The 72,089-nt window shown below is 33.7% G+C and overlaps 2 protein-coding genes across 3 annotated transcripts; both read left to right on the top strand.

Moving 5' to 3' along the window:
- Nucleotides 1–17,704: 17,704 nt before the first annotated feature.
- On the top strand, nt 17,705–23,961 carry LOC127085455 (plant intracellular Ras-group-related LRR protein 7). Of its 2 annotated transcripts, XM_051025969.1 has the most exons (9): nt 17,705–17,942; nt 19,035–19,104; nt 19,255–19,301; nt 20,307–20,415; nt 20,511–20,596; nt 21,312–21,402; nt 21,992–22,077; nt 23,366–23,452; nt 23,534–23,961. In XM_051025969.1, exons 1-9 carry the CDS (start codon nt 17,844–17,846, stop codon nt 23,642–23,644), a joined length of 786 nt encoding a protein of 261 aa, XP_050881926.1. In that variant the 5' UTR covers nt 17,705–17,843; the 3' UTR covers nt 23,645–23,961. The 2 variants fall into 2 exon arrangements, with proteins under 2 accessions (XP_050881926.1, XP_050881925.1); XM_051025968.1 differs by having other exon boundaries at nt 23,366–23,961.
- Nucleotides 23,962–34,839: 10,878 nt separating this feature from the next.
- Nucleotides 34,840–38,120, top strand: LOC127085454 (uncharacterized). The gene is made up of 3 exons (XM_051025967.1): nt 34,840–35,556; nt 36,119–36,272; nt 36,395–38,120. The coding sequence occupies exons 2-3, from the start codon at nt 36,125–36,127 to the stop codon at nt 37,792–37,794; spliced, it is 1,548 nt and encodes a 515-aa protein (XP_050881924.1). The 5' UTR covers nt 34,840–35,556; nt 36,119–36,124; the 3' UTR covers nt 37,795–38,120.
- Nucleotides 38,121–72,089: the final 33,969 nt, after the last annotated feature.

Here is a 72,089-nt window from a genome sequence, read left to right as displayed (position 1 = left end):
CCTTAACCGATTCCGTATGAATCCGACAAGGTTGTTCCCTGTAGGTATAATACAACTGTTTTGGAAGATGGTAAGGAGGTAATGGTTAAAGCAGCCCAATCTTTTGAGAATATAGCAGATGTCATAGGTATGACTAGAAGTGGATGTATGTTTACTCCAACATCTCCCCGGAAGGTTGATTCTATGTCAACAAGTAAGAAAGTGCATGGTAAAGATCCTGTTATGGTTAATCAAGAACCTGTAGTCGTTGGCCCGTCTAATGAACCTAAGAAGAATGATGATGCCGAATAATTGCTAAGGTTAATCAGAAGAAGTGATTACAAGGTAGTAGATTAACTCCTTCAGACTCCGTCAAAAATATCGATGTTGTCTTTATTGTTGAACTCTGAGGCTCATCGGAAATCTCTGATGAAGGTGTTAGAGCAAGTGTATGTGGATCATGATGTGACAGTGGATCAATTTGATGGTGTAGTGGGAAATATCATGTCCTGTAATTCTTACATCTTCAACTTCAATTTAATTCAGATCTTGATTGTAAGGGCAAATTGTCATATAACATACAATCATAGGTTTCGATGATGACAAATGACCATCATGGATGAATCGGCATTATCGATTTCACTTCTACAAAACAAATGCAACATATCCTTTTCTATGCTCATCTAAAACTGCTATATTTCATACAACATATGTGGATAAAATGTGTTCATGACAAAATGCATGAAAATCACAAAAATATGAATTTTTGCAAATTTGCAGGGTTTGAGTCGACCACAAGGGTCAGCGCATGAACCACGGGTCAGCGCATAACATAGACCAGTTGGTGACTGGTCGGTGCATGGTGCCTTGAGTCTATCACAGGGTCGGTGCATGAGTTAGTGCAGTTGGTCACGGGTCGGCGCATGGAAGACTTGAGTCGACCACAGGGTCGGCGCATGGAACTTTCATTTTCCCACGGGTCAGCGCACGCCGACCTATGGTCGACGCATACTGAAGCATTCTTTAGTCTGTCCAAAATTGCAGGCCATGCATCGACGCATAGACCTGCTATGGTCGATCGCTCGTGCGCAAATTTCGTTTTTGAAGACTTTCCACTCTGTTTAAAAAGCTGTTATTTTTGGTTGGTAAGTTGGTTACTATATATAGTAGTTAGTTACTTGTATCAACTAACATTTGTGAAATCGATTTCAAGTGTTCAAGGAAACAAGAAAAAGTGAAATAGGTGTCCAAGATTCATCATCTTCATCTTCAACATCTCACAACACATCAACTACACACAACCATTTTTGAAGTGCTTTGTGATTGGTTAAAGGTGATAAGGTTCGAAGCCGAGATTGGGGAATCCGGTTCGGGTTGAAGCTTGTGACAAGTTTTTTCTTGAATAAAACCATTGGGGTTTTATCCTCCAAGACTGGTTTGTGTTTGGGGGTTTTTGGACGAATTTCTTCATCAATTTTCAGCTGAGCGAAGGTGATTGAGAAGAGGAAGTCTTCATCAGTCTAGTAGCGGATTCAGTGATAGTGAAGGGAAGAATTCGGGTTCGATTTGTTGTGGTTGAGATCAGTCGGGCCGAGGGTTTGAAGAACTGAGGGTTATTCAACAAAGGGGATGGAATCGGAGGTCTATCAACAACAATCGAAGGGCTTGATTCATCTTGAATCAAGAAACAAGGAGTGGAAGCAACATTCAACATCTTGAGAGTTCTGTTGTATATTTGCTTTGCAATCCTTGTATAAACGGTTAAATTCAACAGGTGATATCTATTAAATCATCTCAATTCTAGTTTTAGAATTGAGGGCAGACGTACCTCGAAGCGAGGACGGCGGGAGAACTACCTCATCAAATCTTTGTCTTCTCTAATTTTCTGCATAATTGTTTTAGCTTAAAAATTAAGTGATTCTGGTATAAGCACTTTTGTCAAACCTTGGTATTAGTTGAGTAAGAGGTTAAAACTCTGTTTTTGAATCCAAAGTACAATAGAATATTGTACTAGATTAATTGAAAGCACTTACTCAACATAAATATCACTTGGAGTGTTTTTGCACACCAAGTGTTTGATAACTTGCCTAAACCAAAATTATCTTAGTTGTGTATATAGTTTGATTTACTCTTTGAATCATTGGAACTAGGAATCCTAGCTAGTGAAACAAATCCTTGATAGTGTAACTAGTGGAGTGATTCGTATTCTACATTATCACTAATCCATAGGCTTGACGCATATCCGATTTTCCAATAACAGTTCGTTTTAGACTATATTTTCCTCGGCCGCTTCCGCACTTAAAACAATTTTTCAAAACCAATTTTTAATTGGTAGCGCCGACTTAGTTTTTTAATTGGGATATATTCAACCCCCCCCCCCCTCCCCCCCTTCTAGATCCGTGCCATAGTCTAACAAGTGGTATCAGGAGCTTCGGTTTACTCCATGCTTCAAAATATAACTTTGATAGAAAATGGCTAACGAACCTAAAGGGGCTTATAATAGAGCTCCCGTTTTCAATGGTGAAAATTATAGTTATTGGAAAGACTGTATGCGGGTGCACATAAATTCCATAGATAGAAAAATATGGAACGTTATTCTCAATGGTCCAATTGAAATAACCATGACCAATGAGAACAATGAATTGGTGCCTAGGCCCGAAGCACAATGGACCGATGATGATGAAAAGAATTACAATTATGATTGGAAAGCCAAAAATATCCTAATCTCCTCATTGGGTGTAGATGAATACTATCGTGTATCCCATTGTCCTACTGCTAAGGCCATGTGGGATTCACTACAAATTGCCCATGAGGGGACGAACGATGTTAAGTTGGCAAGAATCAACACACTAACACAAGAGTTTGATCTCTTTTTCATGGAGCAAGGGGAAACCATTGCTGACATGCAAAAGAGATTTACTCATCTTATCAATCGATTACATTCACTAGGTAGGCCTATTTCCAATGATGTTGCTACTAACAAGATCTTGAGGTGTCTTAACAAGGAATGGCAGCCTAAAGTGACCGCCATCAAAGAAGCAAATGATCTTACTATATTAGACTTGACAACATTATTTGGCAAACTACAAGAGCACGAACAAGTACTCTTGAGCCTAGAACAACACGAAAAGAAAGAAAAGAAGGACAAAGCTAAGGTGAGTGAAAAGAAATCAATGGCTCTAAAGACTTCCTCCTCAAAGTCTCAAGCAAAAGAGCAAAGTGATTATTCCTCGAGCGACGAAGAAGAAGAGGACAAGAGCGAAGATATGGGGTTGTTCGTTAAACGTTACAATCGTTACGTGAGAAAGAACGGTATCTAACATTCCGAGAAGAACTTGGTAAACTTCCGGAAACAATCTAGGTACTCTAAAAATGATGACTCAAAAGGCAAAATGACTAGAGGGTCGTGCTATACTTGTGGAAAGCCCGGTCATTACAAACCGGACTGTCCGATGAACAAAAAGACAAAGGAAAAGGAATCATACAAATCACACAAGAAATCATCAAAGCCAAGGAGAGCATACATAGCTTGGGAAAGCGATAGCGACTCCTCCGATGATGAAAGTTCTAGTGATGAAGATGAAAATGCAAACTTATGTCTCTCTGCTCATCAAAAGAACAAAAAGAAACAGGTACGACATGCTAAATATGAAAAATCCTCTAGTATGTCTCATTATGAATTACAAGCCGCATTTGATACTTTACACTGTGAAGCTAAAGAGGCCTTTAAAAGGCTTGCCTCAAATAACAAAAATTCTACTCATTTGGAACAAAAAATTCAAGAATTCGAAAGGAAACTTGAGGCACTTAAAGCTTTTATAGTATAAAGCACAAAAGCAGGTTATGAGGATCTTAGAAGTAGGATGATCAACTTTGGGTGTGATACTTGTTATATTTGGCAAGGTGAAGTAAGAAACCTAAAGGCCAAACTTAACAAGGCTCTTGAGCCCAAGATTACCTTTGATATCGATAAATCAAACTTTCGAAAAAGTATGGTTAATCCATATCAAAAATATAAATATGTTATAAAAGATGAAGATAGCAAAGGCAATCAAAATGTTAATTTCTCTTGTCTTTATTGTTGCAAGAAAGGCCACTCCATTGCTAAATGCAAGTTTAGGAGATTCTTAGTTCCTAAAGGCATTTATCAATGGCTGCCCAAATGCAACCATTCCGTTACTCACCATTCAGGACCCAATAAGTCATTGGGTACCTTCTCATGTTAATTGCTTTTCCATAGGTACAATGCCTCGAGACTACCGAGAGAAGATGGGTTCTCGACAGTGGATGCTCAAGGCACATGTCAAGAGACATATCACTCTTCATTGACTTCGTAGCTAAGAAGAAAGGATATGTAACCTATGGTGACAACAACCGTGGAGCAATACTTGGTAAAGGTAGTGTAGGTAATCCTTCTTCCACTACTATTTCTGATGTATTGCTTGTCGAAGGTCTTAAACACAATCTACTTAGCATCAGTCAATTATGTGACAAAGGATACAATGTATCGTTTTCAAAAGATTGTTGCAAAATTGTACATAATGATGATAAGAAGAGTATGTTTAATGGCCTGCGTGTGAATAATGTCTATATGTTAGACTTGAATGAAGTATCGTTAACAAGTGACAAATGCCTTGTAACAATGAGTGAAGATTCATGGTTATGGCATAGGCGTTTAGCACATGTTAACTTTGACTTACTAAATAAAGTAGTCTCAAAAGATCTAGTCCTAGGTCTCCCCAAAATCAAGTTCACCAAGGATCACCTTTGTGATGCTTTTCAAAAAGGGAAGCAAACGAGGATCTCATTTAAATCCAAAAATATCGTTTCAACAACGAGACCTCTCGAACTTCTTCATATGGACTTATTTGGGCCGTTAGGATTAAAAGCCTAGGAGGAAATTATTACGGTTTCGTAATAGTGGATGAATTTTCTAGATTTTGTTTGACTATCCTTTTAGTAAGCAAGAGCGATACGTTCGCCGCCTTTGAAAGATTTGCTAAGCTTTCCCAAAATAAATTAAATACAAACATTGTTGCAATTAGAAGCGACCATGGAGGTGAGTTCGAAAACCATTTATTTGAAGAATATTGCGGTAACCATGGTATCGATCATAACTTCTCCGCTCCATGTACTCCTCAACAAAATGGAGTTGTGGAGCGTAAAAATCGAATTTTGGAAGAATTGGGAAGAACAATGATTAACGAAAGTGGTTTACCGAAATATTTTTGGGCAGACGCCATTAGTACGGTGTGTTATGTTTAGAATAGGGTGCTCATTCGCCCCATTCTAAACAAAACACCTTATGAGCTTTTAAAAGGGCGAAAGCCAAATATTTCTCACTTACATGTTTTTGGTTGCAAATGTTTTGTATTAAATAATGGAAAGGAAAACTTGGGCAAATTCGATTCCAAGGCCGACGAAGGTATCTTCCTCGGATACTCTCAATCGAGTAAAGCATATAGAATATATAATAAACGATTACTTGCTGTGGAAGAGTCTGTACATGTCACTTTTGATGAATCCTATCCGAGAAACGTCGGAAAGGGTAGTGTTGTTCATGATGCAGGTACATCTACAGAAGACATACTCAAAGGTGGCGAGCCGGGGATTGATCAACCCGACAAAGTCAAAGTTGAGGAGGATAAAGATGTACACCATGAGGAAACCGAGGTAGCTCATCCGCCTTTAAACGATGATCTCCCTCAAGCTTGGAAGTCTCCCAAAGACCATCCAATCGACAACATTCTCGGAGATATCTCAAAGGGTGTTACAACTCGATCGAAGCTAAGTAATTTTTGTTATCACTTCGCTTTCGTTTCGCAAATGGAACCTAAAAATCCTAAAGAAGCCCTACTCGATGAACACTGGTTTTTGTCAATGCAGGAGGAACTAAATCAGTTCACTAGAAATGAGGTTTGGGACCTTGTCCCTCCTCCGCAAGATCATCGAGTAATCGGCACCCGATGGGTGTTTAGGAACAAGCTGGACGAAAACGGGGTAATAACCCATAACAAGGCGCGTTTAGTCGTGCAAGGGTATAACCAAGAGGAAGGCACCGACTATGAGGAAACTCATGCGCCGGTTGCCCGACTCGAGGCTATACGCCTTCTCCTTGCCTTCGCTTGTGCGAAAGACTTTAAACTATTCCAAATGGATGTTAAGAGTGCGTTCCTTAACAGTCACATAAATGAAGAGGTCTACGTCGCACAACCTCCGGGTTTTGAATCTCATGAGTATCCTGATCACGTTTATAAACTAAAAAGGGCTTTATATGGTCTCAAACAAGCTCCTAGAGCTTGGTATGAGCGACTAAGTAAATTCTTACTCGATCAAGGTTACTCAAGAGGAAAGGTTGACACAACTCTCTTCATTAAACGTCAAGGAAAACACTTGATATTAGTACAAATTTATGTAGACGATATTATATTTGGGTCGACTAACATGAATCTCGTGAGAGAGTTTTCTGATCTTATGCAGGGTGAATTCGAGATGAGTATGATGGGGGAGCTCACATACTTTCTCGGTTTGCAAATTAAACAACTCAATGAAGGAACATTCGTGAGTCAAACAAAGTATTATTTGGACCTTATCAAGAGATTTGACATGGCAAAAGCTAAGGCCATTGACACCCCCATGCCAACATGTACAAACTTGGATAAAGATGAAAACGGTAAGGACGTAGAGGTAAAACGGTATAGAGGTATGATTGGATCACTTCTCTATCTCACTGCTTCTCGTCCCGACATTATGTTTAGCGTGTGCATGTGTGCAAGATATCAATCATGTCCCAAGGAATCCCATCTAAAAGTTGTCAAACGAATACTTCGATACCTATCCGGTACTCCGAAGTATGGGCTATGGTATTCCAAAGGTAATGATTGCTCATTGGTAGGTTTCTCTGATTCCGATTTTACCGGCTGCAAATCGGATAGGAAAAGCACCAGTGGCACTTGTCACCTATTTTCAAATTCTTTGGTCAGTTGGCATAGCAAGAAACAAGTTTCAGTTGCTTTGTCAACCGCCAAAGCGGAATACGTTGCCGCCGGTAGTTGTTGTGCACAAATCCTATGGGTTAAGCAACAACTATTGGATTTTAATCTCAAACTCGAACGTATTCCCATTTTCTGTGACAATACAAGTGCCATTAATCTTACCAAAAATCCTGTGCGGCACTCTCGCACCAAACATATCGAAATTCGACACCATTTTCTTCGGGACCATGTAGAGAAAGGCGATGTTGTATTCCAACATGTTGACACTAAAAACCAACTAGCGGACATTTTCACAAAGCCGCTAGCGACTGAGTCTTTCTTTCATATTCGCCGAGAACTTGGTATTCTCGATATTTCGGAACGGGCATTATAAATTTCTGGTTTTATCTTATTTCATCTAAGACTATAATCTTGTACTTCTAACAAGTTGATGTTGTTGCAAGCACAAGTTTATTGTTCATCAAGTTACTCCGGCATCGAGGTGATATTGTTCCTCTCTCTCTCTCTCTCTCTCTCTCTCTAAATTTTCATGGTTAAATAGTTGTACTACATGATAATATATATATATATATATATATATATATATATATATATATATATATGACGTATCTCTTTGGATGTTTATTGTTGTGTGGCATTGTAATTATGCATCAAACATGTGAGCGTATGTGCAGAAAAGTAAAAAATGGAAATTTTGCCTGTATGAGTCGACCGTAACAGGACACTGGTCGACGCACACTTAAAAATCTTTCTGTTTTTCAAAATCCAAACAGTATGCGTCGACGCATGCAGAGGTATGGTCGATGCATCGCTCAAAAATTCAGTTTTTTCTCTGCAGAAAACCTTCAAACTTCTCATGCATCTACATTCAAAACTCCCATTAAGTGTGGATTTACATTTCAAACTTCCCACTACATTGTAAGTTGCATCTACCTAGTATCTATTGTTTCCTAGTCTTTCCTCTTCCCAAAACCCTAAATCCTCATCTACAAAAAGGGGAAACCTCTTTCTTGCAAAATCATTCTCAAAAACCTTCTCCAAGCTTCACTCTATATCCACACACAAAGCTTCAAAAATTATTTTCAATGGCTTCCTCATCCCGCAGACCCACCGGTAAGAGATCACGGGAATCATCCGCCGCATCTCTACCCATTTCCGCTGTATCGCTAGTTCCACCGGCTCTCGTTGATTCCTTCAACAAAGATATTAGTAAGAGAGGAATTGTGCGACAACATGCATTCTACAAACTCACTGCAGAACGCATGCATCTCGTGGAAATCATGTCTCTGCTACAATACCACGGCATTGTCAAATTCCTGGAATGCAATGCCAAATATAGCGAAGACCTGGTCCGCGTGTTCTACGCCTGCCTTCATGACAAATTCCGTGGGCACAAGTTTCACTCAAGGATCGGCACGAGAAAGGTATCGTTTAAGTCAAATGTTTGGAACAAATATTTTGATATGTCATTGGATGCTGATGAAAATCCTCTAGCTGAGGTAACTGACTCTCACCAAATAGAAGGTTACGAGTTTAAGAGTGCGTTGAACGACATGCTGAAACGACCCTATCCTGATCAGATTGTGAACAGTGATGCGTTCCCACGAGCTGTCACTGCCGGCAAGCTGAAAATAGGAGAGCGGATTCTCCAGTGGATCGTCTCACGCATCCTGAGACCTAAGAAGGGTGGTCTTTCCAGAGTTGAACAAGTTGAGGTTCATCTCATATATATTCTGAAAAATAAGCGGAAAATCAACTGGCCCTACTACATTGCCAGTAGGATGTTCAGTCTACGTGACTCCGGACGAGGAACGGCTCTTTCCTACGGATCTTTTATTCAAGAGGTCCTTACTGCAGCCGACATTGATCATCCGTCCTTCCCGTATACCTCCATTTCATCAGACAAAGAGTTCAGCCCAAAAACTCTGTCTATGATGGGATATTTTTGGTGTGATGAGTGGAGTATCTACAAGTTTGTTCGAAGAGGGTATGTTCCTGCGACTGTTGAAGAAGATGATGAAAGTGATGAAAGTGAAGAAGAAGATAAAGAGGAAAATGAAGAAGAGGGAGCAGGACAAGCCTCTGATCAGCATGGTGAAGATGATAGTCCTCCACAAGTTGACACTCACGACTACTCAAACTCCGCTTGGGTTCAACATTCATATTCAACTGAAGAAGATGCCCCCAACCAGGGTGGCTGGGGTGAATGGCAACATACGGGCTGGTCAACACAACGTCAATTCTACCAGCCGTATCACTATGATGATGAAGAATCTCCTCCGTCTCCTCCACAGCATGCAAACTCTTCCGAACTGTTGGATATGATGCGAAATATGTAGCTGGCTCAACAATCCTTCATGCAAACTCAGGATGAGCGTTATGCTCATATTAGCAGCCAAATTCAAGCACAAAATGAGAGGCTCGATAACCTCTCTACAAGCATGAATGAACGGTATGTAGCATTTACCGAAACGTTTGAACGCCAGGAACGGTCGGTCGACGGGGGTATCAAGTATCTAGGCGGTATTGCTGAACAAATATCGTCTCTGGATGACCCCTACAGAAACCCGGATATATGTTACCATCGAGGACGACACCATTAGGACATAGGACTGCATATGCATCTGAATTTGTTTGTTGTTTGACTGTATTCATTTTTCTGTTATGCTTGTTTGTGCAAAATCAATTTTAATGATTATCTTCTTTTAATTAATGATTATCGTTCAGTAATGATATTTGGTGTGATATTATTATCTGATAGTGTTATTTCCTGTTGAATTTTATGTTACGTTGAATAATCGTTCCTTGTCTCTTTTTGATGTTGTCAAAGGGGGAGAAAGAGTACAAGCAGCCAAAATGTTCACCACAATTAACAGTCGGTTTTGCAGATAGCCTTAGATTACAAAAGAAAGGGGGAGTGTGCATAATGTGTGTAAATATTGCATGTTGGTTTTCTCTTTGGCTTTACACAGGTTGTCATCATCAAAAAGGGGGAGTATGTAAGGGCAAATTGTCATACAACATACAATCATAGGTTTCGATGATGACAAATGACCACCATGGATGAATCGGCATTGTCGATTCCACTTCTACAAAACAAATGCAACATATCCTTTTCTATGCTCATCTAAAACTGCTATATTTCATACAACATATGTGGATAAAATGTGATCATGACAAAATGCATGAAAATCACAAAAATATAAATTTTTGCAAATTTGCAGGGTTTGAGTCAACCACAAGGGTCAGCGCATGAACCACGGGTCAGCGCATAACATAGACCAGTTGGTGACTGGTCAGCGCATGGTGCCTTGAGTCTACCACAGGGTCGGCGCATGAGTTAGTGCAGTTGGTCACGGGTCGGCGCATGGAAGACTTGAGTCGACCACAGGGTCGGCGCATGGAACTTTCATTTTCCCACGGGTCATCGCACGCCGACCTATGGTCGACGCATACTGAAGCATTCTTCAGTCTGTCCAAAATTGTAGGCCATGCATCGATGCATAGACCTGCTATGGTCGACCGCTCGTGCGCAAATTTCGTTTTTGAAGACTTTCCACTCTGTTTAAAAAGCTGTTATTTTTGGTTGGTAAGTTGGTTACTATATATAGTAGTTAGTTACTTGTATCAACTAACATTTGTGAAATCGATTTCAAGTGTTCAAGGAAACAAGAAAAAGTGAAATAGGTGTCCAAGATTCATCATCTTCATCTTCAACATCTCACAACACATCAACTACACACAATCATTTTTGAAGTGCTTTGTGATTGGTTAAAGGTGATAAGGTTCGAAGCCGAGATTGGGGAATCCGGTTCGGGTTGAAGCTTGTGACAGGTTTTTTCTTGAATAAAACCGTTGGGGTTTTGTCCTCCAAGACTGGTTTGTGTTTGGGGGTTTTGGGACGAATTTCTTCATCAATTTTCAGCTGAGCGAAGGTGATTGAGAAGAGGAAGTCTTCATCAGTCTAGTAGCGGATTCAATGATAGTGAAGGGAAGAATTCGGGTTCGATTTGTTGTGGTTGAGATCAGCCGGGCCGAGGGTTTGAAGAACTGAGGGTTATTCAACAAAGGGGCTGGAATCGGAGGTCTATCAACAACAATCGAAGGGCTTGATTCATCTTGAATCAAGGAACAAGGAGTGGAAGCAACATTCAACATCTTGAGAGTTCTGTTGTATATTTGCTTTGCAATCCTTGTATAAACGGTTAAATTCAACAGGTGATATCTATTAAATCATCTCAATTCTAGTTTTAGAATTGAGGGCAGACGTACCCCGAAGCGAGGACGACGGGGGAACTGCCTCATCAAATCTTTGTCTTCTCTAATTTTCTGCATAATTGTTTTAGCTTAAAAATTAAGTGATTATGGTATAAGCACTTTTGTCAAACCTTGGTATTAATTGAGTAAGAGGTTAAAACTCTGTTTTTGAATCCAAAGTACAATAGAATATTGTACTAGATTAATTGAAAGCACTTACTCAACATAAATATCACTTGGAGTGTTTTTGCACACCAAGTGTTTGATAACTTGCCTAAACCAAAATTATCTTAGTTGTGTATATAGTTTGATTTACTCTTTGAATCATTGGAACTAGGAATCCTAGCTAGTGAAACAAATCCTTGATAGTGTAACTAGTGGAGTGATTCGTATTCTACATTATCACTAATCAATAGGCTTGACGCATATCCGGTTTTCCAATAATAGTTCGTTTTAGACTATATTTTCCTCGGTCGCTTTCGCACTTAAAACAATTTTCAAAACCAATTTTTAATTGGTAGCGCCGACTTAGTTTTTTAATTGGGATCTATTCAACCCCCCCCCCCCCTTCTATATCCGTGCCATAGTCTAACATTGATAACGAGAGATTGGTAATTGATTGAAGGAAAAGCTCATTTAAAACTAGTCATTCTTGAAGATTTAGTTGAGATTTTCAGGTAGTTTGCAAGATTGAGGTGATTGTCAATGGTGCTGACAAATTCCATTGAAAGTAAGTAAGTTCTTCTCTCTAGACTGCCTTGGTAGTGACTGTGTGGAAGGCTACGGACAAGGCAAAGTTCTTATCAAATCTTCAGATAATTTATTGCTCAAGGAATTAGTAGGATCAAGGGGTTAATTCCTACACGTGAAGGCTTAAAGTAGATTAGTGATATTAGAAGATTCAAAAAACGTTAATCTAGTAAAGATTACGCATAATAGTTTGGCATTATGTTGTATACAAGTCAAGATCTATATAGGAGATTTTATTTTTCTCAACATTATTGTGGATTAGTGATTGTATGAACTCTTGCAAATATTTGTCAAATAAAAGGAGCAATGCGGGTTCCAATGGGAACCATTGAAGATTGCACGTAGGCAAAGCGAGGAAGAACGCAAAAATACTATAAATTTCGGTGTCATCTTTCTCCCTTACTCTTGCATTTAATTTTCGTAGGATTGGCATGCTTGGTTATTTTAATTTTAGCGTAGTTTATCGTTTATTCAATTAATAATGATTTATTACGTAAGCTTATGTTTTGTTAGAATTGGGTAGTTTATCGAGTTGAATTGGTGATTAAATTCTGAGAAACAATTAAGGTTAGAATTCACTATATTGAATCGTTGTATAAACACACCTCATGGATTATACAACTAAATTAATTGAATAACTTGTGTATTATTGACCTTTGGTGTTTATGAATCGATTTAGTGTTAACATGATCAAGTTTCAAAAAGTATAATTTTCATATTTTCTCTTAAAACCTTTTACGCGCATATTTTGAAAATTTTGTGATAAGTTTTGAAAAACGGTTGATTTTTTTTGGGTCTATTCACCCCTCTCTAGACCGTTTTTCTACTTCCATATTCACACCCAACAGAAAATCTCTGGAATTTATCACATATGTTACAAAATCAACATTGTCTCTCAAGATCTCTGACCAGTAATACCTGGCCTTTAAAAGCTTGCTCGTCATCGCTCTTCCCCCAATGTGACTTCCCTATATACCTTCATGCACCTCGACTAATACTAGGTCGACCATATCCTCTGCTAAGCACCTCAATATAGGCATGGATTTCCCTATCTTATAAAGCTTATTTCCACCATGAAGTTTCTATCAAAAGTCTTCTTATCCTCCTCACTTCTTCCTTATCTTCTGCTAATTCTTCACTTGTGAAGTACTTGATGATGCGTGACATATACCCTTTGCTTATATCATCACATGGGAGGTTTTGATCTTTGTGCTAAGGGTTTCTAAAATTTTGTGAATTATTATTTTATTAAGACTTGCCTTCTTCGTACTAGCAAGCCTTGATAGTAGGTCGACTAAGTATTTTTTGTCTTAGTAGACATAAATTATCTTGAAAGATTGAGAATGTGTTTTAATCATTTTTAGATGATTTTAGTTAAGTTTGATCAATAAATAAAAAGTAAATAAAAAAGTGAATGACTTAGTTAAAAAGGTGAAAAAAAAGAGAATTGCGAAGAAAATGAACACTTTGCCCCTGGAAAATTTGTGGCCACATCGTGGCGAGAAATGCATCACATCACAGAGAGATGTAAAGTCATAATGGAACGATGCAACCATTTTTCTGTCACATTTTTACTGCTATAAGAAGGTAAATCAAGGAGGAAAAATAGGTTGGATGTTTTTGGTACAAATTTTGACGACAAAACAAGTTTTGGAGCTCTAAAGCGAAGGTTTTCATCACCAAAAGCCAAATTTAATATGAGGATTCATGTATTGTCTCTTTATTTCTTAAGTTACGATTACTAAAAGTATGAGTAGCTAAATTTCTATTGATTAAGGTTTGCTAGACAAACTTGTGTGAACCTATCAAATCATATGTTTGCGTATTCTACTATTTGCACTTTTGATTAATTCAGTATTGTTATTCAGTTAATTTAATGTTCATTGTTTTATATGTTTTGAAGAATTCATATAACAAACTTATAAATGTATAGATTAATGACCATAACTATACGAGTCTAATCAAAATTATCTCTTCAACTTAGAAATTGAATAGATATAAGAAATCACAAGTTGTGACTTAAGGTTTAATGTACCAAATATTGCAAGTTTTAACCATCTACTTGACCTAAGGGATTAAGGAGTTGTAGTGTAGAATAATGAGTTATACATCAAAGAATTAGGTATAATGTCCAAGTTAAACTGTCGTAATCATTGAGAGGGAAAATAGACACCAATATCAATAGTGACATACAAGGGATCCGAAGCAAGGCCTAATCGTCTTTAATTTGATTAATTTTCCAACAAGTTTTTATTTCCGCAATTGTGCTTTCAATCAAAACTTTAATGTTCCTTCTTGGTAATCCCTTTGATTTCATCATTGAACTAAACACAATCGTTCATATTGTGGCCATGGATTATACGGAAACAATAATACTTTGACCTATCAGTTCGAGCGGACTCTTTGATCATATATGGATTTCTTATTCTGACTTCCTTACATTCAGTGTTAACACATTATGTAAGAATACTTTAACATGAGGTATTCAACGGGTTATAAAAGTCAAACTTTAAGCTACGTATTGACTCACACTCTTCTTTAGATTTCCCAAAATCTTTTTATGTTGTTCGTCCAATTTTAGGGATATTTAGGCATCAACCTCATCTGCCGGCCAACCGTTTTTGCTCATACTTGACGTAGGGATGAGCCTTACTTAGAAATTCAATTAGGCCATGGGATTCTTTGCTTCCCAACTTTTCTCTAAATATGCTAACAGGCCATAACCCCCTTTCGAAGATCCGACATTTGAGGCTTTCATCAGTTCCTCTGACGACTACTGTTACTTTGTTAAATTAGTTGATATATGTGCGGAGAGTTTCCTTCTTTACTTGAGTCACCCTACTATGGGCGGCCATACTTACTGATTATTTTTTCCTGGCAATAAAGTGAGGCATACAAGTTTTAAAGAATTTAGTCCACGAATGCACACTTCCACCAGGGAGGGATTTGTACCAATCACGAGCATAATTTGTTAAAGTGAGCACGAAAAGCTTGCATTTAATGTCCCTATCTGCATGGTAGTAGTCCAAACGTCTGTTTACATGCTCTTCGGGGTCTTAGTTCCCATTGTAATCTTATAGTTGGGGTGGGGTGTTGGGGGGGGGGGGGGGGGGGGGGAGGTTGCTAAGGATTCTGGAACTTGTCGTCCAAGATGCAAACTCTTAGAGGATTATATTTCTTAGGTGGAGCTAAAGTGACTTCTTCCTTTCCTTCCCTCCTTGCCGACCTATAACCTTCTAGAGGCGGCGTGACTATCGTTCTTTCCCTCCGGATTGGGAGAAGATGTGTGTTGCCTAAATTCCTAACAACTATGAGATCTTTGGAGATCCTCACGCCCTTTCGCTGGTTCCATTACTTTTTGTGAGACTCCTTCTTAGACGACAAGGTCTTTTGGCACAAAATTCTACAGGCTCTCTTCTATCTTAATGAGCATGTCAACGATGACTTAGGAGTTTTATTATTGGATCATCCAAAACATTTCATTCAATAATTTGTGAGCCACCTCCATCCTAAAATAGCTTCCAGAAGTTGGAAACCATGAAGTGTTTCACGTCCTGTGGCTAGGAGAGGTGCGTCTGATTGGATGAATGATCCTTATACACATAATTGTTGAGCATTGATTGTGACTTGAGAAGTCTGAGAAGCTTATTGGATTATTTTTGGATGTACATGATTTGCCTATGGAGCAAGAGGAATAAGCGGATGATGGTTTTCTATAGTTTTGGCTACTGTTGTAGCCATGCATTGAGCGATGTAACTGGTATCTTTTGATGGTACCACTGCTTGACGGTTATGGTGAAACAGAAATTGGTCGCAAGTTCAATAGAATTGTCTAGAAACGTAATTTTACACCCTAATTAGAATGGATCTAGGTATTATATCAAGAACTCGTGGTGATCGCAGGACTCTGATGTCGGTTCTCGCAGACGACACCAATGTTCTGTACGAGAACAAGATAAAGACGGGGTAAGCTGAGCTGAATGTTGAATCACGACAAAACTTTATTTTCGATGTGGTGGACAAAGCTAACCTGCAAGATTAACGCTCCAACACTTAAGTTAGTATGAGAAGTGAATAGTAAAATTTCAAATAGGAGAATCCATACCTCTGAATGACACGCTCATTTTGCTTTTATAGAGAAGTTTGTTAATAACGAAAATGTGAAAAGGAAGGCGTGGAATGTAAATGCCCGTAGGATTGATCCAATATCATTTATTCTATCTCCCAGGAGTCACCCATAATAATTTGATTTATGTTCATCGTCTTTGCCATGCCATGTCTTTCCAAAATGTTGGGCTCACATTTGGCCTAGACGATCGGCCCAGAAAAATAACAAATAAGAATATTTCATATTTCATTAAAATAAAACCGCAAAGATTCCTATTTTGACATTTTAAAGAAAATTATATTAGACAAACCCTATATTATATAATTCTTTAAATATAATTTTATAATAATGAATTGTATGAAAAATTTAAAGAATATAATTATTGACAAATAATAATAAAGAAGAGTCTTAATTTATCTTCTTATTTTTATAATTCATATCTTTATTTAATTAGTTAAAATTTTGAATATTAGAAAAACATTTAATTAAATTTATTTTTATTCTCTTTTTTATTTAGATATTTTTTAATTAGAATTTTTAAAATTAATTTAAATATATAAAATTTGAACAAATATTTTACTTAAAATAGAAGAAAAGATAAAAGATAAGACCGAAAGCAAAATCTAATCGTCCTTTGAACATTAAAAGAAGTACATCATCTTAATTGAAAAACCAAAAACAACTCGTCAAACCGAAACGTCACCTAACATTGTTATTTTATCGAAATAGAATTTCATATAGTTGTAAGTTGCACACATTCACACATTTAATTTATTATTAATTTATTTGATCAAGATCTAATGGTCCAATAAAATACATATTTTAAAATTTTATTTATAATTTTAAATATCAAACTGAAATATCTTCCATCCTGTCTTGATCAAACAAATTTAATAAAGGAAGATGAAATTTAAAAGTCATTAAACAAATTTATTGTTTATATCATCAATACTGAAAATCATCTTGTTGTATTTTGAACTTTAATTTTTATACTCTTTAATTGATAGTTGCTACATTTCTAATTTCAACTACTTAATAAAAGATTGTAACCGTCTAAATGTTGATTTTAAAGACAAACAAACCATGTAGTTCGGAACTTCTTATCCATTACTAGTCACCAATATTTTCATAATCTTATTAATAATAATGACATGCTCTAAACATCTTATGTTTTTTTTTTAATTTTATTTGTGTTGAGTTTCTATGCACCAAAGTAAAACAATTATATTCTTTATAACTTCAATTATATTCTTTTCAAAATTAATTTAAAGGTAAACTTTATATTTTTAGTTAAAAACATTTTTTTAATAATAACAAATAAAAGTATTTAATATTTCATTAAAATTTAATATTTTTAATAAAAACGGTAAAAATTCTTATTTTGACCATTTAAAAGAAAGTTATATTAAATAAATCAGACTTTTATTTTAATTAGTTAGAATTTTTAATCAAATTTCAAAAAAATTCTATGACTTTCTTTTTTTATTTAGATATTTTCCAATTAAACATTTTTAAATTAATTAAATATATATAAAATTTGAATAAAATATTTTAATTAGAATAGAAAAAAAAGATAAGAGAGAAAGTAAAATACCGAAAACACCACCGAGGCAGTACGTCATCAGTGGTTGGAAAACCCAAAAAGAACAAAAACGCGGTTTCAGTTTCTCTCTTGTTTTGACTCTTCACCTTCAAAATCATAACCATTTTTTTTTTTGTTTTTGGAAAACCAAAAGAAAGAGAGAAGAAAAAAAATGGGTTGTTTCGCCAGCAAAAGCTCTGAGACGAAAGCGAGTAGAGTCTCACGGTGGCGATCCACTGGCATTGTTGCTTTGCGCGATTCCAAATTGAAGGTAGTTAACTACTCAACCTTCATCGTTTTTCTTTTCATTGTTTTTTTATCAATTCTAATTATTCAATTTAGGGTTCGAACATTTGTGGTTAATTCAGTTTGCACACATGATTAATAGATGTATCAGGTGGTGTTGCTGGGACTTTATTAACCATAGATTATATCTGTGATTAACATTGATTTTCAAGTGTTCAATTGTGTATGTAGTTGAAGCAGTTGAAATTGTGGTTTATTAAGTTTGTTTGATGGTTAGTGGTTAATGGTTAATGAGTTATTCAATCTTGATATATTCATTAGCCGTTTGTTGGAATGAGTTTACCATGTGTGTGAAGAAGTTATGAGTTGCGGTATAACGGTTTAAAAAGTTGTTGAATTCAGTTGTTTTGAATTGATGTTGAAATAACATTTCTGATGTTAATATGATTCTAGTGGTAGTTTGAATATCTGTAGCACCGACATCTCTGAAAAAATGTGTGTCTGTGTTTGTGTCTCACACCAACACAAACAACAACACTCGTGATTATATTTAATTTATTCATTTTTTGAGGTAGTTTAGATGAATCTACTGGTATCGATGTGTCGGTGTCGGTGTCGTGTATCCGGTGTCTGTATTTCATAGGTTTGAATTATCATGTTAGTCTATTTGAGAATAATTTGTTAGTCTAATTTTATTACTTTTGTATAATAAGTAGTCTGCGAAGGATATAATTCACTTTGTCAATTTTTGTGTGACCATTAGTTGTTTTTTATTTATTATAATATGATGGTTTACATGAAGGGAACATTAGTGCTCTCTTTTAAATGGAACTATGTTAGGTTCACCCAAAAAATAACTAGATCAACATGTGGCACGATAGGAAGATGTGTGTTGTCACGAGTTTCCCTGTGCACGTTGTCATAAGTTTTCTAATTTGTGTGTATGAAAGAATATTTGTTGGGAATGTTTGTTCTTTAAGATCTTTCATCTCTGTACCTCAATGAAGTCCCAGACTCCGTTGGAGATTAGTATTTGCTAGCCTGTGTACTTGTGTTTGTTTTCTTATGGGAAAACATGCGACTTACCTTGGTTTCTTTTGTTTTCCTTGTAAAACAGACATTTCCGGATGAAATTATTGATTTAGACAGATCTGTACGCACTCTTGACTTAACGCATAATCGAATAGGTAAGTAGTTTTCTTTCCTTTTACTTACATTTTGGTTAAGAAGCCTTGGCTTTGAAGTGGTTGTAATAATTTTGACCTCAATGAGAAGTGTATTTCCTCTTTGTTGATGCTGTTATTTTATTGCTAATAAATTTATTTTCATGACTGCAGCTGACATTCCTTTGGAAATTAGCAAATTGATTAATATGCAGCGCCTGGTAAGAACCTGACATTTTACTCTATGCTTGCAGCATCTCTTTCTTAAAAGCTGTGGCATTTTATCTTAGGAAGTAAATTAAATCAGCTGCAATAGATTTTGGCATGTAGTTTGACAATCCTTTTTCGTAAAATTATTTATTTATATGTATTCTATCCCTTATTAACTCGAGTTTGCTTCCTCGAGTATGTGCTGTTTTGTACTATAATTTGATTGGTTTTATTTTCAGTGAAGTTCCAAAAAATTTGTGTTTAAACTTGAAAGGATAGTATTATGTAGGTTCTACTCCTTAATAGATTGTACTCATGAATTTCACCCAATCATTGTAAAGTGTGTCAGAAAAAGTGTTTTAAAGAGTGTCTTGTTAGCACTTATCTTACCGGGGAACCAAAAAGAATTGAAGAGTCTAGTGCTCACTGGTTATGGAACCCGTGCACATTAGATATTACAACTGTCTCGTCTGCTTACTTAGTAGGTGATACAATCTTAATCTAGTTGCTGTACGTAGTTCTCTCAAATCGAGTGTTGTCAAATAGCGGTTATAGCAATGTTATGGCTCTAGTGAGTGAAATTTTAACAAACCTCTATTATTCCACGATACTCGATTTAACAGTGGTATTTAAACAAACCGCTATTTTCTGTGATTCACGATTGACAACACTGCCCAAGTCACTCGTCAACAAAAGAGAGAAATAAGAAATTTTGAAACCTTGGTCTAACCGAAGTTTGGCTTGATTCCCACTTTGAACCCTATCATAATGTTTCTTTCATTTTGATGTGTGGCTACTCCTTGATGCCAGTACAACTTATAAATTTTATTTATTAATTTTGAAACTCATGCTTTTTGGGACACATGTTATGGCTCTAAGCACATGGCTATCTTTCATTTGTTTTTCCATGGTAGAGTGTTGGTAATGGTTGCTTACTTGTTTAATTTTATTTATCAGTGCTGCTGCTGATCGATAAAAAAATACTATTATGTACTGAAGGTGCTCTAACATCGCAGGTATTAACAGACAACATCATTGAGAGACTGCCAGTGAATTTGGGGAAACTCCAGTCTCTCAAGCTCATGAACCTTGATGGAAATCGAATTACTTCCTTGCCTGATGAATGTAATTCCTCTTCTTTCACCTTATAAGATACTTTTTTAAAAGAAATGTTGTTATCCCTCTTTTATGTAATAACTTACAGTGTATTTTGTTTGTAGTGGGCCAGTTAGTAAGGCTTGAACGCTTGTCCATCTCAGGGAATTTGTTAACATCTTTGCCGGCAACTATTGGCAGTTTGAGAAACGTAAGTAATTATAAATAATGAAACCTGAATATCATCTGACTTTTTATATCGCTTCTGCATTTATGGAATTTGGAAGATTGCACACATACTGCATTTATGTGTAGATATACGTGTATCATCACTGCATGCTTATTGCATTTTGAAGAGTTTGAGATCATCATTTTAAGCTTAAGACATTTCAGAAAGGAAGCTTTCTCCATGCATACATTTGAGACACAACACACCATTACTTTTTTACAACCGTCCATGAGAGAATATGAATTCCGTTCCTTGAGGTTACAAGGTTAAACTGTTACCACTGAGCTGACATCTCATGGACATCATTACTCATTATAATGAGACACGTATTTTGTCATGTCATCGGTGTTGTAACCTTTTTTTTCCCTTTCTTTTCTTTCTAACTGTCATGCTTGTTAGATAGTATACTGTTTTTTTGTTGACATGGTTATTTTTTAAACGAAGGAGTGTTTTAGGACACCCTTTTAGAACTCAAAATTATTTTATTTTCACTATCTTTCTTATCTTCAATGTTATATAAACAATGGATGTATGCTATAGTGACCTATGAGTTGGATTTGCGTGACGCTTGCATCATGACCTTGCTCTCATAGTTAATGATCTGAGCGTGCCCGTCTTGGATTGTTGGGGGGAGATTATGATATGAAATGTGCACCCTTATAACTTTTGAAGTATGATATATTGTTTGATAATGCAGCTGTTGATTTTAAATGTCTCAAACAACAAGCTACAGTCCCTTCCAGAATCTGTTGGGAGTTGCTTCTCTTTGGAAGAATTACAAGCCGATGGTATGTTTCTGATTGATGGGTTGACACAATTTTTTCATTTCTGCAATGCATGAGCATGGTAATGCATGTCTTTTTTCCTTGTAAGAATTTGAAATGATTGGTGAGATATTTACCTAATTGACATGTTACTTATTTAGTTTAACTGGATTATCTTGATTATTAGTCAGATTCGGAGAATCTACCTTTTTGTTATTTCTGTACCAATGGAAGTTTTTGTTTTATGGAAGATATAAATTCAAGATTAGATTAGACTTTAAGTTTGAGAATAGTTTTCTTCTCTTACAAGTTACATCATATCTCTAAATCAAAGCTGAGGTGTTTGCACTGTCTTATGCTTTCTAGTTACTTGGTCTAGTTTAATTTAATTTAATCAAAAATTACAATTTGGTTATAATTTGAACAAACAACAATATTTTGGGTTCAAGAATTATTATGGTGATACAACATAAGACTAATACCCTTGTGATTTTCCATTTTTATGATTATTAAATTTGGATATTTGGAACATTATACACCACCTTTCTTATTTATTTGTCTTTATGCTGCTTCTGAATGAATCTAATTTCAGACTTTTTTGTGAACATTTCAGATAATCTTATTGAAGATCTTCCTTCTTCTGTGTGCAATCTCTCTCACTTGAAGTCACTTTGCTTAGACAACAATAATGTGAAGCAGGTACCGTTTTGTTAAATTGTAGTGTAGATTTAATTTAAATTTGAAAAAGAATTGGGTTGTTAAGGGTAAGTTTGTCAAAGAAAGGTCCAATCAAAAGTTAGTTGTTGATGATAGTTAACTCTGGAGTTGCCTCTATATAATTGTATATATACTATACTCTAAATCCTTATTACGGAAAAAATCATGAAAATACGTGGAAACCATTTCTACGAGATAATACAAGACTCTCTCAAACCATGTTTTCACGAAAGAGTAATAACGCGGTGAGATATATCTTGATATTCTAACAGTCTTCCTTAAGCTAAAGCTTTCTAAACATTAAGCTTATTAAAATGAACCCTTTAAAAGGAAAAAATCTATAGTGACTTTACAAGTTATGGCTAGAAAGTTTATTAAAACAAGGGCCAAGTTAGATTGCATTTGGGATAAGATCTGGGACCAGACTATATCTTTGATAAGAGCTAGGGCTATACTGCATCTTGGGGATAGAGATCCTATTCCTTTCTTAAAAGAAATGGAAATCTCCATTATTACGGTTGTGTCCTGACTACGCTAGTTGACTCCACAGTATAGCTACCTGAGTTCATCTAGCGAAACCACTGTTATATAGGAGCTTGTCTTGTCAAGTTTTTAGCATTTTATAGACTTTGTAGACTTGAATGATTGATTGCAAATTGTTTGATTATTATTTTTTCTTGTAAATAGTCTGAACTCAATAATTTCCAGTGAAAGCATAAACTTGGAAATTACTTGACTGGGTGGTTGCTTATTAACTTCCCTCACTAAGAATTATAAGTTGTTTGCTGCACTAGATTGCTGCGTATACAAGGGGACTGCACATAGTTTTCATAACCAAAGAACGAAAATAATGTGACTTGAATATTAAGAATATCAAATTCCATTCTTACACGCATGCATGAATCGTTCTTCACTATAACCACTTGTAAAAGTTGATTGAGTAGTGCAGCGATTGCTGAATCAATATTTACAATTGCGCTGATGCCTTTTTTGAACCATATCTTGTGATTTATGTAATTTTCTGTCAATTTTGAATTGTCATGCAATAATTGCGTATTCTTGTCTGGTCGGTAACCCATCTTAGCTTAATTTGTTGGTTGCTTACAGAATATTTTACGTTTTGTTATTTTGGGTTGCTTTATTAATTTTATGCAATACTATTAAATTAGGCTTAGATACTAGATGCTTTTGATATTATTTTCCCAATCCAAGATTCTGAGTTTATGTAATCCAGAATGTCTTGGTGATACTTTGGTTTCCTTTTGGGCAGATACCTCTGAATCTTTTGAAAGATTGCAAAGCTCTTCAGAACATATCACTGCATGGTAATCCTATATCATTGGACCAATTTCAACAGGTATGCTCTTGTTCCCAGATTTTATTCATCCTTCTCACTCATCTATTTTTCAATGCAATTAAAGTATTGGCGATTATCCAGATGGATGGGTTTCAAGAGTTTGAAGCAAGAAGAAAAAAGAAATTTGACAAACAAATTGATTCAAATGTAATGATTGGCTCCAAAGGTCTTGATGAGGGTGTCGATCTGTGAAATGCCTCAGGATTTTCTGGGTCTACTTGCAATAAATGGTTTTGAGATGTACATTTTGGTGAACTTTGGTTGTAGCATTGTACATTTTGCCTGCAAATATGTTAGATTATAGATGGAGTCGATTTCGAACAATGGTCTAAAGATTTCATATAAATGATTTGATGCCAGTTTGTTAGCTATGAAAAGGAAGTTATATTATACATATATTGGCAGCTGTAAATTAAGACTAATTTTGATGCAATATGGAAGGCACTGCATTCTTTACACTCTCAATCGATTATATTATGTGTAATAGAATGCAAATAATTCTTGTGTTACCTTGGTTCATTCTCCTATTGTGGTACCTTGTTTGCCTGCAAATTATATATGCTGGACTCAACTAAACAAATGTCATCAATAGTAGGGGATATATTGTACAAATATATGATAATTTGAAGTGAGTATTTAGAAAGGGATCATCGTTTCTTGAGTTCGGATCCTCGATTAAAGTATCTTCAAAAGTATCTTGTGCTGCTATTTTATGACAAGTCATTCAGCTGTCATTGATCCAGCGGTAAAAATGTGAAATATAACAGAAGCATATTGATTGTTCCTGATACGAGTTTAGTTTGGTTTCTAACCTATTTTCAACATGTGTGTTGGTTTGTTCATAACTTCTGCAAACTATTTTCATCATTTGTTTGATTTTGGAATGAAGAAGGTAGAAGAACTATGATTGTTAAGTTTACTGTGAAAATAAGCATGATGACTGAAACCTGAAACTCCTGTCCCATGAATGAAACCAAACGCACATTTTTGTTGGGTTAAAATGCATGATGGGTTGTTTATAGTTGCCTTTTATTATATAGATAGCTTATATATAAGTTCCTATTTGTGTATAGATATGTAATGAGGAGTTCGGGTAGCAATGTGCTATGATAAGAACTCTCGGTGTTTTTCGGATTATTATTGGATGATTATTGATTCTCTTATTTATAATTGTTGGGGTGCATGCTCCAACACTAATCTGGTCGATGATCACAAATAGCAATTGACAACGCCGTGTTAGGGAGACCATGTTAGGATTTATAGATATCCATATGTTTGGTCTCAAGTTATGGGTTGAGAATTCTAGGGGTAGGCTATAGGTTCATTTGGAGGCGGTGCCCGCTCTCTAATTCTTATGTTGAGAATCCGTATATATGGTTAGCTATATGAGTCGTATTGGGCTTAAGAGATGAGTTATGACTTTTAACATTGGGTCATATTCCAATACATGTATGACGATGAGTTCATGAACTTCAAATCTTATAAGGGTGAAATGCTGAAGATTATTATTCTAGTCCATCATCCCTTAAACACGAGGCATGTAAGGGAAATATGTTGTTACTCAATCCACCAGCATCTCAAGCATGAGTCCTCTAAGAGAAATGTGCTTAATCTAATTTCTCTTAAAATTTTATTGAAAAGTTGGGGTTACGTCTTATGTTTCACTATATTACGTTGCAGTTACTTGGGAGGAACTTCGTGTTTCACATATCCATGCCCCTACGTGAGAGTTGTCCGATCTTCTCTGTCTATTGTTTTATTTTTATTCATGTCCTTTTCCTCTTATCTCATTGCCTTAAAATTTGAGTTAAGTCTCGTGTTTCTTATAAGTTTAAGTGGTTTCGTGTTACATGCAATATTATTTTCATTTCGTGATAAAGTATTTCCTCTCCATTTTTTCTTTCATTTTATATTTTGCAGTTCATCATTAATGATGATTCTCAAAGAGATAAGACCAGATATAGATGTTGAAAAGCTATTATCACTAACCATGATTTTTCCGTTATGCGTTGCTCACATTTTAGGAAACTTGGTGGAAATATGACCTAGATAGGGTTATGTTAGAGAAATTTTAGGTTTGATTAGTAGCGATTGTACGTAGTTTTAATGATTTGAGTGGGAAAATGTGAGTATTTTTACGAAAGTGATTGTGTTTTAATATATATTTCATCTTTTCCAAGATTTGTTCAAGATCCCTCCATGGACCTCATGATTGTTGTTATGACTAACTCGTCTGTCGTTGACCTTTTCTATTACAGTTCGTGTTACTTTCGTGATTGTTTTGTAATTATCTTATAATGATTTGGTACTAAAATTTGCTCCACTAGGAGCTTATGCATGAGGATCCATCAATCAACCTATTTATGCTTATCTAGGGTCTTCATAATTACCATATTTTTCCAGTGAGATAATTTATTTCTTTAATGAATTTGACATATTTAAATTTTTACACCTTTTGTTCTATTGTCTTCATGCACTCTTCTCCCATCCCCCTCTTTCATTAAGAACATACCAATATCAAGTGTGTGGGATGACCTTTAAGAGAAAAAGTTCACACTTTTTCACCAAATAACAAAATTCAACTGTCATGGGTTTATGTCAGTTTCAAAGACCGCGTTGAAGGTGTTACATTTAATTGATATTGGATGTCATTGTATTATTGAAGTTATTCGAGGGTGAGACTCATCCCTTTAAATGCTTCTTATAAAGGGCTATTAGTAGTCAGGTACTAAAAACCACACTAGACCGACCAATTCAACTAGTTGAACAATGAACTGTACATGAATCTGGTCCAAGTATGCTTAAAAATCTTATGCTTTAGAATGGAGAACAAATCATTAAAATGGTTGAAGATCTATAAAATCGGCGGTTCAATGAATTCAAAAAGTTTGGACTATGTTTTGATTTTTTAAACAAAAATATACTTTGACAAAGAAAAATGGTTTCTTCGCACACACATCAAATATCTTGAAAAGGAACATAAGCCAAAAATCTCATTCTCAAATATACTACCAAAAAAAGACGAACAAACATATGCACAATCCCACATCAATATCTTTCTTGAATCCACATTCATTACAACAAGAAGAATGCTTTCGAAACCATGATGAATGCTCCCTCGATAGATCCTTCTGGTTTGACAGTAAAAAATTGCTATGTTTTGAATATGTTTAGGTAAATTATCATTTATTTATTATTCCAAATTTTTTATTCACAATTATTGAAAATGGGGGGATATATGGGAACATATATTAAATATAAGGATAACTCAATGTGCCTCTGTTCACTGAGAGAAAGATCAAATGCATCTCATGTTGGCCCATGTCATTCTTTTAGGCTCTAGGTTCAATGTATGACCTAGGGCAGATGTCTCAAGCTCGTGGTTCTTAGTCTCAAGGTAAATCTTGCTCTCATGCTCTGCCATTTTCTCAGGCTCAAGCTCCTGCACCAGTATGATTTTCTGAGGGGCATCAAACCTATCTTTGTTGCCTCAGTAGGTAAAACATCGAGGTAAATATTTAATTTAATTTTGATCTTTCAATTATATAATTAAAAATATCATACGTGTTTATTAGATATATAACATTTTTTGAAGTACGGGGACATGGTGAGATGTGTCGTAAATTTTAAATACATTTCTTGAAGCAAAACTTTGAAGTCGTTAAACGGGAAGTAGTGAAATGGATTTTTAGGTACTCAAAATTTACAACAAGTCATGGTATCATGTTTGACAGCGGGCATGACGATCCTTCAATTGTAGGATATGTTGATTCAAAATATGTCGGTGACATCAATGATAAGAGATATACAACTAAGACATGTCTTTACTCTTGCAATTAACCTATTTATTAAAAATCATTAATTCAATCCATAACAACCATGTCTACAAGTGAAGCATACTACATGGTAGTATTTGAGGTTGCCAAGGAGGCCTTATGAGTTACAATATTGGTTAGTGAATAAGTTGTTGAGCAAGGTGAAGTTCCATTTCATTGTGATAGTCATAACGACATTTGTTTGACAAATAATTAGGTGCATCACACCAGTGAAGGGAAATCACGATTAAAACATGAAGTGAAAAATATACATCGTGAGGTGTGATCATTAGTCTATTCATATAATAATATCAATGTTTTACCGTTATCTCACTTCACAATAAAGTTTGACATACTTTATGAATATTGTCTTTATGTTTAATAGAGTCTCACAATTAAGTCACACTTAAAGTTTCCAAACATACTAGCTATTCTATGAACTTAATTACTTTGAAAAAATAAACATAATAAAGTAATTTATTATTATTATTATTATTATTATTATTATTATTATTATTATTATTATTATTAATAGATAATTTGATACAAATATCAAGTTTTAATAAAACTATTGGCCTATTGGGCTTACACCAACAACCATGATAAAACATATTGATGTGAGATTTTATATGATCAAAGAGTTACTTGCATATAGACATATACTACTCCGTACCAAATTATAAGCAAAAAATGAATATTTCACATTTATTAAGAAAGTTTAAGTTTTTCTGTCTTTTTTGAAATATGTTTTACGGGAATATGCAAAAACAATTTTGCTTGATTGTTGTTTATAGAGAAAATGAGAGAGAAACCAAATTAAATACAATTTGCATTTAATTTTGCTTTGGAAAAGATGATTTTTTTAGAATGAAATGGTTAAATGAAATAAATTTGATTTTTTTTTTGCTTATACTCCCTCTGGTTTTTATTATATGTCGTTTTTGACTTTTCACACATATTAAGAAATGTAATAATTGTGATATAAAAAAGAGAAATTATGAAAGGTTTTACAAAATTGTCATTCATTAAAGATATTGAAAAAACAAATTGATATAATTGAAAGAAAAAAGAATAATAAATATTTAAGGGTATAATAAGAAAAATAACATTAATGATTCATTGGTATCATAAAATTACTTATATTGTGTGGTACAATATATTTTTCCAAAACGACTTATAATAAAAAACGGAGGTAGCAATTTGTTAGAAGAAAAATGAGTGTTTTTTGCTTATAAATTGGTACGAAGGGAGTATTACTTGACCAAGCCAGTCACCAATCACCATTGATAAACTTTGACTTGCTACATGTTTCTCAATGTTAAATAGGTCTTGAACTTCCTCGTTATTGGGATGTGGACGACACATAGAAAATCTTCACAGAGGATTGATATTCGACATGGTGGAAATTGTTAAGCATGACTCGTAGACACAAAAGAGAGGAAAATGGATCTTGTCAAGCGTAGTAACACCCTCACACACATGCACGCGCGCACACATACACACATACACATACACACATATGCATGCATACATATACACACTCACACCCACACACGCGCGCACACACACATGCGCGTGCATGCACACACCCACATACCCATGCGCACGCATGCACGCCCACACCCACCCACACTCGTGCGCATACTCATACACACACACACACACATGTGCATACGCGCACACACACACATGCACGCACACACGCACATGCACACACACACACATTTTATAATTTTTTATAAAATACATATTTAAAATAATAAAATATTCAAAATTTATAAATAGTTGATTAAAGTAAAAAAAAACTTTAAATATTAGTTTAGTGAATGCACAACTAAATAAAAATTAATTAGTGTTACTTAATAAATCTAAATTTCAAATATTGAAAGAGAAACAATAAGAGAAAAAATGTAGAAATTTGATAGAAAAATGAAATTGGGGTACTGAAAAGTTGAAAAAATAATAAAATAAAACTAGTGTGAATGGGAGGTTTGGTGAATGGAATAAGCATAATTTGGGGTGCATAGTTATAAGTTTTATAGAGACTAAAAACCAATTATAATAACACTACTAAAGAAAATTTCGGTTTTATTATGGGAGTTTGAGCCCCCAATATTGCATTTGCGACTGTATTTTTTTAATAAGGTAAAATGCATTAAAAAAGCATCGTAGTACTATCAGTTCATAAATTCACCACCAAACTACAAACAAAAGAAAACTTCATCAGAGCTGATCCAACACCAAAATATATACTAATACAAACATAATGAGAGTTCTAACACACCTATTGAACATTCGAAAAAATAACTGTTATTTCCTCTAATTACTAACTTGATATAAATAATTTATGCTTCAGTCGCCAAACGTCTTAATCAAAACATCAAGCTTAAAGATTATTGAGTTTTTCAATGAGCTCTAGCACACCAGTTTGCCGAGAAGCTTCACTGCACATAACCGCACATCCGAATATTGTCGACTCAAACCTTGGATTCAAGTTGACCCGAAATTCAGCCCAATTGTGCCAAATGTATTAAAAGCATGTCCTAAGAATTAGCCAAAATACAACATTATCCTTCTACAACATATCCCCTTGGTATCATAATTTATCCCTCTAACTATGAACATGAACAACATACTGACTGAGCAATCTATAAATATTTTGATAGTTTGTAAAGACAATCTTCCATATACTCATTTGTCCATGAACCCTAAACATGCCTCAGGTGTAAAAACCATTATGCAACATTATATTTAATCTATCTTGCCTTGATGCGGTCCCATTTCCAAGATAAATTTGTGTTGCCTCTTCCACCATTTTTTCAACATTGACTTCTTCATTTTGGAAAATATTTTACTTCCCCGTTTCAAAATGACAGTCGTTTAAGGATTTTTCACACATATTAAAGGATGTAATGATATTTTCATAAGACATTGCACTTTTACTAAATTAACCTTATAAATATACTGGAAGTAGTGTAAAAAGTGATAATTAAAGGATACAATTGGAAAAATAACAATCATTTCTACATTGAAAAGTGAGGATGGCATTCATTTTAAAACAAGTTTTATTTGCTAAACGACATTCATTTTTAAACGGAGGTAATAGTTCTTAGTCTTCTAAATGGTCCATATACAAGCAAACCATATTATCGCCATCTTGTAGATGATGTTCTGTCTCTGGCTAGCAAACCTTTAAATTGTTTCAGATGATTTCATCCATCGGTATGCATAGTTGTATTGACACCAAGTCACTAAAAATGTAATTTAAAATCCCTGCAAAAACAACACACTAAAAAATAGACGAGATATTGATTCCCCACCCTACACTCACTAACACAACTACTTAATTCAGTGCTCATATTTCCCCCTAATAAATAATATGAAATTCCATTCGACCGAGTCAAATTCCTTTTCAACATCCAATTTAAATAATATTGCTTCTTTCTTCTTTCTCCTAGCCTCGTCCATTATTTCATTTGCCACCAAGTACTATCCATAATTTGTCTTTTGGAAATAAAAGTTGATTGATTTTTTGAAATGATTGTGTCCATATCCTTTTTTGATCTATTTGTCAATACCTTGGATATTACTTTTGATATGCATCCTATAGGAGAAATTAGTTTGTAGTATGATATCTTTGTCAGACTATTTTTCTTTGGTATTAGAACCAAAAACGAACAATTTACTCATTTTACAATTTTTTCGTTTGAATCGAATTCTTTCACAAGCCTCATAAAATCAGATCTGATGCTTATTCTAAAAAAAATTTAAACTCAAATTAACTCTATCTAGGTCTGAGCTTTTGGAACATTCGCATTTCCATATCGCCTTTCAGACTTCCTCTTCTAAAAATTCTATAATCAGTGCATCTCGCACTTCTTCCCGCAATATTTTGAAGTGATCATGTATTTCTCTTTTTTATCTCTTCCGCCTCTTTCAATTTTCTTACGTTCACTTTCAGTGATATGATTTTATTTTATTTCCGTTGCTTATTTATACACCCATAATCATATTTAGTGTTTGTGTCTCCTTCTTTCAACCATTTACTTCTCGCTCTTTGCCATTGAATGTTGTAGTTGAAATTTGACAACTTAAACAACTTTGATGTTGCTTCTCTCTTTCTATTCATATCTTTTTCCAATAAATTAATTAATTCCCCTTTAATCTCAATACGATTGAGTTCTTCCTTTGCCTCTTTAATACTTCCTTCCATATTATGTGTATGCGGCTGTGCCAATCTTTTAACTTTTCCTTGATCAATTTGAGTTTATCCTTAAGGACATACCCTATCCTTCCACATATAGGTTTTTCTAGTGGTCTCTTACAATTTCATGGTAGCCTTCTAAAGCCTTCCAACAATTTAACATACGAAATGGGTTTGGTCCCCTTTTTTGAATAGTTTCATAAAGAAAAATGCGACAATGGTCCGATAACTCTTTGTCAAACCCTTATTGCTTACTTTTTGGCCATAATCTAAGTCATTCTTCTATGATGAGAAACTTGTCCACCGACTCGTCGTTTCATCCCCCATTCTAGACCAAGTGAATTTTCTTCTTTGTAATGGCAAGTCGATCCAATCTGATCGCGATATGATGTCGTCAAATGCTTCAATCTCATCTCTTATATTTTTATCAAAAGTTCGTCTTCTTTCATCTTTAGATCTTATAACATTAAATCTCCTAATATGAAAATACATTCACTGTTTTTCTTGTCGGTTCTCATAGATAACTCTGCCCACAAGTCACATTTTCTTCTTCCATCACAATGTGCTTAAACATTGCCTGTGTTTGTGTTTTCTATCTTCCCCACATTATCCCTTCACCCATATTGCACAAGTTAATGTATGTATTATATGGATTGTGAAGAATTTGTTGCACTTTGTTGTCCCATATCATCAAAATTCTATCAGATCTTCCGACTATAGGGTTAAATATAAACTCAAAGTCATTGGAACCTCACAAGACATACAAAGATTTCCTATCTATTATCTCAAACTTTGTTACTTGAATGCAAATAATTGATGGTTTCTAATTTGAATTAATTTCTATGACAAAAAGACTTATCAATTTAACTTATCCCCTATATTATAACTTATCAATTTCATCAATATATTAATGGCGTCTCCTAACTTCGAAAAAGACTTACAAGAATCAGGCATCTTTTTCTCCACCCTAAACTCTTGCAGTTAGTTCATGTATAATTTCGCACTCCCCTTCTTTATGTATCAATCCAAATTTATTTCCCAAATCCCACACACCTTTGGAGACCTATACCGCCTCACTATGTAATTGGAATCTTTTTTTCTAATTTGTCCCCCACAAATTGAAATTGAAGATAGATAATACCTAATTTACGAGTTTTTTCACTGGCTGCAATTACAACTTAGAGCCTCATTTTTCCCATTTCTTTTTTCCTTATTTTCTTTTAGAATTTTCGATCTTCTTTTTATTTTATCTTTCGGACTTCCTCTTCTAAAAATTCTAGAATTGTTGCATCTCGCACTTCTTCCCGCAGTATTTTGAAATCAATATTGGACGACAACGAGCTTTTCCTCTTGCTAGTGAAAATATTTTGAAGTGATCATGTATTACTCTTTTTTATCTCTTTCGCCTCTTTCAATTTTATTACATTCACTTTCAGTGATATGATTTTATTTTATTTTCGTTGCCTATTTATACACCCATAGTTATATTTAGTGCTTGTGTCTCATTCTTTCAACCATTTACTTATCGCTCTTTGCCATGGTATGCTGTAGTTGAAATCTGACAACTTATAAAACTTTGATGTTGTTTCTCTCTTTCTATTCATATATTTTTCTGATAAATTAATTGATTCCCCTTTAATCTCAATACGACTGAGTTCTTCCTTTGCCTCTTTGATATTTCCTTCCATATTATGTGTATGCGTCTTGTGCCAATCTTTTAACTTTTCCTTGATCAATTTGAGTTTCTCCTTAAGGACATACCTTATCCTTCTACCATTAGGTTTTTCTAGTGTTCTCTTACAATTCATGGTAGCCTTCTAAAACCTTCCAACAATTTAACATACAAAATAGTTTCAGTCCCCTTTTTTGAATAGTTTCATAAAGAAAAATGCGACAATGGATGAATAACTCTTTGTCCAACCCTCATTGCTTACTTGTTGCCCATAATCTAAGCCATTCCTATGCGATGGGACATTTTTCCACCGACTCATCGTTTCATTCAATATTCTGGACCAAGTGAATTTTCTTCTCTGTAATGGCAGGTCGATCAAATCTGATCGCGATATGAAGTCGTCAAATGCTTCAATCTCATCCCTTCTATTGTTATCAGATGCTCCCCTTCTCTCATTTTAGATCTTATAACATTAAAATCTCCTATATGCAAACACATTCTCTATTTTCTTGCCGATTCTCTTAGATAACTCTGCATATGAGTCACATTTTCTTCTTCCATCACATTGTGATAAAATGTTGACTATGTTTATGTGTTTTCTATCTCCTCTCATTCTCCCTCCACCCATATTGCATAAGTTAATGTATGTATTCTATGGATTGTGAAGACTTTGTTGTCCGATATCATCAAAATTCTATCAGATCTCCCGTCTGTAGGATTAAATACAAACTCGAAGTCATTGGAATCCCACAAGACACACCAAGATTTCTTATCTATTATTTCAAACTTTGTCACTTGAATGCAAATCATTAATGGTTTCTGATTTGAATTAATTTCTAGAACAAAAAGACTTATCAATTTAACTTATCCCTAATATTATAACTTATCAATTTCATCAATATATTATTGAAGTCTCCTAACTCCGAAAAAAACTTGCAAGAATCATGCATCTTTTTCTCCACCCTAAACTCTTGCAGTAAGTTCATGTAAAATTTCAGACTCCCCTCCTTAATGTATCAATCCAAATCCCATTCCCAAATCTCACACATCTTTGACAACCTCTACCGCTTCACTGTGTAATTGGAATTTTTTTTTCTAATTCGACCCCACAAATTGAAATTGGAGATAGATAATACCTAATTTACGAGTTTTTTTTCACTGACTGCAATTACAATTTAGAGCCGTCTTTTTCCTATTTCTTTTTTTCTTCTTTTCTTCTTTTCTTTTAAAATTTCGATGTTCTTTTTCTTTTATCTTTGTATGTTTATACAAGATTATATGTATTTGCTTACTTCTAAAAAAAAACGTAGTCATAGATATAACTAAGAATAAAAGAGAAATAAATAAATAAATACAAAATAATATATTCATATTTTATTTAACAATTAATTTATTTTTCAAGTAAGATACTTATATTATTATTTTTTAAAATGATTTAAACTAATTGTGTTATAAAATTAAAACAAATAAAAAAAAAATCCTCGAAATTATGGTCCCCAAATTCCCCAACCCATAAATAAAAGATTAAAAAGTAAAATAAAATAAAAATTACAATAACAAAAATTACCCACTTACAAAAAGCCACGTGTGAATAACCCTATTCGTAACAAAAAAAATCATGATTTAGAATCTACCCACAACCTCGTTCCCACACTGTCCCATATATACCGCACTCACATCCCATTCTTTTCCTTCATATATCTCTTTTATTTCTCTCTCTATCACCACACAAACGCAAAACAACACGAGTTTAATTTCCCTCAATACGGTGTCGTTTTATTTCTTTCTCTCACCAACCCTAAAAAAAAATAAAAATACAACAAACCCTAGTTTTCCCCCTTTCCTCTTGCGCCGCGTTTTAGATCTCGATCCCCTTTCTTTCCCCCTCGATTTCACCTTCAATTTCTTCTCCATCTCTCCGATCGATTCAACCTTCTATTGGATCGCGAATTTCTCTTTCGATCGATCCTAGTTTTGTCGCTGTTGATTCACGGTGTCGGTTTTTAGGGTTTCCGTCGCGAATCTTCTCGATCTAGTTTTCTTATATTGATCTGGGATAAAGCGATTGAGTTTTTCTTTGTTCGATTTGGATTTTGGTTTTGTTTGGATCGTTTTCTTGTTTCCGATTTAGGGTTAATTCAACGGGTTTGATTTTGGTTACGTCGTTTGAAATTTTCTTTGGGGGTTGTTAGATCTTTGTGAGAATCGTTATAATTCTTCGTCAATTAGGCGTTGTTAGTTCGTAATCGTTCGATTTTAAAAAATTAGGGTTAGGGTTTCTTGAATTTGGGGCTTTTCTTGTTTTATTCAATTTATTTGGGGAAAGTTCAATTTCTTTGAGTAATTAGGATTCTCCGGTTTTGTTACTTCCTAATTCAGCAATTTGCCATTAATTTGACAGAGACGATTTAAGGTATTATTAAAGATTAAATTTTTATTGTTTTTAGTTACTGTAATTAATAATCTTTTTTTTTTTGGTGAAGCTAAATTATTTTTTATTTTTATTATTTTTTCTATTTAAGTTGTGGCAGTGATGTGGCATGTTTCTTTGTTGTGTGGTTAATAATGTGATTTGGGTAATTAATGTGAAGTTACAGATTTGTCCTTATATGTGTCTCACTGAGTTGGCCCACTTCTTTTATGATGATGATATTAATGAGTAATGATTTATAAATGTCAGAGTTACAGAGTTTTTTAATTTAAGATATTCTTTTATTCGCAAGTAATAACACGATTATCAAAAACTTTTTAGGATTTTATTCCAGGGTACTCCTTTTATAGCAAAAACTGAGTCAACACAAACATGTATGTTTCTAATTGTCTGTCTTTTGATAACAGTTTTTGAGGATGTTTTTTTCACTGTTGTTGAACTACCTTATTGGTTGTTTTTATGCAAGGGTTCTGAATAACTACTTTGTTACTTATCTTGTGGTGCAAGCTTGTTGTCTTATACTTTGATGAATTCTATTTTGCAGGCAACCATGGTGCAGAAACGTCCTTTTGATGCTGAGGAAATGCTTGAGGTGTCCTTCAAACACCCTAAACATGCAAGCCCCGGCGATCTTGTACCATTATCAGAATCTGTTTTTCCTGATGATGATTGCTACACCCATTTGCCTAAAACTTCAGGTGGGAGTTCAGTTATTAATCTTGTGTAATTTGAAAATCAAACTAAAAATGTACATTTCAAGGAGTTTAAAGTTTGTGATAAATTGTACTTATATTAAGTTTGTCTACATTGTAATTCATAGAGGAAGGATATGCAAAAGGTAGTAGCTATTGTAATGACAAGCTTGCTGTTGAAACTTGTGATGTACTGCCTGCTGGGACTGGGGAATCTGAAACAAGCTTTCCTGTGGTAGGTGTTCCCGCTTCTTCTTGGGCCACCAATGGCATTTCTGAAGAATATCACCGATCAGAACAACCTATACATCTCCCTCTTTTTCCTGAGTATTTCAGTCCAGAAAGGCCAATATATTTCAGTCCAGAAAGACCCATAAGAACATTAACTCGCTATGAGGACCTTTACTCCATGCTCCTTGAACAATCTCCTCGCAAGCCTGTTTCAATAGGAGCTAATCATCAAGCTGATGTTCCCCCATGGGTACCAAATGCTGCTAATGCTGTCTCAGATTCAAACCTCACTGTTTGTGATGGGGAGGCTGAAAAAAGAATGTTGGGGACCTGTATAATCCCTATGCCTCAGATGGAGTTATCTACCATTGATGATGAAGCTGGAAAGGGAAGAACTGATTGCAGCTGTGAAGACAGTGGATCTATAAGATGTGTAAGACAACATATAATGGATGAAAGAAAGAAACTATTTAAAACCTTTGGGATTGAGAAATTCATTGAATTGGGGTTTGCTGGCATGGGAGAACAAGTGGCGGATAGATGGACTACAGAGGATGAACATCTATTTCACAAGGTTGTCTTCAATAATCCAGCATCATCCAACAAGAATTTCTGGAACTATCTTTCCATTGTTTTTCCCTCACGAAGCAAAAAGGAGATAGTGAGTTACTACTTTAATGTCTTCATGCTTCGTAAGCGGGCAGAGCAGAACAGGAACCATCTATTAAGTGCTGATAGTGATAACGATGAATGGCAAGGTAATGATGATCATGATGATGAGGATTCTGTTGCAGATGATCCTGTTTGTCAAGATGATACTTGTATCAATAACTGCAATGATAATCATTTGGAGGAATATGAGGATGAGTTTCCTGAAGATGAAACTTGTGCTGTTAACGGATTTGGAGATCATACAAAGAGGAACAATGATCCTATTGAGATGCATCACCCCAATGCTTCCCCTCATCTGAATCAACATCATGATCAATCAGTTTGGCAGGATTCATGTGAAGAAAAAGTTAAACATGATCCCTACACATCACATGACATGGGGGCTGCTTCACGGGAGACTAGAGTGAAGAGTGGAAATGGTGATCATTGGTCCGGTAACTATAATGGAATAAGCAATGGTTATAGCCAAGGGTATGTGTTGGAGCCCTGTGATGCACCCGCATGGGATTCCGGCTTTGTATCTTGCTCTAAAAACAAGATGGACTTTTTACCAACATGTAGTATGATAGAAGAGGTTTTTGGAGATGGACGAAGGCAAGACATGAGAAGAGGTTTCATGGATTGAATCTCAGTTAGCATCCTCCTTGCCAAGGCCAAGCAAGGTTGATGAGATTTCATATTTTCTTTTGTACATTTGACATAAGGTTGGAAAGTTAACCTTCATTGTAAAATATTGTTTTGGAAGGTGATTTCGTTTGAGTTAATGTCCCATTTATTCTTAAGTTGTTTTTGGAATTGTAAAATTTCTTATTCCTTAATTTATTGTTAGTTTCCACACTGGTGTGGATTTAAGTTTAGAGGGGGAGGGGGATAATGGTTTAAGGAACTGAAACCATTTTATGATGTAATTTGTCATTATTTGATCTCTAATGAAAGTTAAAAATTCTTACATATTTGCGTTCTTTTACTAAGTATATGGTTTTCAGTATTTAAGAGAATACCTTATGTAAGTAAAAAGCTTATACATACAAATTCGTTTTTTCCAAGAGAATACCTTGTGTAAGTAAAAAGCTTATAAAGATAGACACATAATGTTGCATACAATATTAGTATTTCGATGTTCAAAGAATCTACCAATGTAAATGTGGGTTTCTTCTAACATCCATAACTGATATTCGTATTGTATGGTGCACGATATTTTTTAACCATTAGATCAAAGACATCTACAAAATATTATAGTACACCCCAAACTCAGATTCAAATGAAAATAAAATAGTGACAAAAGAACGATAACAAACTTATTAAACAGTACCAAAACATAAGAACAAAAGAAATAGAGAATCAACAAATATAGATTATTTATCCAATTTGATTCAACTCTTTAATCTACAACTAATCGAGAGTTTCAACAAAAAATTACAAATAAATTATAATAAGTGACATAGATTCGAGACACCTGCCTTGCAAATCGACCAATGCTTTTCCAACATAAACAATATGCACCATCTCGCAAATGTGGCAAAATTGAAATGCATGAATTACAACATAATCACCCCACGAACGTGGCAAAATTGAAATGCATGAATTACGATTATCCACTTGTCTTGTGACCTTTGTTAGGCATTTTTCTAAGATTTCAAAGCACATCCCATAGTTCTCCATCTTCCCTTTAAATCAATGATGATGCCAAATTATCCATCAACTAGCCTGCTCATATTTCCTTGTTTGAACCACTCTTCAACAAAATTGACCAAATTCAAATAATGCTAGATTTTTGACCCATGTAATAATTTGTTGAACATATTTGTTGGTTTATCTTCTAAAACAACCTTCTCAGCAACAAAGTGAAAATAAATGTCCATGTAATTTGTCATCTCATGATACACTTCATGATTAGTCAAATAGATTGCATTTTGATTATCACAATATATCTTTACACATTCTTGAGTGATATGAAACTCTTCAGACATACTCTTAACTAAATGACTTCCCTAACCTCTTCAACTAGGATAATATGCTTCACTTGAGTTATAAATATTGTGTCTACATTTCTTTCACATCAACAAATTCCTCCAAAACTTCAATTCCTTTAGCCACTCTTGTGTACTTCAAACCACCCCTTAAATACTCGTTCGAACATTTCAACATCCACTTCAAATCTTCCTAATGCACTCAATCTTTTGATTTTTCATAAACCAACTTACTATGCTAATGGCATATGTTAAGTTCGGTCTACTACAAATCTTATCATATATGATGCATCCAACCCCACTTGCATATAAAGTACTCTCAATCTCATTATTCTAATCCCCTATTCGAGGATATTGCATGATAAAAAACTTAGTGTGATAATTTAAAGGAGCGTTGGCGCTTTTATCATCAAACATTCTAAATCGCTTCACCACTTTCTTTAAGTAACTAGATTGGGATAAGAATAATTCACCATTTTCTAATTTTCTCATGATATTCATTCCTAAAATCCTATTAGCCTCACCTAGATCTTTCATCTCAAATTCCCCATTCAATGTCTTTTTGAACTAGTCAATCTATTTTGTGCCCGAACTTGCCATCAAGGTATCATCAACATATTGAATTTTTTAGAGAATGACTTTCTCATTCCTCCTTAATATGTATTCACAACTCATTCTCGCTTCTTACAAAATAATTTTTTAGAATAAATTTAAGAAACCGAAGATACAATTTCGCAGGACGTTTCAACTCTTATACATGTTTCTTCAAAAGAAACACTTTAGACTTGTCCTCTATAAAACGTTCACACTGTTCCATGTTCCATGTAGATTGTCTCTTTAAGGTCTTCCTGTAAGAACATTGTTTTAACATTCATTTGTTTCAACTCAAGATTATATTTATTCATAATATTCATAAGAACTCTTATGGAATAATGCTTTACCATAGTTGAAAAGATTTTTCTTGTAATTAATTCCCTCCACATGAGTAATTTTTTTCCACATGTCTTGATTTATATCTTAGTTATTTACTTATAGAGTTTCCTTTCTTTTTCTTGTAGACTCACATGCAACAAATCACCATTTGTTTCTCATGTAGTTTCACAAGTTCTAAATTATGGTTTCTCCATTTAATACATTTCCTCGCTCACCACCTTTAACCATTTATGAATCTATTTTTTTCCTTTCAAATTCCTAATTGAAGGGCTTTCATTTTGAGTCTTATAACTCTCCAACAACAATTAAAACATAATAAGTAAGATTAATAAAACCATAATTTAGAGGTGGTGCAATATTTCTCATTACCATATCAAATCATATGAAGGAACTCTCATGAGAAAATAGAAATCACCCTCGTGAATTTCCATCCTAGTCGAGCTCAAAGATCAGAGTGAACATACTCAAACAATTTCCTAGAATTATGCATATCACTCTTAAACTCCACTTTATAAAGTTATCATTGGCATTTTCGCTTAGGCCACATAAATGAGAAACACATTTTCAAACTCCATAAATATGGACTCTTGGAATCTTTTGATTATGAATCATATGATACATGCAGATCTTGTTTAATTGGAAAGATAAAAAAGTCCCCATTCACAATTAAAAGGTGAAAAGTCTAATGATATTTTTGCCCTCATACATACTGATGTATGTGGACCACTGAACATACCAGCCAAATGAGATTTTCAATAATTCATCATATTTACTGATGATTTCAGTAGATATGGTTATGTGTATTTAATGAAACACAAATATGAATCTTTTGGAAAGTACAAAGAATTCAAGAATGAAGTAGAAAACCAACTAGCTAAGAATATTAAAACTCTTCGATCAGATCGACGCGATGAATATTTAAGCCTAGAGTTTGATGACCATCTAAAAGAGCATGAGATTCTATCCCAACTCACTCCTCTTGGAATATCACAATGTGATGGTGTATATGAGAGAAGAAATCGAACCTTGTTAGACATGGTCTGATCTATGATGAATCATTCTGATCTTCCAAACTCCTTTTGGGGACATGCTTTATTGACAACAGCTTAAACACTTAACCGTGTTCCATCCAAAAAGGTTGTGAAGACGCCATATGAGACATGGAGTCGTAAGAAACCACATATGTCTTACATGAAAATTTGGGGTTGCGAAATTTATGTGAAAATACAAATTTTAACTAAGCTTTAGCCCAAATCTGAAAAATGCTTATTTGTGGGATATACTAAAGAAACAAGAGGGTATTACTTTCACAATCCTTCTGAGGTCAAAGTGTTTTCCGCTCAAACTTGAGTATTCATGGAAAAGGACTTTATTTCCAAAGGAATCAATGGGAGGAAAGTAGAGTTTGAAGAAATTCAAAAATCATAAAGCAGTAATACACCTATGGAGGAATCCGATTAGGAAACACAAGTAGTTACGAAAGAGCAACTTGCTCAAGTAGAACAAGACCAGCGTAGATCAAACACGATACACCACCAACCTGAGAGATATGGTTATCTTGTAACTGATCAAGGTGATATATTACTCATGGATCATGATGAGCATGTGACCTACCAAGAGGATATCACTAGTCCAGAGTCTAAGAAGTGGCTAGAAGCCATGAAATATGAAATGTATTGCATGTACACAAACCAAGTTTGAACCTTGGTAGAGCCTCCTGTAGGAGTTAATCCTATAGGATAAAAATGGGTCTTTAAAACGAAGATTGACATGGATGGTAAGGTACATACCTATCAAGAAAAACTGGTTGCTAAGGGCTCTAAGAAAATTCATGGTGTAGACTATGATGAAACATTTTCATCGGTTGCAATGCTTAAATATATTCAAATTTTACTTGCTATCACTGCATATCATGATTACGAAATATGGCAGATGTATGTCAAGACTGCTCTCATTAATGGGAACCTTCTTGAGGATGTGTACATGACACAACCTGGAGAACTTGACATACCAGAAGAAGCCAAAAAGATATGCAGGTTACAACGATCAATCTATGGATTGAAGCAAGCTTCCATCTGGAATCTTCATTTTGATGAAACGGTAAAACAATATGGATTCAACAAAAATGAAGATGAACCTTGTTTCTATAACAAGGTTAGTGGTAGCATGATCATTTTCCTGATATTATATGTATATGATATAATACTCATTAGAAACGACGTCCCTACCTTACAACAAGTGAAAACTTGGCTAGGGAAATGCTTTTCTATGAAGGACCTGGATGAAGCATCCTATATACTAGGAATTAGGATCTATAGAGATATACCATAAAAAATGCTAGGCCTAAGTCAGAGTACATACATAGACAAAGTGCTAAGACGCTTTAATAGGCATGATTCCAAGAAAGGATTCATACCTATGGAACATGGCCTATGTCTATCAAAAGCACAATACCCTTCAACTAAGGAAGAAAGGGATTGCATGAATAAGATTCTATATGCATCCGCAATATGATCTATCATGTATGCCATGTTATGTACTCGACCAGATGTCTCGTATGCTTTAAGTGCAACGGGTAGGCACGAATATAATCTCGATGATGCTCATTGGGCTGCTGTCAAGAGTATCCTGAAGTACTTAAGAAGGACTAAGGACTCATTATTAATATATGGAGGTAAGGAAGAGCTCGATGCAATTGGATACACCAATGCAAGCTTCCAGGCAGATAATGATGACTTTAGATCGCAATCTGGTTATGTGTTTTGTTTAAATGGTGATGCTGTGAGCTGGAAAAGTTCAAAGCAAGATACAATTGTTGATTCTTCAATCGTGGTTAAGTACATTGGTGCCTCAAATGCAACAAAAGAAGTTGTTTGTATCAAGAAGTTCATTAGTGAACTTGGCATAATCCCTAACATTGTGGATCTCATTGATCTCTATTGTGATAATAATGGTGCTATCACACAAGCTAAGAAGCCTAGATCTCACCAACGATCAAAACACATACTTAGGCAATATCACCTCATTCGAGAGATAATAGATAAATGAGATATGAAGATATGTAGAGTACTAATAGTTAACAATGTCGCTGACCCACTAACAAGGCCTCTTGTGCAACATAAGCATGATGGTCATACTACATCTATGGCTATTAGGGGTATGCCTGATTGGCTCTAGTGCTAGTGGGCGATTGTTGGTGTAAGCCCTAGAGGCCAATAGTTTTGGTACTTGTATCAAATTATTTATTAATAATTAAAACATATTTTATTTATTATGTTTGTTTTTCCAAAATGATAAAGTCCCTAGAATAGCTAGTCCATTTAATGAAATGATAAGTGTGACTTAATCATGAGATCCCATTAAACATAAGGACATTATTTTTAAAGTATCAATAGTCAAACTTTATTGTGAAGTGGGATGACAATAAAGCATTGAGACTATTATATGGATATACTGATGATCACATCTCAAGGATCATGGATAAAGAGTTATTAAGTCTTCACATAGGTATGAATATTAGGAATAATATTTATACTGGATTGACCCACTATGAGGATACTACATAGAAAGTTATGCGAAAGTGTCATAAGTTATTCTCATAGTGATAGCGGTGTGTACCACCCTTTAACCTGAAACCACTATTGACCCTAGATGTGGAGTCAAATGCTTTATCGTTGATCAAACATTGTCCGTAACTGGATGACCATAAAGATAGTAGACATGTACTCCACAAAGCATGCTGAGGGACATAAGTGACTTAAATGAAATTTTCCCACCTTGCATAACATGATAAATGTGTAAGAGCCCAATATTGAATTGGACAAGGGTGACACAGTCTATGCCTTGTGTTCAATATAGACATTAGGACAAAATGGTAATTGTACACAAGAACATTATCATAGATTTTTTTTTGTCAGATCATATGACATTTTTGTGACTTGAGTAGCAGTGATGTGTTGCTAGATACCATTCACTATTTATTATTTTAAATGTATGATTTAATATAATTGTCAACGTCACAAGAACCTATAGGATCACACACATAAGAACATATTGAAGAGAGATAGAATAAATAAGAAACACTATAAGGTACGGTGTACTTGAGAGAATTATGGAACACTATAAGGTACAATGTACTTAAGTGAAATATAGAGCATCATATAATATAATAATAATAATAATAATAATAATAATAATAGTTAATATAATAATAATAATAATAATAATAATAATAGTTATTAAATATAGTAATAATAATAAAATATATTTGTTATAATAATAGTTATATTATTATTATTATTATTATTAGTTATTATTATTATTATTATTATTGTTATTATTATTATTATTATTATTATTATTATTATATGGTACACTTAAGTTGGGCTTTTTAGCTTGCAGCCCACATAAGTGATTCTATAAATATAATCTTTGTGTAAAAACTTTCTCACTTGATGAAATTCGGTTTGTGAAATCCTGTATGTAATTCTCTCTTTCTCTCTCACCTATAGTCCTCATTCATAGATGTTAGCACTGAGATTGAAGACACTTTGTTTGTGTGGACAGAGTAGAGATGTTACTTTTCATTCAACGCTCATGATCATTCTTCGATTCTGCATCAAATTGTTAATCACCACAAGAGGTAACTGTTTCTATCACTGATTATGCTCATTGGTAAGGATCAACTAAAGAGAAATTTTTGTTTTCCGCCGCATCTTGTGTCGCGATTTCCCTTAAGTGGTATCAAAGCCACTTATGAAACCATAAATTAGATAGATGTTTATTTTCTGTACTTTATGATTTAATTTGATTAAAACACATAATAAATTTAATAATAAAGAAAATTAATTTTTGGCATCATGTTGTGTATGATTTGAATGATTCGATGTTGACTATGCTTCGGAATCCAACTTTTGTATGGTGGAGTAACAATACATCAATCATCTATAAGTTACACAAAAGTGATCGATAAATTTTCTGAGATATGAATAATTCGGATGCAACGACAATATATTTGACATGTCTTTTATTTCATCGATTCAATTAATGTGGTGATTGTGTTTCATATGAATGGTCAATGTTCATTCCGCTTCAGAATGTGACATTTGTATGCTGAAGCAATGATATTTAGATCATTCAAATTGAATAATTGATCATTACATTTTCGATAGTATGAATGTGTTGCATTAGAGTTTATGACGATACAAGAGTTGTATTATCACGAGTTATAAAATCGGGGTTTATAATGGTACAAGAGATATGATTTAAGGATTTCAAATTTTTATATAATAATAATAATTGTTATTATTTTTTATTATAAAAGATATACAATGAAGTACTGTAATCAAAAGGAATACCGACATCGTTAATCAGTATTTTTTATATAATACTTGTTATTATTATAAAATGACAAGTTAGTGTGCATGTAATGAAAAATATGGAAAAGAGCAAGTTACTGTGTCTGTCGGTAATAACAAGGAAATAACAAATTGCTAATGAAAAAGTAAGCGTTACTAGTCATCATGGTCTTAACATGTTCTTATTATATTATATGATATAAACTATGTTTCAAGAACGGAGTGTTACCACTTTCTATCATGATAATGATTATCATGGTTTAACATATATTATTTAAATAATAATGATAATTTGTTATTGTTATTTATTTTAGATAATGTTATTATTTAATTAATATAATAATAATTGTTATTATTATTTATTTAAATAATCTGGTATACGTTAATAACTAAATATCCAAAACTCCAATTAACTCGTGATCAATCCTCAAAGTTTAATTTAATTTATTTAATTAACAAAATTTAAATTATTAATAATAATAAACGTGTATTTATTATTAGTTTACTGTGCTGATCGATTATGACCTTTGCCTTCTTTTATTTTTTGGGAATTTTTAGTACGACCTGCGTGCCATGCCTTCTCTATATCCTCTTCATGTAACTTCTTTTCTCATCTCACTCTCTCGTGTGTAACACGAGTATTCTATAATGTAATGTAATGAAGGAAAGAAGAAGGCAAGATCAAAGGAGGACAACCATGGAGATCTAGCTTGGAGATAGATAGATCGTTATTAGGTTTAACTTATGTTCTCTCATTGACTTGAGAGAACAATTGCGCTAGGGGCCATAATGGTATCAATTAGTTTTATAGGTATGTTGATGCATGTGAGAGATGATTTATATGATAAATAAGATGATGAGATCAAATTAATTAAAATTGCCTTAAATTAAATATTAAGTTTAAATTTTCCAAATTTTAGCACTCATAAAGACTAGTATCGATAATTTAGTTTTTTCCTAATGCGAGGTGCATGTTCTATATTAGTAAGGTGTAATGGGATAAATGTAATATTCAATTGCTAAAATATTGGGTCGAATTTAACTAAACTAATTATAATAAGATTATATACATTTAGAATCAAGAGTTGGAAAAATCTATATGATGGATTAGAATAAGGAGTTATTCACCTAACTAAAATATTCGTGAATCGTATTAGATACAATTGGAAGGAGTTCCTACCTAAATAACTGAGTTTTGTGTAATAAGCATAACACAGACTTAAAACAAAGGGGAATATGGATCTCGATCCACTAGAAAATCTTCAAACGAGATTTTTTGAATCAAATGATGAGAGTCATTTGGTTTGAGTAAAATAGTGGGAGCATATTTAATTAAAGGACTAGTTGAATATGTTTTAATGATACTAATATCTTCATAATTTTTATGTAGATTACCATGACAACAAACACCTCTAACAACATTTTGTGATTAATCCTTGACAAGGAAAAATTGTCTGGGATAATTTTTTTGGATTGACAGCGAAACCTGAGGATTATCCTCAAACATGATAAAAAATTGTATGTTTTAGAGACACCTGTTCCTGCAGAGGAGCCTCCTAGTACCACTCATAAGGTTAGAAGAGATGCTTATAAGAAGCATTTTGATGATACCAATGAAACTAATTGCTTCATGCTGGCTACCATGAATTCTGAATTACAAAAGCAACATGAAAACATGACAGCGTTCGATATGATCGAACACCTGAAGATTCTCTATCAAGAGTAGGAAATGCATGAGAGATTTGAAGTTTCAAAATCCATTTTCAAGGAAAGCTAGACGAGGGAGGCCCAATAGGTTCCCATGTACTCAAGATGATTGGGTATGTGGAGAACCTTGAAAGGTTGGGTTTTCCCCTCAAAAAGGAGTCCGCGACTGATTTTATCATGCAATCGTTGACGAAGAGCTTCAGTCAAAAGTTCCTCAATTTCAATATGAATGATATGGACAAAAGTCTTCTAGAGTTACTAGGCATGTTGAGAACTGCTGAGCAGAATCTGAAGTTAAAAAGGAAGTCCATTCCGATGGTCAGTAATAGAAAGAAGCAGGACAAAAGTCCCACCAAGCAGGGTGGTAAAGGGAAAGGCAAGGAGGTTTCCAGACCCAAACCTACTGTTCATGCTTTAAATCCTAATCGAGGTATAACAAAGGCGGTACTTTCTTCTAGTGTGGTAAGATCAGAAAGTAGAAGAGAAACTGCCCAAAGTACATGGAAGATAAGAAGAATGGAGTAGAGACTTCAACTTCAGGTATTTTTGTTATAGAAATAAATTTATCTACTTTTGCCTCATGGGTATTGGATACTGGATGTGGTTCTCACATTTGTACTAATGTGTAAGGGCTAAAAAGGAGAGAATTAGAAAAATGTGAAGTTAATCTACGAGTTGGCAATGGAGCAAAGGTTGTTGCTTTAGTTGTAGGAACTTATGTATTGACTTTACCTAATGGTTTAATAATTCAGTTAGAGAACTGTTATTATGTACATGTAATTAGCAAGAGTATTATTTCTGTTTCTTGTTTGGACAAGTTTGGTTTTTCATTCATAATATAAAATAATTATTTCTCTATTTATTTGAATGATATATTCTATGCTACTGCACAAATGAACAATGGATTGTATGTCCTTGATCTTGAAATGCCAATTTATAACATTAATACTAAAATTATGAAACCTAACAAGTTAAATCCAAGTTAACTTTGGAATTGTTGCTTATGCCACATAAATGAGAAGCGCATTTCCAAACTCCATAAAGATGGACTCTTGGACTCTTCTGATTATGAATAATATGATACATGTAGATCTTGTTTAATTGGAAAGATGACAAAAGGTATTACTTTTACAATCCTTCTGAGGGAAAATGTTTGTCGTTAAAGCTGGAGTATTCATGGAAAAGGACTTTATTTCAAAAGGAATCAGTGGGAATAAAGTAGATCTTGAAGAAATTCAAGAATCACAAAACATTGATATACACGTGGAGGAACTCGAGCAGGAAACACAAGTAGTTGTGGAAGAGCAACCTGCTCAAGTAGAACAAGACTAGCTAGGTCAAACATGATACGTTACCAACCTGAAAGATATGGTTATCTTGTAAATGATCAAGGTGATGTATTACTCATGGATCAAGATGAACTTGTGACCTATAAAGAGGCTATCACTGGTCTCGGGTCTAAGAAGTGTCTAGAAGCCATGAAATCTGAAATGAATTTTATGTACACAAACCAGGTTTGGACCTTGGTAGAGCACCCTGTAGGAGTTAATCCTATAGGATGCAAGTGGTTCTTAATAAAGAAGACTGACACGGATGGTAAGGTATATACCTATAAAGCAAGATTGGTTACTAAGGGCTATAAGCAAATTCATAGTGTAGACTATAATAAAACCTTTTCACCAATTGCAATGCTTAAATCTGTTTGGATTTTACTTGTTATCGCTGCATATCATGATTACGATACATGGTAGATGGATATCAAGGCTTCTTTCCTTAATGGTAACTTTCTTGAGGATGTGTACATGACACAACCTGGAGAATTTGACATACCAGAAGAAGCCTAAAAAATATGCAAGTTACAACGATTAACCTATGGATTGAAGCAAGCTGCCAGAAACTGGAATCTTTGTTTTGATGAAATAGTAAAGTAATATGGATTCATAAAAAATGAAGATGAGCCTTGTGTCTATAAGAAGGTTAGTGGGAGCATGATCATCTTCATGATATTATATGTATATGACATAATACTCATTGGAAACGATGTCCCTACCTTGCAACAAGTGAAAACTTGGCTAGGGAAATACTTTTTTATGAAGGACCTGGGTGAAGCAACCTATATATTAGGAATTATGATCTATATAGATATATCAGAAAAACTGCTTGGCCTAAGTCAGAGTACATACATAGACAAAGTACCGAGACGCTTTAATATGCATGATTCTAAGAAAGGATTCATACCTATGCAATATGACACGTATCTATAAAAAACATAATCCCCTTCAACTAAGGTAGAAATGGATCGTATGAATAAGATTACATATGCATATGCAATAGGATCTATCATATATGCCTTGTTATTTACTCGACCAGATATCTCGTATGCTTTAAGTGCAACGAGTAGGTACGAATTTGATCCATGTGATGCTCATTAGGTTGTTGTCAAGAATATCCTTAAGTACTTGATAAGGACTAAGGACTCATTCTTGATAGATGAAGGTCAGGAAGAGCATACTGTAATTTGATATACCGATGCTAGCTTCCAAACAGATAAGAATGACTTTAGATCACAATCTGGTTATGTGTTTTGCTTAAATGGTGGCGTTGTAAGCTGGAATAGTTCAAAGAAAGATACAATTGCCGATTCTACAACTGAGGCCGAGTATGTTTATCTCTCAAATGCAATAGAGGAACCTGTTTAGATCAAGAAGTTCATTAGTGAACTTGGCATAGTCCATAGTATTGCGGATCCTATTGATCTCTATTGTGATAACAATGGTGCTACCGCACAAGCTAAGGAGCCTAGATCACACAAACGATCCAAATACACCTTAGGAGATATCACCTCATTCAAGAGATAATAGATATAGGAGATATGAAGATATGCAGAGTACCAACACTTGACAATGTCGCTGATCCACTGTCAAATCCTCTTGCGCAGTAAAAGTATGATGGCCATACTAGATCTATGGGTATTAGGGGCATGCCTGATTGACTCTAGTGCTAGTGGGAGATTGTTGGTGTAAGCCCTAGAGACCAATAGTTTTGGTACTTGCATCGAATTATTTATTAATAATTAAAAATGCATTTCTTTATTTTGTTTGTTTTTCCAAAATGATAATGTTCATAGAATAACTAGTCCGTTTAATGAAATGATAAGTGTGACTTAACCATGAGATCCCGTTAAACATAAAGACATTATTCTTAAAGTATATGTAGTCGAGTTTTATTATGAAGTGGGATGACATTAAACATTGAGACTATTATATGGATAAATTAATGATCACATCTCATGGATTATGGATAAAGAGTTATCAAGTCTTCACATAGGTATGAATATTAGGAGTAACATTTGTACTGGATTCACCCGCTACGAGGATACTACATAGAAATTTATGAGAAAGTGTCATAAGTTATTCTCATAGTGATAGTGATGTATATCGCCCTTCGACTTGAAACCACTATTGACCCTAGATATGGAGTCGAGTGCTTTATTGCTGATCAAATATTGTCCGTAATTGGATGATCATAAAGATAGTTGATGGGTACTCCACAGAACATGCTGAGGGACACGAGTGACTTAGATGGAATTTGCCAATCTTGCATAATAGGATAAATGTCTAAGAGCCCAATATTGAATCAGACAAGGGTGACACGGTCTATGCCTTGTGTTCAAACATGAGGGCAAAATGGTAATTATACATAAGAACATTATCATGGAAAAAAAGGTTTTGTCAGATTACATGACATTCTCGTGATTAAATACAACCCTTATGTAGAAGCTTCCTCACTTGATGAAATTCAGTTTGTGAAACCCTGACCGTAATTCTCTCTTTCTCTCTCACTCAAAGTCTTCATTCGTAGCAGCTAGCACTGATATTGAAGACACTTTATTCGTGTGGACTGAGTAGAGGCGTTGTTCTTCATTCAACACTCATGATCATCCTTCGATTCTGCATCAAATTATTAATCATCACAAGAGGTAACTATTTCTATCACTGATCATGCTCATTCGTAAGGATCAACTAAAGGGAAAACTTTGTTTTTCGTTGTGCCTTGTGTCGCGATTTCCCTTCATCTTTAACATATGTGATAAGAGAATCCTAAATCTATGACATAACTGTCGCATTACGCGAAAAACCGGCGGGAAAAGAAAGAACAACAGAGCCGCCACCGCGCGTTATTTATCCCAAAAGAGGGAAAGGAAACGCTCAGAGTAAACCTGGAAAAGACGTGGTCTCGCGACCAAAGAGAATGGGATCGGGAGTCGGTTATGCGAAGGGAAGGTATTAGCACCCCTACGCATCCGTCGTACTCGACGGGATCCACGCACAATAGGAAGGAAAATTGTTGCTAAAAAACGCTGCTCACACACACACACACACTGGCTGAAGGAGACACAAGAAAACAGACTGAAACTGACTCGGCAGGATATCGCATCCTGGGCCTACTTAGTCTATCAAGCATAGACATCAGACTCTAAGTAGTTCGGACGGGGGAAAACATGCTCGCTAGGATGTCGCATCCTATGCATACGTATCTCCTTTGGACGGAGGAGAATCAGAGCATTCGTAGCTCGGCTAACACGCGCACAAACAAACACAGGCAAAGGCAAACGTGGAGCCTGAATGCCAATCAATGGGCTTACATCAGCATCCGAACCAAAACACACACAAGGAGGCAAACGTGGAGCCTGAATGCCAATCACTGGGCTTACATCAGCATCCGAACCAAAACACACACACTGGAACCCGAATGCCACTCGATGGACTTACATCAGCTTCCAAGCACACAACAAGAAGAAGGGTCTCGATTGCAACTAGGGCAAGAGAAGGGGAAGGTCTCAATCGCAACGAGGGCGAGAGAAAGGAGAGATCTCAATCACACAGGGGTGAGAGAAAAGAGTTAGTGTTAGTGGTTAGTCAAACTCGACAAGACATCGCGTCTCGTGCCTACGTATCTCATCTGAACATGAGAATCAGAGTTGCCGTAGTTCGGCTAAACTATTCCTGTTGGTTTGTGTTTTTTAAGTGGACCACGTCACTACGCAATCTACCTGATGCTCGACCTTTGGAGACTTACTCACCTGTAGTAGAAGGAGTGGACGTATCCTTGAGAGGGGATAATGTTTGTTTGTGTTTTAGGAACGCTCAAGCAAGAAAGGAAGTCCTATACGAAGGAACCGTGCTACCTTAATTGTCATGCAAACGAGACTACGCGGAGTCTAGCAAACCTAGGGGATACAATCACACCACACAAACATATACAGCATGAAATAAACACACCAACAAGGGGCTCAAACATCAGGGTTAGGCTTTAGTCGAGGGGTCATATCAACCTCAACAAACAAGCCTCTGTATCGGGGTCAGGTTAGCTCTTAACCTTGCCATTGAGGGGCTAAGGTGAAGCCAGATGAAAGGTGATGAGGGGTGTGCCTCATTGCTTCTATCTCAAGTCAGAGAGAGCATCAGACAAGGGAGCGTGGGTCCAGAATGGGGGGACCCTTCTACGCTCAGGACATAGACTCGACTGTACAATGTACAAGATCTTGGGCTCGGATCTCAATGCTACAACCATGTAATGGGAGCAAGGAGAAGACTCACAGAATAGTGGGGGATAGATTGCTTATCCCTACCTTCCACCAATTGCCTCAGATGAGGACTTTTCCTGCTTGGGACAAATATAAACATACACAAGCATTGCCTCTTAAGGAGGACTTCAGACAATTTGCCCGGCCCGGTAACAGCCGGGTCTCCAGACTACATGAAGAAGAAAGTTCTATACCTCAATGCCAATTGCTTATAAGCAAAGCAATGCAAGTTCTTAAGAGAACTGAGCAACTAAGTGTACCTGTACAAAAGTCAAACAGAATCAGCATCCCATTCATAATCAGACAACAATACAAGAATCAACAATGTACAATCATAATCAAACAATAATGTGCATAGCACAAAGCTCAATGTGAACCAACATCCTACAAAACAGCCACATTAGTTTACAAGTCAAGTAAGATAATCCCAAATGTGAAACAATTCCTTTAATCATTAACTTCTTAACCTGAAAAGCCAAAAACAAGTTCAAATGTAAGTGACAAGACCACTAGGACTAGCCTAGGGTCCAAAAGAAGGAAAAATCCTAAAACAGCAACCAATTCATGATCAAAGTCAAGCTATTTCAATTACAAAGGGATCCCAATTGGTCCCATATCCAAACTATACACCTATTTCAATTTATACAACATGTAAGGCTAAGTGAGCAATGTTAAACCACATATGAGCAATCAGCAAGATCACATCACAAAAAATACCAAAACAGCATGGAAAATTCCACAAAAATTATATCCTAAACAGAGGACATTCAACAAGCTACATGTCAATTTTCATACAATTTGGCCTAGTGGAACTATGGGAATTAATTCAACATGACAAGGCATGCAAAAACACAATCAAATGAGGCCCAATAATATGCATCAACTTCAATCTAATGGTAAACAGTGATGGTATATGGGAAATACATGGGACCAAAGCTAAATGATAGCTATACATGTTAAGGACTACCCTATCAAATTTCGTGGTCACTGGATTAAGTATGTGGATATGGCAACATATATACAAAAGGTTACGCAATTGAAGCTCTAAAATGCTAGGCAGCAAGGAAAAAATCTTAATCAAATTGAAAATGGATTATTAAAATCCACAAAAATTCACAGTGAATGTTAACATGTTAATGGTGCTACATGCAAAAAATTAAGGCCATAGGCCAAGGGGAAGCATGGCAAAAAATTTGGGGAATTCAGCATATCACAAGGTGTCACCTTTTATTACTCACAAGTTCAATAAATCACATATCAAAAACCAGAAGGCTAAAAATTACAAAACCTATGTCAAAAATTCCAGAAATGTGTCAAGATTCTACACCTAAAATTTCAAGTCATTTGGATTATGCATGGAGGTTTTATAATTAAAATGGTAAATCATGTGAATTTGGCATACATCATGGATATCTCTATGGCAATTTATTTTTCTACCAAGCACAATCTTATTTCTGATTTTTATAAAATAATAGAGAAAAAAAAGATGATTAACAAAAAAATCCTGAAATTATTTGGATCAAAATTGTGGATTATATGATTTTTAGAAGTTTCTAAATGTTTATTGCAATATTTATTTTGGATTTAATATGAATTAATTTAATAGGTGACTGAATGGCATAAGCGTAATAATGCCTTGCCAAGCCAAAACGCTGCGCATCAATTAGATGAGGTGGCGCCATCTGATTGGACCTGGCGATCAAAACACGAATGGAAAGGCAATCGCGTGGAGCAATGGATCTAACGTGCATTTTTCCAGAAAATGGATGAACTTCATCATCTGTTCTTCAGCTTCATCGTTCCAGAATTTAGGTTTTGCTCGAAAGTCAACAAGAATCAACAAGCCACACACCGATCGAACCGGCATCTCATCAGGATTACGAATATCTAAACGATTTCGTCTATAAAGCAACGAGTGAAGCGAATCGAAAGAAAGAAAGAAACGCCTCGAAACTTCAATTGACAATAACTCAAGCAATTTACAGCGAAATCACAATCTACCAATTTCTACATGATCTACAAACAGTATTCTACAATATCCCTAACGCAATCGAGACAATCGCGAGTTTGAAATCCAACCTTTCTTGATTGTGCAGCAATGGAGTTTGCGCGATTTCGAGCTTGATGATGCGAAACAGATGAAGATGATTGTTGTAGGAGATGCAAGGTGAAGAAAATCCAGCTCAACCGCGCTCGAATCACTCAATTTCGTCGACTGCTATGGATGAACTCTTATGCAACAGCTGCGATTTTTCTTGATTTTCCAATGGATTCCTGCAAACAGCAATCCTCAACCATACACCAGGGATCAAACTGCAAAGAGCTAGCACAAAGATCAGTGTAAAATTGAAGGATTAATACAAAAGTTCTTGATGAAAAGTTTGGAAAAAATGAGAGAATTGTGAGAATTTGCTTTGATTTTTTCTGTTAGATCGTGAATTGTGATTGCAAAAATGTGATTAACCCTGCAAAATTCTGTTAGATTAAGTTTATATATGCAGTCCTTAATCCCACTATAATCACCATTAAGCCAAAAAATGGATTAGTGAAATTTAGCTCATGTAATGCATTCGGTATTTTTGCCTTTTAACCTTTAGAAGCATCTTAGCAGCAAACTATCATTTTGAGCAAACCACAAAAATCATTTGGAAGCTAATGGTATTGGCCTTATTTTCAAATTCCCCATATTTCTCATTTTGGACCATTTTGCCCCTCCCTCTAATTAGTTCACTTCAAAAATGAGCTTTTGCATTGAGCCTTTTCAAAGAAATCCAATTAATCACCCTTGAAGTACACATTAAATGGAGTTTGTGCATATAAAGAACTTGCAATTTGGACAAAGCATGTGGTGGTTATGGCCTCCTGATTACGGGTCTTTTCTGAAATTCACTGAGCCATATCTTGTCAACCATAAATTGGATTTTTGAGTTCTTGGACTTTTTGGAATGGTGAGAACAAGATCTTCAACTTTCATGTTGGACAAAATTCCATTTGAAGCTTGTATGATGAAGTTATCTTGAGGAGAAAAAGTTTCCATTTTGGGCAGCTGAAATTACAGGTCACCTGCTATTTTTGGAAACTTTCTGTCTGAGCTCAATTCCTTCAACCTTGGTCTTTGTCATGTCAAATGAGACTTATATGGACATGAATAAGGTCTTTTAAACCATTTCCCACCTTCCAATCCATAAAATCGGGCACAGTTGACCACAGTTGACTTTCTAGGGTTTCTGGTTGACTGAACAATGACTGGTGACTCCTGAGCATCCAATCTTTGGCCAAACCACTTCAAAATGATCCTTGGACCATATGAGCTTGAGAAATCAACCCTAGGGCTTTGTCTCAATGAAAATGGCACTTGCTTGCTTAATTGACTGATTCTCCTGATCAGTTGACCTGATTCATCAACTGAGCTTGCACTTGGGCAAATGGACAATGCAATGTTATGCAGTGGCCTATGTTATGACCTAATATGAAATGAATGTATTCACTGGTAGGGTGCAAATTTGAGGTGCTACAATAACCTTTTTCCGTATCTAAACTCATTCCCACTAGTGCACTAATACTTTCACGACCAACCTCATTTGAGACATTTGTAATAAGAACAAAATCATCCTTACTCCCCCTCTTATTCCATGTTGAAGCCTCATGTTTTATGAAAAATAAAGCATTTGTACTTTGATTTGTCAAACCCATTAAATTTGAAATCAGATCTAGATTTCTCCTAATTATGGTTTTCTCTGCTCTCACTCCTTTATCTTCAAAACATTTATGTCCTCTCCATTCTCTTTAACCTTCAAGTCTTTCATTTTGGTTAACCTCTTGACTCTAATAGCCGATTGGACCTTCTCCAAGATGATAGTCCATTCCTTATCATAAAGAAAGACATTCTTGAAATGCTTAAAGAATGTAGGTAATAGGCCCAACAAGAGTAAACCCTTGTCATTGTCATCAAGTTTCACCTCAATGTTTTACAAGTCATCCGTATATTTATGAAATTTCATCAATTACATGTCAATTAATTTGTTCTTCACTATCCAAAATGAATAAAGTTTTTATTTATAACGTGAGTATGATCCAAGAACTTGGCCATATGCATTGGTTCAAGCTTAATCCACATTTTAGTACGAGCTCTCCCTTGTAAATTTTTTAAATACTTTATCTCCGAGACACAAGATAACCATACTCTTGGTTTTATCCACCATCTTAGTATTATATTCTTGTGTTAGGATATCCAACATCAATGTATGACCTTGTGATCCTTTTGCACACTTTTGTTGAATTAAGATTGCATGCATCTTTACTTTCCATAACTCAAAATGTTCGTCTCTCTAAAATTTTGATGTCTGATTTAAAACTCATGATGCTCAATTATAAATTTATGACCCTTTTCTACATGGTGTGAAAAACTTAAAAAATCAAACACACAAAAAAAATTGGCGTGGGACAAGGAACAGTGATAACCAACAAAATAGTCTCAAATAATAATCAATCTACCAAGTAACAAGAATAAAATAAAAAAGTAGATAATCATAACATATAAATTATTACACAAAATGATCAAATCTAGGGAGAAAGAAACTCTCTAATACACAAAATTAACTCAACAAGTGTTAAGGATTGTGGTTGAACCTAACACATTTCTATAAAGTCAGCTTGTAGGATGAAGATTGCCCCCCTTAGACATCTAGAGCATAGAAATAAATGGTGGACGACCTAATAATGGAAACTTGATAGTAGGTGGTCCAACGGATCTTAAACGAGACTTTTGATACCGCGTTAAAAATTGTGGCTGGATCTAACTCAAGCCTACATAACTGGCTTGTAGGGTGAGAGTTACCCTCACTTATAACCATATGTTCAAGTAATAAATTATCTGATGTGGGACTCTTAACAACAAGTTTATAAAAACACTTACCAATTTCAACCAATCATTTGTTTAATCTCATTTACTCTTAATATATTAATCACTCAATTTAAATTTCAATGTGGGAAAATGATTTTCAAACATTGGATCGACGACACACAACAAAAAAAGAAAATACTCAACAAGATTTCACAACAAACAAAAACAAAAGAATGAGAATGTGAGTATTGTTGTATTGTGTTGTATTATGAAGAAAAAAACACACAAATATGAACATCAATTTATAATTTATTACTAATATAAGATGAAGATTCTCGGAAAAAAGTAATTACATGTATTATCATTCATTAATTCCTATAAATGATAGGTGGACACTAAAAATGCGTCTCACACAATAGACGTGAAGAAACAACAGAAATTAAAACATGGAAATAACATTGACATGTTTTTGTTAGAATGAGAAGTCAACAGAACAATGTTATGATGGAAGCTTTTGCTCCATTTCTACTTTATAATTTTAGTTCTGTCAATATTTTTTTTATATTTTTTTTCTTCACTATTAGTTTTAATGATACTTATTTATTAATAATTTATGGTGGGAGTGTATGATTTTTAGTATACTTTATATTAATTTTAAATATTTTTTTATTAATAATTTAGTTTATATATCTTTTTAATTATATTCCAAAATAATGTAAAACATTTGATCGGTCTCAAAATCACTTAAATTAGATAAAATTTGTGGTACTTATTATTGTAGAAGTTAGAGTGATAAAAATGGAACAAGATTTAGATATAAAAATTAGAAATAAATAAATAAACTAAAAAAACTAGTATTTTTTATATAGATTTCATAAAGCTAATACACATGGTCCATTATTGATAAAACAGGCAGCAAAAAAAGGCGTGTTTAACCACGGTAAAAACCGTAGCCGAATAGAAAAAAAATCGTAGCAAATAACATTAGTCATGGTATATAAATCAATGGACAAAGGTGTTGTTGAAAATATTTAGCCACGGTGAGACTGTAATATAGCTACGACGATTTAAAATATTGCAACAAATATTAACTACAATTCAACCATGGTAAAATGATGCATCATAATTCCGAAAACATAAGTTTAGCCATCGTTTAACCGTATCTAAAATATGTGTGTGTAATAGCTGACTAATATTACCATAGTCACAATGCAAGTGTAGCCACATGTTAAACTAATGTTAGTTATAATTTATGTTATTTAAATACAATATTTTACTACGTGTTAACTGTGGCTAATTAAATTTGAATAAAAAATAAATTAAAAGAAGGTTAATTTTATTCCATTTATAATCTAGTTTGATAGTTTCACAATTCTACCACGATGTTTCTCCAAACAACTTCCAATTTTCAATTTGACTTATTAAAAGCCTTAAAGTTCTATGGATTGGTTAATTGTTTCAGAATTGGCATGAAATAGAGACAAATATCAATATGAGGATAAACATATCATGCGAATCTCAATAAAATTGAGCATGGAAGTGAATCCCTAGAAGTACGAAAAGTGAGAAATGAAAGAAAATGCAAAGAAATTTTGTCTATATTTGTCAAAAGGTATAAGTTATGAAAATTTATGTCAATATCTCTTCTACATCTTCAAAAGTAATCATGAATCAATGGAAGTATCCATCATGTCTTTGTCATCGTCTTCTGAAGTTTTCTTGGATCTAAGTAACCTTTGACATGTTTTGAAATCCCATAAACATATGACACTAGCTAGTTTGATATAAAACCAAGGGATAATTATAAACATATTCATAGAAATATATGCATAAAGTTTTGCACAAGAAAATAATTCATAATGATCACAAAAAGATATCCCTGATAATTTTATTTCGTGTGAATCTTTATTTGACATGAAATGTATTTAATTAACTTACACTATTATGATACTATGAATAATTATTTTTGGACCTTTCTGTTTTGTTACTATCCCATCAACTAAAATCTTTATGTTTTGTCAATATCCCATCAAATTTTAAGTATGTGTGTACACACACGATCCTTCATGGAAAAATGATTCGAACATAGTCGTCATCGAATTTAATTTATTCTAAAAAAGAAAAGGGAAAATATCGATAAAATTCTTTATAAAAAATGAAAATAGTCGTTGCAATCAAATTTGGATTCGGGAGTCGATTAAGTAAGGGAAATGTATTAGCACCCCTCACATCCACTGTACTCAAAGGGAACCTTTTAGTTAAACTTGCAATTGAATGTTAGCTTTATGTAATTTATTTTCTTCGAAAGCTAAAAGATTGTAAAGGAAAAGAAAAGTAGTTGCAAAAAGGTTTTTTTATTAGGGTGCTTGACAAGATTGCGGATCTTGCTCCTACGTATTCTCGGATACAATGAGGAACTCAAAGCTTCTTAGTTTGGGGCAATATAAAATAATTTTTTGGTGTTTTTTGTTATAGTGCTTGATGAGACGATGAATCTCACTCCTACGTATCCTCAGGTGCAATGGAGAACTCAAAGCTACAAAGTTCTTTGGAGAAAATGGGTGTTGGTTGATTGATTTTAGTGAATGAATGTTTAAGTCACATTCTAGCGGTTTAAACATTTAGCTTGTATGCTCGCGCATGAGAGACTTAAGCGTTAGTTCGTTTAGCGGTAGAAAAGATCATGTTTGATTGTGTTCTAGTGGTTTAAACGTTGCTTGTATGCTCGTGCATGAGAGGCTAAACGTTTGTTTGTTTCGCGATATAATAGACTAAATAGTGTTCTTTGTGAAAAGGGTATCGATCGCGCGGGGGCGAGAATAGATATGTTTGAATATTTTTGAGTGATTGAAAAATATTCAAACGGTAGGCTAAGTGTGGCTATCACATGAATATTCGGGAAATGAGAAGAAAATTACTTTCGCCCCAATCTTTTTCAATATATTAATTATGAAATTTGTGTGATGAATCAAGTCACGTTTCTTTTACGGAAGACAAGTATTCGAACGATAGGCTAAGTGAGGCCACCATACAAATACTCGGGAAAAAGAGGAGAAGATTACTTCCGACCTAATCCTTTTTCATCCACGAAAGAATCAACTTAATTATTTTATTTAAGAATATTTTGAAACGATCGACAAATGTTCAAATGGTAGGCTAAGTGCGACCATGACATGAATATTAATGAAAGAAAAAGAAAATCACTTCCGCCCCAATCTTTTCCAATCGATTATTTATTGCAAAAATATTTTCAAAGCTTCGGATAAGCAGAAAAGAAACTTGATGTTGATCGATGTTTATTTGTGTTAGTACGAAAATGATTTGCAAAATGGTTTGACTTGGTTTTGAAAATGAATGGAAATGGTTGATGATTTGAGAAAATTACCCGACGTTGGATCAGACACTTATTTTTTGTTCTTTTTGAAAAGGGTTGATTTTTACACTAATCTTGAATTAGTTAACTAACATAATAAGAACAAAATAAAGGAAGGCAGTAAAATTATTACACGTCATGAGAATGAGGGTACATTTTGTCGAATGGGGATATAATAAAGTGATTAAATTACAAGCCATCAAGGAGTTCATTGTAAGAAGGCTCAAGAGAAAGCCAAGAGACTGGAAATAAATCGAAATTTGGAGTACTAAATTTAACTCTAAGCTAATCTTAGGTGGATTCATGTAGGAATCACTCTATAAGAAGCTGAACAAACAAAGTTGCAACGTAATGAAAAATTAGCAACTCGATTAACTATATACAATATTTACAATGGAAAAATAAACCGACAATTAGAGTATTGAATTTAGCTATAAGCTAACTTAAGGTGGATTCATGTAGGAATTTAGCTATAAGATAAATCATAGGCCTCATGGTACAATTGGCTAAACTCTAACCCTAGCTTAAAATGATGTATATAATGAAAAAAAAAACACAAAGCTAACACATGGTAATGCCGCAATCCCGTTACCAATTTGATTCAAAATTTAACAACAAAACTAAAATAAATCGATTATCTACCATGGCAAATAAAAATATTTTGAATTTTTCAAAACTTTCAAAACTTTATCTTTTAACACATAAGCAAAAAAAATGTGTGAAATCAATGGGTGGCATTGGCTTGTGAATTTTCATGACATAATATTGAGCATTTTATTAAGCCAAAATCAACAGAAAACGAATCTCTCTTTCTCTCTCTCTCTCTCTCTCTCTCTCTCTATATATATATATATATATATATATATATATATATATATATATATATATATATATATATATATATATATATATCTATCTATCTATCTATTTCTATCTCTATCTCAAGTTTGAAATATTTCAATGCAGAATAAAAAAGAATCATTTCTTCTCTTGTTTCAAATACAACAAAGAAAGGACTTAAAACCTCTCACATGGTAACAACAAGCATAACAACTAATATACAAGCTCATCTCTCTCTCTCTCTCTCTCATGTTACAATGGAGGATGGACAGTTAGATTGGTGGTTGTTGGAAAGAGATAGTTATCCAAAAAGAAACAGTTTAGTGGTGAGTTAATGGAAGTTGAGAATGGTGCTGATGGTAGTATGGGTGTAAAGTGTTTCACCTTTTACAGGTGGTAGTTTCGGACTCCAACGGAAGGAGGTGATACCGTTAAGGGTATAAGGGAGAACATATGGAGTTTATGGCGAGAAAAAAATAGTAAGGAGGGAAGATTAATATGCGTTAGAAGGGTGGAGGAAATGATAAGGAATAATGTAGACCGAAAAGGAAAAGAAAAATGAATGAAATGGATTCTCAATTTTCTATTTGATTCCAAAATTTCAGTAGTTCCCCTCCCCCCCTCATGTGTGCTATGTGGTAAGTATCTGTGATCTCTCCCCTCTTTTCTGTTTTCTCTTTTCTATTAGCTGGGAGAGAAAATCAAATAGATGGTGGACCATCTTTTCAGCCTCCCCTCGTCAATCACGTGAATGATGGAGTATTGCTAGCTGTGAATGAGACCCTCTCCATGCGTCGCGTGTCACCAGTGAGGAAAGTATCCTATGTGATCTGTCATGCCTTGGCTGAGAGAAAGAGAGAGTGAAGAATATCAATTTAATCAAGCTTGTTGTCACATGGTTGAGGATAATGTGTAGAAGGAGGATCCAATGTAAATGCTTTCTACCATCTTCTTTTTTGTTTTGGTTTTCTCTTATTATTATTTTGAATGGTTAAAGAAAATGCTTAGTAATTAAAAAAAAACACTCTTAATAAAACTCAAATTAAATATCCACTTAATTCTAATTAATTTTGCGGGTTATTTTGACGGAAAAACAAAAATAAAAGAATAAAAACCAGACACAACGAAAAATTAAATTGAATGCACTAAAATGATAAGCGCAAAATAAACTTCTGGAAAACTGACAGATTTCGATCAAAATTTGAAGTAAAAAGTATCCGGTTGAAGAGACTTAGGTTGATCAAAGTGCGACCGAAAAATGAGTAAAAAACTAAAACCAGTATACCAGGTTAAATAACGTGAACCATAGATTAATAAAACAGACGTCTGCAAGCTCAACTTTGAAAAATTTTGCCCTTTAATTTTACACACATTTGAAAATTGATACTCCCTCCGTTTCTTTTTAAGTGTCGTTTTAGCATAAAGCTCTCCAACCAAGATAAATGAATTGTTATAATTTTTTTCCCATTGTACCCTCATTTTAATCCACCATATACTTTCTCTTTCTAAATAAAATTCATTAATATAAGTACTCATTAAATTATTTACTTCAAATAACTAATTCCATAATTTTCTCCACATAACTCTCTCTCTCTTCCGTTGCATTTTTCAACTACTCCTAAGGGTATAATTGACAAATTGTAACATTAAAACATCAAAACGACACTTAAATAGGAACAAAAAAAATCTTCTAAAACGACACTTAAAAAGAAACGGAGGGAGTAAAACCGATATATCTGTAGATTCGAAAATTTATTTTGGTCGATATTTTAGGCATTATGTGTGATGAAACACATGTTATGATATGCAGATGATGCAAAGTAAAGTAAAGTCGAATATATGAAATTTTAAAAATGTCGGACAAAATTAGGGTATGCCAATATATATATATATATATATATATATATATATATATATATATATATATATATATATATATATATAAAGCAAATGCATATTTTGCTTCTTGGACTAATGATCCAAGACATCAACTAAATCAAACGGTAGAAACAACCCCTCACAAAAGGCAGACACATATTTGTATCATGTACTAAGAATATCACGTATATCTATCCATATCTCTGAGATTTGTGGTAATTACGTTTCAAGAGAATCGCGTTGGAGAAAGGTGGAAAAAATTTCATCTGGGTAGTAAGACCACATATTGGGTTTGACATAAACTATGAATTCAAATCTGAAGAGTGGTTACCATGAGAGTTTATGGAGAAGATTCTAGAAACAAAATAAGATATAATATTAGATGATTGGGCTTCACAAGTTGAGATTTTGTCACATGGGTCAGTTTCTACGTTTTTGAGTCATTATGGTTGAAACTCAGGGTTGGAATCATTGATTCATGGTGTACCGATTTTTAATTTGCCTAGGGTAGATGGACACACTTTTAATTGTAAGCTTTTTGGAATAAGAGATTGGTGTTTGTGTTGAGGTTGCTAAAGGGAAGAGTTGTGAGGTGAAGTATGAAGATATTGTTGAGAAATTTGAATTGGTTATGAGTGAGAGTAGTGAAAACGGGTCGAAGATTAGAGAGAATGATTGTAAGAAATGTTGTGAGATGAAAATAGAGATGTGTGAAAAGAGCAATAAGTTGAAACATAATGAATAATATGTGTTTCGAGATCATAAATTTGAGTGAAAATAGAGAATGATTGAATCTATGTTCATGAAAATTGTTATATGCAATAATAATCAAGTATTTTATATTAAATAAAGATGCTACATGTGCAAAAGTGAAGGAAGACCAAATTAATTTTTAGAAAAGTAATGTTAAATGACCAAAAAGTTGAATTTTAAAATAGAAGGATCAAAAAATTAAAAACACCTAAATAAAGTGATGAAAAGTATTTAGGCTTAAAGAGAAAATATGAAACAATATGTAATTATCATAGTTGGCATTGGCTATAATTGACAATAATTAGTTAGGAAGAGAGAAAACTAGCTGAAAATTAGTCGATTAATAGAAGAATTTGATAGAGAGAAATCATCTTTTTATCAAATACTAGTTATTTATTTATTAAAATTAATCAATTAATATAAAAATTTGATAGAAATAAATCATCATGTAAATTATTTATTGATTTTTAATAAGGATTCAACACATACCTAGTGGAAAATTACCATTAATAATATAATGTGAGTGCTAGTCTAAATATAATAGTATATACATTTATCTAGTTTATGATATAACTAATATCATGAGAAGGTATGTCAAAGTGATTTATAATCATATAGCACAAACTCCCTAATTGTAACTTAGAATATTTGGATTTTCTAAAGAGATAACTTATAAACATCATAGAATTATATTCATATGCATAATAAACAAACACTTTTGAATTCTTCATTATTTATAGATTTATATGTATAATAACAAAATAAATAAATTAGATTGACATATATTAATGGGAAGTGCTCATTTTCTTTTTTTATAATGATCCAATCTATCAATTAATATAACATAAAATCAAAAAATGTAGACAACTAAAAAGGAAAACTGAAAGGGAAAATGTCATGCATGTTTAGATCCTCTACACGCTCTTAATATCCATGACCATAATATCGGGTCAATATTCTTATTATAAGAATCTTGTTTCACCTTCTCTTTTAGCCACTGCTATGCTTTATTGTTTTCATTGATGATCTAAAACAATAAATTCTCAAATTTAAAATTTATCTTAAGATCAATATATAATAAGATATGTTATCATATTTGTTATCTTACCAACTCTTTATCCTTGGAAGGAAATCTACAAACTTGAGAATATTTGAAATGAGCGTTAATAAATCTTTTATAGCTTGCATTCTTTCTTCATCATCTTTGTACCGCTTCTCAATTGAATCCACCAACCACAAAAATAATGGATTAAAATTAAGAAATATGAAAATGGAAACAATGAAAATAGAAAACCAAAAAGCTACCTTTTTTTAGATATTTCAATTTTGATGTATAAGTGTTTTCTGAGTCATCATCATTGTTCTCATAAAGCCAATCCCTATTCTATTACAAACTCCTAGATATGTCATCCCTCTCTTGGTAACTTGCAAAAGTCTAATATGTGTTGAAGAGCTATTCAAGTATGCAGTTAAATTTAATTTTTGACTTATATAGAAAAATAAACCAATACATAATCTTCAAGTGCATGTATAAAAATAGTAGTATGAAATGAGAAAAATTTTAAAGATTTGAAATCTGATACCATGTGCAAATAATATTTTAAAGTATTATAACAACAAAGCATTTCAAGCTTCACATTTACTAATGAGTCGCGAGCCAGGATAAAAAGTTATTAAAATCAATCCTTCCATAAGTAAACATGAAGCTTCATATTCTAGTAGATGAGACTATGGTGGAATGACAATGTCAAAGATTTCCGAAACCCGTAAAAAAGAACTCCAATTAGCCCAACATGATAGAGGTGTAAAGTTAGCCTAAAAAAAGAACACTTATGAGTCCCTAAAAAAATAATGCTTTAAGATGTTAGAACAATAAACATGAAAAAAAAAGAGAAATATTGTCAAGTATAAACTATTATAGGTTCACGAGTGTTCAACCAAAAACTACATGAGATTGAGAGTTTATCGTTCATCAATAAAGTACTACCTCCGTTTTTTATTGTAAGTCGCTTTAGAAAAGTACTTTGTATCATAATATAAGTTGTTTTATAATATCAATGAAACATTAATATTATTTTCCTATTATACCCTTATATATTTATTATTCTCTATATTTTTAATTATGTCAATTTATATTTTCAATACTATTAATGAAGGACAATTTTGTAAAATCCATCATAATTTCTTTTTTTTATACCATAATTATTACATTTCTTAATACGCGTGAAAAAGTCAAAAACGACTTATAATAAAAACGAAGGGAGTAATATATAACAATCTATAAACCATTATATTGATAAGTTAAACTACACACCAATCTATGTTCAACAAACATGATACTAAATCAATAAATAGATGTATTTGCATGCAGACCAAATGTTGTGAACAAGCATTGCAAAATTTATATTACCACCAACTCTTGTTCTAACTCCAACATTCCTTCATCCTCTTCAAATGTTAATATTTTTCTTCCTTTAACATCATTCTCTATTGGTACTTTGAATAATTTCAACCACCATGACTCTAAATCCAACTGACTTGAATCCAAATAAAAATGTGAGTATTAATGTAGCAAAGATATAATGACATATATTAAAAACTAAGATTAACTTTAAATTATTTCCTATAAGAGGGAAAGGAAAACTAACAATACATGGAGATGAAAATAAATTTTAATTTACCATTCTAACCCATGCAAAGGGGGAAACGAAAGCAGAACGAATCTTAACAAAAGAAGTAACATTGAAGCTAAATATGAAGTAAGATTAGGGCCAAGAAGACAGATTTAGAAACGAAAAATATACATTTTCAAATCTTTGTGTGGTGGCGGAGAAAATTGTGAAATCCCAAAATCAAACAAAGATTTTTCGAATATTTGGGTGAAGGCAGCAAGAATATAAAATTTGAAAGACGAACAACAAAAAGAAGCTCACAATCAACAATCCAAGATAATGAGTCTTTATGCAATGAGAAAAATAATTCGTACATGAGAGATGACTCACACACGAAGCCAATTAGAGGAATCTGAATCGAACTATGACTAGCATGTGAATGAAATAAAATAAATATGAATCGGACGATGAGTTATAAGATTTCTAGGATTTAGGAAAGATGAAGGAAATGATAAATTAAAGAAATTTTGATTTTGATTGTTTTATAAATTAAAAAGTCTCGAGAAAAATGAAAAGTGAAAAGTGAAAGAAAAAAAATAAAGAGGGAATAAAAAAAGACAAAGCGTGCAATTTTCATGAAAAAGAGAAAAGTGCAAATGAAAAATAAAAATAAAAATATTAGGTTATATTAAAGTTAGACTATGACAAATTAACATTTTATCCACGTACATCTTAACCATGACAAATAGTTTGTGGCTAATGGACAAAATTTTGATAGTGATATACATGGTGTGACGTGTTAAAGGAAGGTCATGGAGGTTCCGTTGGTAGAATCCAAGAAACACACTACACGCTTAGTGCAACGCGATTGCACAAATCTAGAATTTCCCCCAATATATTTGAAAATAATAATGGTTAGAAGTATCCTCTAAATAACTTTCATAGTAATGTCAAAAATAAAAAATTCTAATATTTTAAATAATATCAACAATAAAATCACATAAAAAATTTACGATATCATTATTAAGAAATTAAGATAATTCTTTTTAGAAAAATAACATAAAATATATTAACATATACTTACTTTGATATATATTATTTTTATAAAATTCATAAAACCATGTTTATATTTAGTTGCAGTTAATTTAAAATTATAAAAATAAAAGAAAATAAATTTTGATATATCATTTAAATAAAATGTCACTAAAATAATTTTAAATTCTCTCTATTCTGCATTCTTCATATCATGTCGAACAAATAAACTAAAGACAAATAACATGATTCTTGATTTTTCACATATAAGAAAATAGAGTTAAAGTTTGCTCAATTATTTTTTATAATAATGATCTCAAGAAATATAATAAAAATTAAAGATAGTAAATCTCATATTTCAAATGATATCAAAAAATAAAATCACATAAACATTTTACAATATGATTCATAATAAATTAAAATAATTCTTTTTTTTAAGACTAAGTTAATCAAGTAACTGACATTTAAAACTTTTTTATTCATGATATTATTAATGTTTGATAATATAGACATAAAATTGAAAATATTTTAAAAATTTTATTTGATAATAATTGCAAATAAAATTTAAACTTTATTTAGGACTTATAATAAATACATATCATTAACAACTTAAAATTAAATATCTTAAAAACAGATAAATACCAAAAGACATGATAATAAAAAAAAAATATATATATGTAAACCACAATTGATATTTTATTGAATTATTTAACTTTTAAAAATTAATTAATTCAATAAGTCTCAATTATAATCATAATAAATTATTAGTGATATAAAGTTATGGATCATATTTATTAAAAAAAATTATTAACATAATTCCAATTTAATAAAAAAAATTAATTTATAACCACACATCACGCCGGTCTTAATCTAATTTATTAATAATTTATGGTGGGAGTACATGTTTTTTAGAAAATTTTATATTAATTTTAAACATTTTTATTAATAATTTATGTTTTTTTATCTTTTTAATTATATTTCGAGACAATATAAAAAGTTTGATCGGTCTCAAAATCACTTTAATTAGATAAAATTTGTAGTATTTTTTATTGTAGAAGTTAGAGTGACAAAAATGGAGTAAGTTTTAGACATAAAAAATTAGAAATAAATATATAAACTGAAAAAAAAAACTAGTAATTTTTTTTTATATATTTTATAAAGCTGATACACATTTTCCACTATTGGAAAAAATATGTAGAAAAAAAAAAACGGTGTTTAATCACGGTCAAAACCATAGCCAGATAGAAAAAAATCGTAGCTAATAACATTAGTTATGGTATATAAATCAATGGATAAATGTGATGTTAGAAAATATTTAGCCACTGTGAGACTGTAATCTATTGTGTACGAGTGTGAGTTGGGATTCTCAAATTGTTTAGAAAAGTGGAGGTTGAATATTTTATAAATGAAGATGACCCATGCACCTATTATAGAACAGTTTCAAAGAATAATTTCTTATATTATTCATATTGTATTGTAGTACATATATATATATATATATATATATATATATATATATATATATATATATATATATATATATATATATATATATATATATATATATATATATATATATATATATATATATATATATATATATATATATATATATATATATATATATATATATATATATATATATATATATATATATATATATATATATATATATATATATACATACAAGAGCCCCTATAATTCCTCTTCTATTAAGGGAATGACAACTAACAATTATCACACTGTATAATTGACTAATTTACAGCAAGCATAATATTTGATTTCCTAATTTAGCTAACACATAATATTTTACAGCTAACATGATATTTTATTGCCTAATTTAGCTAACACATAATATTTGACATATTCTAACACCTCCACTCAAGTTGGTGCATGGATATCACACATTCCCAACTTGAATAATGATTCATTGAATACTCTGCTTGCCACTCCTTTGGTGAGAACATCAGCTAACTGCAATTCAGATCTTACAAAGGGAAAGGAAATTATTCCAGCTTCAAGCTTCTCTTTGATGAAATGTCTATCAATCTCTACATGTTTTGTTCTATCATGTTGGACAGGATTATGAGCAATTGCTATTGCTGATGTATTATCACAGTACAAACGTATAGCTTCGTTAGGTTTAAAGCCCAAATTTGATAAAACATTTCGTACCCACAAAAGTTCACATACCGCAAGAGCCATGCCTCTAAATTCTGCTTCAGCACTAGATCTTGCTACTACCAGATACTTTTTACTCCTCCAGGTTACAAGATTTCCTCCTACAAACGTAAAGTAACCAGAGGTAGACCTTCTATCATTTTTGGACCCTGCCCAATCAGCGTCGGTGTACTCTTCAACCTTTAAGTTTCCATGATTTGAGAATAAAATTCTTTTTCCGGGAGTAGACTTAAAATATCTCAAAATCCTCTCAACGACATCCATATGAGGCTTGCGTGGATCATGCATAAATTGGCTAACAACATTTACTACATAGGTAATATCAGGACGTGTATGAGACAAATAAATTAATTTTCCCACTAGCCTCTGGTACCTCTCTCGGTCTATGCTAGCTGAATTTGAACATTGAAAAAGCATGTGATTTTGTTCAATTGGGGTATCAACTGGTTTACACTCAAGCAACCCAGTTTCAGATAATAAGTCAATAGTATACTTTCTTTGACATAGAAAAATACCATGTTTTGATCTAGCTACTTCAATACCCAAAAAATATTTGAGGTTTCCAAGTTGTTTCATCTCAAATTCAGATGCAAGATATCTTTGCAAATTAGAAATCTCATCTTGGTCATTTCCTGTAACTATCATATCATCTACATAGATAATTAAGGTTGTAATTTTACCTTCTCCTTTCTTTAAAAATAAGGTATGATCATAGTTACTTGCTTTATAGCCGAAAGCCTTCATAGACTTAGTGAACCTTCCAAACCATGCTCTTGGGGATTGTTTTAATCCATATAGAGCTTTCTTTAATTTACAAACCTTCATTCCATTTGAATCTATCATGGAATCTGTCATACCTGGTGGAGAATCCATATAAATTTCTTCCAAAATTTCTCCATGTAAGAAAGCATTTTTTACATCAAATTGTAGAAGATGCCAATCTTGATTTGCTGCTATTGACAAAAGTATTCTTACAGTGTTGAGCTTTTCTAAAGCTGCCATTTCCTCAACCATTGCTTTCGTCCATTTAGGATCTGCCAAAGCTTCCTGCACATTACTAGGAATAGAAATTGAAGATAATTGAGATACAAATGATTTATATGACCGAGATAACTTGTGAGATGACATATAATTACTAATGGGATATTTAATTTTGGAATGAAGGTTTGGTTCATATCTAACAGGAGGTTGACTACGGTTAGAATGGGATGGAAGATTATATTTGACGGTAGTTGACTCGGTGTTAGGTGTGATGGTGGTGTCATGTAAACAAGGATCAATTTCATGATCAGTTTCATGCAAACAAGACTCAATTTCAGAATCAACAACAAGATCAACTTCATCTATATGTGTATTATCAAAGATAGGATTAAGAGATACCTCTGAAGAGCCATGTTGAACCTGTGGAGAAGATTGAGCAAGTTGGATATGATCGGAAGACACTGTATTATCTAAAAATGGAGTGTCCATATTTAAGGCTGGCTCACTTCCTGCAGAATGATCCTCACAAGATAATTTTACATTTGAAATGTCAAACAAACTAACATCATGATGCTGCACTTCATTTTCAATCCCCCCCTGAAGTGGAGAATCAACATAAAAAAAATTATCTTCATGAAATGTCACATCCATAGAAATATAAAATTTCTTTGATGTGGGATGATAGGCAAGATAACCTTTTTGAGTTGATCCATACCCAACAAAGACACATTTAATAGCTCGTTCTTCAAGCTTTGTACGTTGACGTGGGTGTAAGTGCACATATATAACACATCTAAAAACATGAGGAAGTAACTAAACAATGGAAGGAAGAGCACAATGATCAAACAACACATCTAAAGGTCTTCTAAAGTT

The sequence above is a fragment of the Lathyrus oleraceus genome, chromosome 5 (genome assembly GCF_024323335.1).
Source record: "Lathyrus oleraceus cultivar Zhongwan6 chromosome 5, CAAS_Psat_ZW6_1.0, whole genome shotgun sequence".
NCBI lineage: Eukaryota > Viridiplantae > Streptophyta > Magnoliopsida > Fabales > Fabaceae > Lathyrus > Lathyrus oleraceus.
This window is presented reverse-complemented; position numbering and strand designations above follow the sequence as displayed.

Coding starts and splice junctions, on each gene's coding strand:
- LOC127085455 (XM_051025968.1), top strand. CDS start 17,844: ATGGGTTGTTTCGCCAGCAAAAGCTCTGAGACGAAAGCGAGTAGAGTC. Junction 19,302..20,306: donor TGATTAATATGCAGCGCCTG/GTAAGAACCTGA, acceptor CTAACATCGCAG/GTATTAACAGACAACATCAT. Junction 21,403..21,991: donor GGAAGAATTACAAGCCGATG/GTATGTTTCTGA, acceptor TGAACATTTCAG/ATAATCTTATTGAAGATCTT.
- LOC127085454 (XM_051025967.1), top strand. CDS start 36,125: ATGGTGCAGAAACGTCCTTTTGATGCTGAGGAAATGCTTGAGGTGTCC. Junction 36,273..36,394: donor CCATTTGCCTAAAACTTCAG/GTGGGAGTTCAG, acceptor TGTAATTCATAG/AGGAAGGATATGCAAAAGGT.